This window comes from Myxine glutinosa, chromosome 11, assembly GCF_964187855.1.
Source record: "Myxine glutinosa chromosome 11, kmMyxGlut1.1, whole genome shotgun sequence".
NCBI lineage: Eukaryota > Metazoa > Chordata > Myxini > Myxiniformes > Myxinidae > Myxine > Myxine glutinosa.
Genome location: NC_136271.1, coordinates 98,517,728 through 98,589,816, shown reverse-complemented (window position 1 = coordinate 98,589,816; position 72,089 = coordinate 98,517,728). Strand labels below are relative to the sequence as shown.

The 72,089-nt window shown below is 43.8% G+C and overlaps 1 protein-coding gene across 1 annotated transcript; it reads right to left on the bottom strand.

Moving 5' to 3' along the window:
* Window positions 1–53,736: 53,736 nt before the first annotated feature.
* LOC144888320 (synaptotagmin-14-like) lies at window positions 53,737–61,992 on the bottom strand. Its single transcript, XM_078765974.1, has 4 exons — window positions 61,908–61,992; window positions 61,521–61,763; window positions 53,951–54,077; window positions 53,737–53,836 (listed from the first exon to the last, which is right to left on the bottom strand). The coding sequence occupies exons 1-4, from the start codon at window positions 61,950–61,952 to the stop codon at window positions 53,760–53,762; spliced, it is 492 nt and encodes a 163-aa protein (XP_078622100.1). The 5' UTR covers window positions 61,953–61,992; the 3' UTR covers window positions 53,737–53,759.
* Window positions 61,993–72,089: the final 10,097 nt, after the last annotated feature.

Genomic DNA, 72,089 nt, shown 5'->3' with positions numbered 1-72,089 from the left:
GGCTGCACAAATTTGATCTACATGGGAGGTGTGCCAGGAGGAATCCTTTGCTGTCCAGAAAGAACATCAGGGCAAGACTAAAGTTTGCCAATGAACACCTAGGCAAAGACCAGCACTTCTGGAACAATGTGCTCTGGACAGATGAGTCAAAGTTAGAGCTATTTGGCCACAGTACCAGAAGACATGTTTGGCAAAAACCAAAGACAGCATTTGACCACAAGAACCTGATACCAACTGTAAAGCATGGTGGTGGAAATATTATGGTTTGGGGCAGCTTTGCTGCATCAGGGCCTGGGCAGCTCACCATCATATAATCCACTATGAATTCTTCATTGTATCAGAGGGTGCTTGAGGATAATGTGAGGCCATCTGTCGAAAAGTTGAAGCTCAACCGAAGGTGGACCTTGCAACATGACAATGACCCTAAACATACCAGTAAATCCACCAAGGAATGGCTGAAAAGAAAGAAATGGAGGGTTCTGGAATAGCCAAGTCAAAGCCCAGATCTAAATCCCATCGAGATGTTGTGGGGGGATTTGAAACGAGCTGTGCATGGAAGAAACCCCTCAAACAGCGCACAGCTGAAATAATTCTGCATGGAGGAGTGGGCAAAAATTTCTCCCAGTCGATGTCAGAGACTGGTAGACAGTTATAAGACACGCCTACTTGAGGTTGTTTCTGCCAAAGGGGGCAATACCACCTATTAGAGCCAAGGGTGTTGTGGAAGTGTAACTCAGCGTAACTTATTAATTGGCACTGGTAACTTATTAATTAACCTGGTAACAAAGCAGATATATTTTACATGCAAACTCTGTGAAAGACGAGTTTGTAAATGAGTCAGGAATGCGCCCGAACATGATAATCTTTTGTCCACCTGGTCACAGCCCCTGGCTGAAGCACCCCCCTATCGTTTGGTAAACGGAACTCACAACAGGAGGGGAGCGAGCTGATACCAGGACTTGGTACATGCATGACCTCGGGGCACCAGCGGAGAGGGGATTAAAATCCAGTTTGTCCATATAACGGGAGCAAACGTGGAAGTCGGGAGTACTTGCTGCGAGGAGCTCTGACCAACGGGAGTGTCGGAAGAACATCAGCCGAACGAAAAGGACCATGGAAAAGAGTTAATCTCAGCCATTGAATAATGCGGTATTATTTGGTAAATGGAATGAAGTGAATAATAAACCAGACCTTTTGTAAACCTGTGTCCGGTCATTGGAGTCCTGTGAGTCTCTCAGCTACAAATTCCCCTACAATCTGGAGGCACCGCTGACATCAATTGTACAAACAAGTCTTCTTTAAAAGGTGAGTGTGTCTTGTTTTGTCCAATATGATTTACGAACTTGGAAGTTATGTGTACATACATGGGGGAGCAGGTGGTCTGGGGCTTCCTTGCGCACCGATGCCGCGATATAAGTGGCGTGACCCATCACGAATGGTACTTCGATAAACAACACGATGATAATTCGTTTTTTTTCTAAATGATTTCTGTAAATACGTATTTTTTGCGCTGGTCACTAAGGGTCTTACTGTGACCTGGAAGCAAACGGAGCAAGCGTGCACCTTGCGACCGTTTGCTTCCAGGACGTGTAAGGCCGGTACACTCGTTTACCCACCCGTACACATAAAGTACTTCTTTTTTTTGCTCTTGTTCAAAGCACTCGACTTGCTCGGCGCTCGGCGAGCGACAGGGAACCGGGAAAGGGAATTATATTTATATATATATATATTTCCAATATGGTATTGCGACAAAAAGGCTTATATCTTTGGAAACGACTGGTCGGATTTAGACAAATTAAAACTCGTTCGATCAACAAATAAATTCATGACAGACAATCCCACCTAATGCCGGTCCAGAATTACTATGAAAGATGGCGATTGGATCAAAATTGCATACCAACACTCCCTCACTGTCCCTCATTGTCCCTCATGTCCATTCCGGCACCCTGTCTCTTGCTCCCGTTTTTTTCCCTCCCTTTACTTCCCATTGGCGGACGTTTTGCGAGAAGCAAAGCGTTTTGCAGGAAGATAAATAGCATGGGTGAAACAAAAACCAGTGCTGTTGTGTTTGTTTGTTTTTGACGAAATTTGCCAGATAAATAGCATGGGTGACACGACGAAATGATTGGATTTTGGTTCAGGTCCGAATCCAGATCCGGCCTATCAGTGGGATACAAAACATAAACTGTTCACCAAGGCGGAGATATAATAATAATAATAATTCTGTATTATTTAGTTAACCAGTTTGTGTGAAACCTCAACCTAAATATAAAAATTGATCTGCTTGGTGTTAGTTTAAGGGCTGTTCCAAATTTATCCTGATTATGAGAGATAATTACAGGAAATGGTGTTTGTGAGTAACAACCACCCTCTGGTCGAGGCTCATAGAAGGGGTGATGCTTACTGATTCGGCACGCTTACAATAGGTGTTAATGGTGGGATGTCAGAGGTTTTGGTGTGGGTTAATGTTCACACTGTTTTGGAAAATAATGCTCGATGCAACATGATCCTAAAAAAAGAACCCAGCCCTACATCGAGAGATCAGGAAGGGAAGGAATGGGAAATTTGTCAAGGTTTGAAATTAATCGGACAAGGGGGTCCCAAGGTATGGTCACCGTACTCGCAAGCCGTTCGCTTAGGCTCGGCGAATGGACCAAACCATTTGATGTAAATAGGAGGGGGGTTCTGTGGTCGTTACTGCCACGTGGTTTCAAAGTTTTTGTTGTTGCTTGCACGTGTGTTTTTTTTGCAAGCACGTACGGGCAAGCGCGTACGTGCGGGCACGCCCTAGTATATATAAATAGAGGTAATATTGAGTTACGGAATTAATTACTTTCAACAATGCAAAGGGTGACAAGATATGAGATTTAATGGGATTTTAATAAGATTTTAATGGGATAAATTGGGAACAGACAGAGAGAGAAACATAGAGAGAGACATAGACACATAGAGAGAGACAGACAGAGAGAGATAGACAGAGTGAGACAAAGTGAGAAAGAGAGACAGACAGAGAGAGATAGACAGAGAGAGAAAGAGAGAGAGACATAGAGACAAACAGAGATAAAGATGAGAGTCAGACACATAGAGAGAGACAGACAGAGAGAGATAGACAGAGTGAGACAAAGTGAGAAAGAGAGACAGACAGAGAGAGATAGACAGAGAGAGAAAGAGAGAGAGACATAGAGACAAACAGAGATAAAGATGATAGTCAGACACATAGAGAGAGATAGACAGACAGACAGAGAGAGATAGACAGAGTGAGACAAAGTGAGAAAGAGAGACAGACAGAGAGAGATAGACAGAGAGAGAAAGAGAGAGAGACATAGAGACAAACAGAGATAAAGATGAGAGTCAGACACATAGAGAGAGACAGACAGAGAGAGATAGACAGAGTGAGACAAAGTGAGAAAGAGAGACAGACAGAGAGAGATAGACAGAGAGAGAAAGAGAGAGAGACATAGAGACAAACAGAGATAAAGATGATAGTCAGACACATAGAGAGAGACAGACAGACAGACAGAGAGAGAAACACAGAGAGAGACAGAAAGAGAGACAAACAGACAGACAGAGAGAGAGAGACAGAAAAGAAAGAGAGAGAGACATAGAGACAAACAGAGATAAAGATGATAGTCAGACACATAGAGAGAGACAGACAGAGAGAGATAGACAGAGTGAGACAAAGTGAGAAAGAGAGACAGACAGAGAGAGAGAGAGAGAAAAGAAAGAAAGAGAGACATAGAGACAAACAGAGATAAAGATGATAGTCAGACACATAGAGAGAGACAGACAGAGAGAGATAGACAGAGTGAGACAGAAAGTGAGAAAGAGAGACAGACAGAGAGAGATAGACAGAGAGAGAAAGAGAGAGAGACATAGAGACAAACAGAGATAAAGATGATAGTCAGACACATAGAGACAGACAGACAGACAGAGAGAGACAGAAAGTGAGAGAGAGACACAGACAGACAGAAAGAGAGACAGAAAAAGAGAGAACATTTTTGGGAACGTTTTTCACATTACTTTCCTGCAACATTGAAATAATGTTGTTGTAAAACGTTTCCACAACGTCGCCACAACGTTTCACTTTCGTTGTTGCAACGTTTTGCTCCAACGTTTTGGGAACATTCAAATGTTGTGTTTTGCTGACGTTTCCACAACGTCGCTACAACGTTTCACTTTCGTTGTTGCAACGTTTTGCTCCAACGTTTTGGGAACATTCAAATGTTGTGTTTTGCTGATGCTAATTACCTGAGGTAATTACAGTAATTACAGTTCCGGTAATTACAGTAATTACAGTAATCATTACAGTAATTGCAGTAATCTTATTACAGTAATTACATTACATTAACTCAGGCACCTTTTGAGTAAGGAAGCTGATATTTGGACATGACACTGACCAAGTGATGTGGCTGTCAAGGAAAATTTTGATTTATTGATTAATCATTTAATAAATTAACTCGTTGATTTATAAATGACTTATTTAATTTAAAGTCCTCAGAGATACATCTTCGGATGAAATACTTGCAGATTGGTTATGCTATGAGCCAATTGATTAAGGAAAATATTTTGTGATGGCCATATTGGCAATTTTGTGGCCATATTCGTGGCAACTCAGTTAGTGCCACTGCACCGTTAAAATGCATCCCTGCGTTCATTTTTCGATCGATTGAGTTGAAATTTTGAACAATCGGATCTGGACTGTCGTTGTTAACGACTCTAGCATGCACTCGTCCAATCAGGATGGAGCGGTATGGTCCCCGGATCATCACTGCCCGCAGTTTTTAATTAATTTTACTTTCCTCTTGGTCATATAATTTTGAAGACATGCATGTCATGATAGAGGAAATGTTTGTTCTGTTGAACGGAATAAATGTTGTTTATTTGAGTGGGTGTGTAGTTTTGTGTATTTTGGATATATTTTCACGACTAATTCCAGTTAACATCCTGCAAAATTTGCTCGTTTGCTGGCCGAGTCGAAATTGCGTTGAGTTTCTATGGCATGCGCCATTAAAAGCGCTGTGTAATGGTTGAGCTCCCTTTATTTCGTTTTGGTCATGCGGACGAGCAGACAAAGTGACGAATGCTGCGGCTGGAGCAGTAGAAGCGATGTTTTAATTGAAATGATGTAATTTAATTCAACGTGGTAGGTGGGCAACACCACAAAGCATACCTCTTTTTAAGGTGTGTATAAACCCATGAACATTTCAGCAATCAATACGATGCTGAAATGATGTAATTTAATTCAACGTGGTAGGTGGGCAACACCACAAAGCATACCTCTTTTTAAGGTGTGTATAAACCCATGAACATTTCAGCAATCAATACGATGCTGAAATGATGTAATTTAATTCAACGTGGTAGGTGGGCAACACCACAAAGCATACCTCTTTTTAAGGTGTGTATAAACCCATGAACATTTCAGCAATCAATACGATGCTGAAATGATGTAATTTAATTCAACGTGGTAGGTGGGCAACACCACAAAGCATACCTCTTTTTAAGGTGTGTATAAACCCATGAACATTTCAGCAATCAATACGATGCTGAAATGATGTAATTTAATTCAACGTGGTAGGTGGGCAACACCACAAAGCATACCTCTTTTAAGGTGTGTATAAACCCATGAACATTTCAGCAATCAATACGATGCTGAAATGATGTAATTTAATGAGTAATTTAATGAGTAATTTAATGAATAATTTAAGGTGTAATTTAATTGTGTAATATGGTCGACCTTGGGTTTGTTTGGGTTTTGTTGTTTATTTTTGTAGGTGGGTATTTTTGTGTATTTTGGATATATTTTCACGACTAATTCCAGTTAACATCCTGCAAAATTTGCTCGTTTTTCTGGCCGAGTCGAAATTGCGTTGAGGTCCTATGGCATGCGCCATTAAAAGCGCTGTGTAATGGTTGAGCTCCCTTTATTTCGTTTTGGTCATGCGGATGAGCAGACAAAATGACGAATGCTGCGGCTGGAGCAGTGGAAGCGATTTTTGAATTGTTCAATGATTATTCGATATTGTTATGACTTATTGTCAATAGGTATACTAAGTGGCCATGAGGTAGCCTGTTGCTATGTACAGTTTTATTCTAGTGTTGATTATACCACATAGCTGTGGTGATAAAGGAAATGTTCGTTTAAATAGATGACTATGATATGACCATGACTATAAAATCATGATGATTATTATGAATGATATCATAGGGTTCAAATGCAGAACGATTGCATGAACTTGGGAAAGAACTTTCAAGCCCTATGGGATAAATTGGGTGTTACAAGCGATGGAGTTTCAAAATTTAGCATGAGTGAAGGAATTTTACAGTCTTATTTCAGGAGTTTTACGAAATTTAAATTGCCAAGAGATTTTGGGTACTATTAAAAGGAAAAAATGATGAGATATTTTTTCCAATGAACTTTAATATCTGCCATCCATTTTGGCTGTCTCACGAATGAAGGATGAGTTGCCTTTAGTGGTTGCAAAGAAAATTTGTGGAGACCAGGCAAAATGGGGAAATATGTCAGATATGACCCTAGGACAGGACGGTGATTCATCAATTGACATGAGGTACGAACCAGAGGTGACGACCGATAAAATTCGATCTCAGTCAATGGATGGACCTGTCCTGATATCATAGGGGAAAGGGCTTATGCAAGGAGTAATCCAAAATGATTAATTTGATTTATTGATGAATATTGATGAATTAATTGAAATTGAATAATTGATTGAATTGTTGATTGATTGAATCTAATTGATTGAATTTAATTGAATAAAATTAACTGAATAAATTGAACTGAATAAATTGAATTGAATATATTGATTGTTTGATTGATGAAAATGCGGTCTCAAGAAAGAAGCTTTGATATCTTTGCAAGATATTAATTATCAATGTGGAGACAACCTGGGAAAATTGAGCAAGGTGGTGAGTTTATATACAGATATATATGTGCGGTTACCATTGTGTGATTTCCCCGTCAACAGAGCGGACACCTGAGGATTCACCCATTTCATACTGACCCTTTGGCTCATCTGCAAATACTGATCTGTGAGATTGGATTGTGCAAAAGCCACAGCTGAGGGAGATTCTCTGGAAATCACCGTGTGAACAGGTGGAGAGATCCTTCCTGGAGGTACGAGTGAAGCTTTAGAGGAACCGGGAACAAGCTACAACACATCCAACGCTACTTTGATAAAAGGCAGAATGGGAAATGGAGCCTGCAAGAATACACAAGGACAACCAGAAATTCCAAAAAAAAAGTACGTCTACACATCATATGTACGACCGTTATGGTGCCGAAGCTATAAGGCAGGTCGAGAATTGGTATTTGTGGACAAAGGGAATGATGAGGAGTTTCCAAGAGATGGTACATTTGAGCGAAGTCGATTGGAAAGATTAGAACAAAGATTGAAAGCCAGAAAGAGACAGAATCTAACGGTAGACTGGCTTGCATTCCATCTTTGGGATGGTGAATCCAGACAACGGGAACAGCAAGAACGGATAACGGATCTAGAATTTAAAATAAAAAGGATACAGGATACAGTGGAGGAGACAAATGCACAACTGCCCTCGAAATTAGGAATGAAAGTGACAGTTGTCCCATCTGATTTCCAGTTGTCTCCCCAAAAAGGACGGTACAGAGAATTTTTTCGTGTTTCAGGAGATAACGAGAGATTGCAGTGGCAACTCAGGGATGTAGAGATGCAGCCCAGCAATACAAGTGCACAGGTGCACAGATTAGACAACGACAGAAACCGGTGTTTCAAGTGTGGACGGATGGGACATTGGAAAAGAGGATGTCCGTATACCAAAAGGAAGACAAGTTCATAGGGTAAACCAAGATCAAGGGTACCAGTGCTGACCGATACCTCAGACAATGATTAGGCCTTCATTGCTGCAAATCCCAAATGATGATTGGCCTCAACAGATTCGATTACTGGACAAACATGAATAACTGTCGATGATTCTTGGGTCTGAAAAGTTTTCGGAGCAAGAATTATTCATTTTTTCTTTTGCTTGTAAGCAAATTAGTAATTAATTGATCACATGCCGAAATTGGATCTTTTATGTTGGGCACACAATTTTAAATTTACAAAGTTGGAACAATTGCTTTGCAAATTTTTGAAACCAAGGTACAAGGGTCACATGATGATCAGGTGGGAATGTCGGACTAGTGTTCCGCATGATTGATAGGTCAGTGGTCGACTGACATGCAAATGGGTGTGTAGTCAAATTTGGATAAATTATGGTGGGAACTGAAAGGGTAATTTCAATGTGACATCATAGGGGTTTTCTAAGAATAGACTTTTAGTTTATTTGTGTATAAGCATTTTAATTTGATTGACAAATTTTATGAAATTGAAATAAAATTGACACCCATCTGATCTGTAAATAATGGTTCCAACGCAAACAAATATGCATAATGCATGTGTGTGTGTGTTTTTGTGTATCAATCTTACAAGATTGTTGACACCGACAGTGTGCCTTGTCTGAAAATAGATAGTTCCAATGTGGGAGTAAAAAATGTGGGAGTACAAAATTAGCCAAATTTGGGAGAGGTCTTACACTGACTTCCCAGAGTACTCTGCTCACGGATTTTTATATATATAAACTTGAATTTTATCACCATATAAATTGTGCTGTATGTATGGATGTGTTTTAGAAAAGAAAACATCTGTCATTATTTACTTTTAACAATGCGTATAAAGCAAGTCGTATAAAGCATCGGGGCCTGGCGAAGCGTGCGGGTGGACGGAGGGCTTCCTCGCGCCGGAGCTTGGAGCCGCGTGTGGACGGTGGACAAGACGACGGACAGATACCACATTTCCCCACACGAGGTTTTGGACAACTGCTGGGCTCTTGGAAGCTGAAGGCCGCATTGGACTTGACGGTAGAGAATCGAAAGGAGGCCGTCTAATCTGCTCGCCTCACGCTTGTTGTGTTTTCGACGCGCGGCGTTCTACACCGCCATTTTGGACCATTTCCCGCATGAGTGGCTACCCCAGTTTCAACAGCCGCCAAGCTCCTGAAAGTACTCTTTGGGAAGCCAAGCTAAGTGCCGGCTGAAGGGGTTTATTTTCATTTTATCTTTCCCTTGACACCACCCCCCCACCCCCCAGAATTTCCATGTTTTAAACGTTTCCCGGTGTGTACCCTGGATAAGAATAGGTACACCGTATCCCTGCGTGTCGTAAGAGACGACTAAGAGGGTTGGCGTCAGGAAGGGCATCCGGCCATAAAAACATTGCCTCAAAAAAAAAGGGAACCATGACAATTACAACTACATATGGGCAGGGTACAGCCCGAAGTGGAGATCGGTTTCTGAGGTTTGGGACATGGAATGTAGGGACAATGACAGGGAGATCAGGAGAAGTGGTGGAAGTATTGGTCAGAAGAAGAGTGGACATATGTTGTGTGCAAGAGACGAGATGGAAGGGAAGTGGTGTGAGAATGGTGAAGGGTAGGCAGGGACAGAAATACAAGTTTGTGTGGCAAGGCTGCCCGGAGGGCGTGAATGGTGTTGGTGTCCTGTTTTCTGAGGAGTTTGTAGACAGTGTGGTGAGTGTGACTAGAGTGAGTGATAGGTTGATGATGGTGAAAATGATGATTGGAAAGCTCTTGGTGAACGTCATCTCGGGATATGCTCCGCAGGTTGGTCGAAGCGATGAAGAAAAGGACACGTTCTGGTGTGCGATAGAGAAGCTGATGGAAAACGTGAAAGATGAGGAAGTTGTTGTGGTAGGAGGAGACCTAAATGGACATGTGGGAAGGAGTATGGATGGTTTTGACGGAGTTCATGGGGGTTACGGATATGGTGTGAGAAATGGAGAAGGTGAAAGGATTTTGGAGTTTGCTGATGGAGCTGATTTGTTGATTTGTAATACTCAGTTCCAGAAAGAGGATAATAAGCTTGTTACATACACGTCAGGTGGGTCGACGACAACCGTTGACTACCTGATGGTGCGTAGGCGAGATAGGGGGCACCTCCGGGACACAAAGGTGATCCCGGGGGAGGAGGCTGTTTCACAGCACCACTTGGTTGTCTGCGACGTAAGGGTGAAAGGTGCGAGGAGAGCTCGGCGGGTGAAGTACCAACCGAGAATGAAGGTGTGGAGGTTGAAAGAGGTGACAGTAAGGGAGGCATTAAAAGAGAGGCTGAGTAGGGTCGAGGATGATGTGGTTGAGCTTGAGAGTGGTTGGATGTCAATGAAAGCTTGTCTGTTGGGAGCCGTTGGTGAGGTATGTGGATGGACAAAGGGACCACCGAGGCACTCGGAAACATGGTGGTGGGATGATGAAGTTGGAAAGAGGATTGACGGGAAGAGGAAGAAGTTCAAGGAGTGGCAGAAGGCGAAGGGTACGGGAGCAGAAACAGCAGAGCATGAAAGTTATAAGGCAGCCAGGAAGGCTGCAAAGAAAGAGGTAGCAAAGGCGCAGGAGGCATGTAGGAAAATGTTCGGAGAACGCTTGGATTCGGAAGAGGGTCAGAAAGCAGTATTCAGGATTGCAAAGCAGATAGCGAAAGATAGGTGTGATGTGATGGGGGTGAGTTGCTTGAAGGATGAAGTGGGACAAATCGTTGTCGACCCAGATGGAATTAAAGGAAGATGGAAAAGATACATGGAAATGCTGTTGAATACAGAGAATGAATGGGATGGCAACATAGAGAGTCACCCTGTTTTAGGACCGGCAGAGAAGATAACTGAGAAGGAAGTTGAGGAAGCGATAAAAGCAATGAAGGGTAGAAAAGCGGGAGGGCCGACGGGAGTTGTGGGAGATATGTTGAAGGCAGCAGGAAGTTGGGGTGTGAAGAGAATGACAGAGATCTGTAATCTGGTGGTGAAAGAAGGCCGCATTCCAGTGGATTGGGAACTGAGTACCCTCATCCCTCTATACAAGGGGAAAGGTGACCCTCTGGAGTGTGGCTCGTACCGAGCGATAAAGTTATTGGAGCATGGAATGAAGGTATTGGAAAGGGTGTTGGAGAGGAGGATAAGGAAGAAAGTGAAGATCGACGAAATGCAGTTTGGATTCATGCCAGGAAGAGGAACGACAGACGCGCTTTTCATTGTGAGGCAGTTGCAGGAGAAGTACATGGAGAAGAGGAAGAAGTTGTTTCTTGGGTTTGTTGATCTGGAGAAAGCATTCGATAGGGTACCACGCAAAGTATTGACATGGGCATTGAGGAAGTTAGGAGTGGAGGAATGGTTGATCAGAGTAGTGATGGCAATGTACAAAAGAGCGCGCACAGCTGTAAGGACGAAGGACGGGAACAGTGGTGAGTTTGAGGTGAAGGTGGGAGTGCATCAGGGGTCGGTACTAAGTCCATTACTATTTGTAGCTGTGATGGAGGTGCTGGCTCAGAACGTAAAGGAGGGTTTACCGTGGGAGTTGTTGTATGCAGATGATCTGGTGTTGATTGCGGAAAGTATGGATGGACTGAAGGAAAAGATGACCACGTGGAAGGAATGTATGGAGACAAAAGGTCTGAAGGTGAATATCGGAAAGACGAAGGTGATGGCAAGTGGTAAAGCATGTGGTGAGGTGGAAAGAACTGGGAAGTGGCCCTGTGCTGTGTGTAGGAAGGGTGTCGGAGTGAACTCCATTCAATGTACAATGTGCGCTGAGTGGGTTCATCAAAAATGTAGTGGTCTGAGAGGGTCATTAACCAGTGTGGCAGCTACATTCAAATGTAAGGTGTGCACAGAGGGAGCTGCAGATGGAGGAAATGTTGAGTTGGATCTTGGAGATGGCGTGAAGCTGGAAGGTGTGAAAACATTTTGCTACCTCGGAGACATGCTGAATGGAGAAGGTGGATCAGACTCGGCAACGGTTGCTCGAGTGAGATGTGCATGGAAGAAGTTTCGGGAACTGGGTGGCGTGCTGATGATGAGGGGAGTGTCGTTGAAGCTGAAGGGAAAGGTGTATGCTGCATGTGTGAGAAGTGTTATGATTTATGGGAGCGAGACATGGGTAATAAACGTAGAGCAGCAACGAAGGTTGGAAAGGGTGGAAATGCGAATGGTTCGGTGGATGTGTGGAGTATCGTTGAGAGAGAGGAAGACAAATGATGAATTGCGAAAGATGATGGGAATAGAGCCTGTGATTGATGCTGTGAAGAGGAACAGGTTGAGATGGTTTGGTCATGTGTTGAGGAAGGATGAAAGTGACTGGTTGAGAAGAGTAATGGAAATGAATGTAGAAGGAAGCAGAGGACGGGGAAGACCGAAAAAGACTTGGCTAAAGATGGTGGAAGAAGAAATGCGGGCAAGGGGGTTAACAAGGAGAGATGCAGAAAATAGGGCAAAATGGAGAAGATTGTCATGGGGACCGCAAGGCTAACCCCCGCTCTAGCAGGGAAAATGGCCTTTAAAATGCATGTTGTGTGTTGTTGTTGTATGGATGTGTTTTAGGCATAGATGATATGGGAAAATAGTAAAGAAAATTTTGCTGGTTGAACTATTGTGGGTTTTCAGTTCTGGAGTTTAAACAAAGTCACTGGTTAACAGATGAGAAAGGATAGTAAATAAATTATTCGCTGCTGGGCAAATTAAGTACGATATTACTAAGACTTATGAGAGCTATTGTTCTGCCTTACAGCAGTGGAAAATTATTGGAAAAAAATTAGATCCAACATAATGAATCTATAAAAGAATGTGATAGGGATAATATCCTCAATTTGTACTAATTATTTGATTGTGGGTAAAGGAATTAATTAATCGTAGTGGATTGTTAACAAGCAGCCTGAAATGTCCTGAGAGTGTGCATCCATGTAATCAGAAATCCCAGATTTGTTTTTACAAACAACATTTTGGTAGAGATCTTATGTGGACGAATACTTGCTTGGTAGATAAAAACGGTACTGCATGTTGGCAGCCACTTCAGTGGCCATTTAGACCGAACAAATAGGAAAAAACTGTAATTGAATATGTAATTTACAGATGAGTATTTGGGAAGTAAAAAGGGAATTTATTGATTTGGGAGACATTTTTCGAAGGTTTATTAAAGTGTTGCAATATGACATTTGGCAAGGTAAATATTGGATGGGAAAATTAGATCTGTTTATAAAATGAGTTTTGTTGACCCATTGAAGTTAATTCTTTGAATTGTTGTTTAATTAGCATGTTGAGTTCAAATTGGAAATAGTTTGGTCGAGCTTTGGTTAAAACCTTTGGTTGCAGTGTTTTGGAACAAATTGATAAACCGTAGGAGGTTGATAAGAATAGAAACAAATATGGACCTAAAATAGAAAGATTGTTATGATGATATGAATAAATACTGAGATTAAAAGATTAAATCAAGTGATGTTGCAAATGAAACAGTAGAATTAAGATAATGGCATAACGACAATGTTATGAGTTGTGTCAATTACAATATCAGTGAACTCATATCACCACGAGTGACACACTGTTAGGAAAAAGAGGGAAAAGAAAAAGTGGAGAGGAATTATGGTAATAATACATTATGTTTAATTTGTTGGTTTGAAAAAAATTGTTGTTGGGAATTAGGTATTCCCGTTTGTGATTGTAATCATATACAATGCTATTCTTAGTTTAGTAATAAAATACATACCTGATTGAATATTATTTGTGTGACGCATATAAATGAATATAACTTTTGTGTTAAGGAAAAACAACAAATTGTTGAATGTGAAACTGTCGGAAGATATACATGATTATGCTGATTTCATGGTAAGATGTACCCTATCTGATTCAGTGTGTGCAGAAAGCAGATTCAGATGTGACTGAGCATAAGGATAAGACGAGATCACATTTTGGAGGGATTGCTAACGGAATTGGGAAGAAGTTCGAGAAAGAAAATTTGTGGCTAAAAAATTAAGTTAATCGTGGCATACACCCTCTTTCTCAAAGAATGATGAAGACATTCTCCCGTGTAACTTGGAGATGAATGCTTACCTTCACCAAGGAAATTTATGTGACCATTTGCCTGGGTCACACTGCAACATATGAAAGAAAGGCGATCACTTACTCTTGTTCGAAGGCTTCGAACATTCACCACATCAGAAGTTGCAGGACAACGACATTTTACCGGCAACCTCTGTGAAATGCGGGGACATATGTTATTACTTCACCAACGTCCGGGGAACCAGCATGGAGCTGCAAAAAACGGCTGTGCCCTTGTCACAACAGCTGTGCACGATTCTGCTGGTTGCTCCTGGTAAGGACCATGAATGACCTGAACACCATGGTCCCAACATCATTGTGGATGCATCCGGCATCCCTGTTCCACATCTTGCTGGCCAATCAACGTCACACCAATACTTGCTGCCCACTCACAATGAGGGAGGAGGCAAGTCGACTACAACTGGGTGAAGGCCGTGTTCAGGAATTACTATGGTTTACAGCAAAAAGTGGCAAGAATGCTACAAGGAGAGCAGGGTCAGTCTATGACTCCGCAATGTTACCACAACAGCGAAATCCTACACGAAGTAGTGCAGGAGCTATGAAGACATTAGGAGAAAATGTTTCATACCAGGATTCAAACACAAGTGATCAGCCCTTCCTTTCAAACAAAGTCAACATTTGTGTGGAGGCAAACGTTTTTTACCAAATGGTGCAGATGCTTTACAAAACTTGAAAATGAAGTGAAATTGTTGTATCTTGGTGATGGTGAAGTGTTGTTTTGAAAATATATTTGTGATGCAAATGCAATAGATTGAACGATATGGAAGGAGTCAATGACCAACGAAATGTTTTGTGATTCTTGCAGGATGACGGTGTATGCCCAAGGGAATTTGATTACTTGTAGTGATTGATTATTTACTTATACTTGTAATGATGTTTACTTGTAGTGATTGATTGTTTACTTATATTGATGTTTAGATTAATGGTTAATATAAACAAAAAACAAAAAGATGAGGGAATTGTGGAAGTGTAACTCAGCGTAACTTATTAATTGGCACTGGTAACTTATTAATTAACCTGGTAACAAAGCAGATATATTTTACATGCAAACTCTGTGAAAGACGAGTTTGTAAATGAGTCAGGAATGCGCCCGAACATGATAATCTTTTGTCCACCTGGTCACAGCCCCTGGCTGAAGCACCCCCCTATCGTTTGGTAAACGGAACTCACAACAGGAGGGGAGCGAGCTGATACCAGGACTTGGTACATGCATGACCTCGGGGCACCAGCGGAGAGGGGATTAAAATCCAGTTTGTCCATATAACGGGAGCAAACGTGGAAGTCGGGAGTACTTGCTGCGAGGAGCTCTGACCAACGGGAGTGTCGGAAGAACATCAGCCGAACGAAAAGGACCATGGAAAAGAGTTAATCTCAGCCATTGAATAATGCGGTATTATTTGGTAAATGGAATGAAGTGAATAATAAACCAGACCTTTTGTAAACCTGTGTCCGGTCATTGGAGTCCTGTGAGTCTCTCAGCTACAAATTCCCCTACAGTGTACTTACTTTTTCCACATGTGAAATTTGCATTTATGTTTATTTAAATTATACAATGGACTACAAAATGTAAATGTTTCATGATATTTGTTATATTATATCACCTTCATCTATCAATATTGTTCAAATGAAGATCAAATCGCTGTATGTTGAAATATGTTGAAAAAGTCAAAACTTTACATGGGGTGTACTTACTTTTTCACGTGACTACCTCACCCCAAGAAACAAAATCAAAGCCATAAACCAACTAGCAGTAACTATTCCAGTACAGCTGTGGAATAGTCAACTAGCTACAAATGGATATCAAAAAACTAGATATCAAAACAAGGAAACTCCTCACTATCCATAAAGTGTTCTACAAAAAAAATCAGTGCATCCCAAGAATGTACCTGCCGAGGAAAGAAGGAGTTGGCGGCCTGATGGAACTCAATGAAGTGCACAGAGCGATGACTAGGATTAGAAGAGTATGTGAAAAGCTCAACAGACAACCGAATACAATTTGTGTACAAATATGAACACACCAAGCCAGAAAAGGAATCTCTCTCTCACTCACCTTGCAAAAAACTTCCAAAAACAGGTATGATTGGAACATGTCACACATCAAACGGAAACGGCAACAAATACAGCCCCAACGATTGCAAAAAAAGACAAAATAAAAATACAAGATGAAATACCAGCAGATATATAGTGACAACTGGGAGAAGGACAAAAGAGCAGGGAAATTTAAAAAAGAGTTGGACATATTGGGGATAGACAAAGAAGGATCACTGGAATGGCTAAGAAGAGGTCAGCTCAACTGGGACGGTGAACGAATCATTATTAATGCCCAAGATGAAGGACCTACACTAATGGCTTAAAGAAGATGGTGGGATTGAGCCAGACAGACAATTGTAGGTTCTGCAAGGTCGAAACAGAAAGCACGAGTCACCTCCTATCGGGATGTAAAAAAAACTCATATCAGAACAGCTGTACACCCAAAGGCACAACAAGGTACTTAGAGTAATCCACTGGCACATCTGCAGAAATTTCAATGTCCCAGTTCCACAAAACATGAAGCAAAAACAATCATTTAAAACGAGGACATAATTCTCACGTATGACCTGATGATTTTACTTGTGGAGGGCTAATTGAGGTTTCAGTACTCAGTGATTTTGGTCTAAATAATGCAGAAATCACGAAAATGAGCAAATATAAAGAGACCTCAAGAATGGAGTGATAAAGATCCTGGCAGCTGAAATGCCGATATTGTACCAGTGATAATTGGGGCAACGGAAATGATAAAGAAGAACCTTGGAGAGATCTTAAAAAACCATCCCTGGGAGTTCCACCTTCGAAAACCCAAAGTATGGAGATAACAGTCAATGGAACCGCACACACACTAGCGATTGCAAAACCCCGTCGCCCACTGCACAGGGAGACTGGCGAACTATAACGACACTCACTAAAGTACATACCTCCGCCAGGCTGAACACTGAACAGTTTACCTTTTGCTTTCCCATGATAGGCCGGATCAGGATCTGAACCAAAATCTAATCGGCTTGTTCTTTTCACCCACCCAACTCATCCACCTTTTTTTTTTTCTTCTGAATATGTCCATATTTGTTTGAGATATTGTGCTATATATCAGTTTTCGCCCTATCCCTCAACGGTGAAGAATGACTTTTAAAAAATTCTCCTATCCGGATTGAAATGTCACATTCACTCTTTCATTCCTCTTTTCTCCCGGCTCTGGAACAAACTCTCTCACTCTCTTCAATCCCACTCCTCCCTCCAGGTCTTCAAAACAGCTGTTCACCACCATCTCTTATCTTCCCCCATCCAAAACCTTGATCATTTCTACCCCCATTAATTCACCCTAGATCCACTTTTTTGAAATACCAACTTCTTTCCTGGAAGTCCTAGCAGTGTCTATGTGTTTTATACCTCTCCCACCCCTCCACCCCCTTCCCATGCCTCCTCCCCCCAAGCCCTCTCCCTCCCACTGATCTCCCGATGTCCCTGCTCTCCATCTTGTTCTCCCGCTCCCTTTATTGTATGTGTTATGTGTCAGTTTGTCTTTTTGTGATCAATGTTAGCTCTTGCACGAGCCTCGACCTTGTATACGAAAAAAATTAATATCTTGATCCTCACCAAAATCTAAAGAATTTGGCTTTGTCATACACCCAAACTGTCCACCGAGGTTCGTCCGAATCCATGCATAACGTTTTGAGATATCACGCTCACAGACAAACAAATGGGTGAAAATAACCTCCATCACCTTTAGTGGTGAAGGTAATACATGGTGTTTTTGCAAAGAGCAAATCACAATATCTGTTGCCATTTTAAATATTTCCAGTTGTTTGAACAGCATGAATTATTTTGTTACCATATTCCGTACAGAACTCCTCCATATCAAACGAGGCATCTAAGAGTTTGTTTTTTTTTGTTGTTTTTAGTTTTTTTGTATACTGAATCGAGGTTTTTCTGGCCATATTTCTTTTCTTTTTCTGGCCATATTTGAAATTGGAGGTTACCAGAACATGGTGCTCCTTGGCAAGCCTGTGTCTCTGTGGCAGTGCAAGATGGTCCACAGGGTCGTGAACGCCTCTCCTCTCCAAGTCCACACTCGGCTGTGCAGGCCGACCACGGTCCCCAGCTTTCCTCGACCGCTGGTTCTACCGGTTGTACTAGGAATGATGGGGAAAAGCAGGTCCTCATAAAAACATGGCCCACACAATGATGAGAACAAACAAACCATCCTAATTACATATCTTTTGAACAGCTGCCATTTTGCCCCCCCCCCCCCCCCCTGTTTTTTTTTCTTTCTTTAACCCGATCTCTTTCTTCCTTTAAGGAGTTTTCTGCAGTCTAGTTAGTCCCCTACCGGTGTACACCGGAGGGGACTATAGGTTTGCACTCCGTCTGTCAGTCTGTCAGTCTCTCAGTCCGTCACGCAAAGAACAGTTTTCCGGACTTTCTTTCTAAACTCTTAACGCTAATGATTTCAAACTTGGTACATGGTTTCCTCATGATAATTTACAGATCAAGTTCGAACTTCACGACGTTTCGATCATTTTTGACAAAGTTATGCCACTTTGAACTTTGGTAATTTCCCCAACAGTTTTCCGGACTATAATTTGGAGTGCGGTAAGTCAAACTGTTAATATTCCTTGTTTTAACTCCAATTTACATTCTGTTTCCACTTTTAGTGAGAAGTAGGGGTCTGTGCAACCATTCATAAACTTTATTTGGTGCAAATTGGATAATGTTTAGCCGAGTTACCTCAGACCTTGAGTTGGTAATTATATAATTCACACATAGTGCAATACGTGCAGGCTGCTCCACGGAGCGACCTTGCGGGCTTATTTTAACTCCAATTTACATTCTGTTTCCACTTATAGTGAGAAGTAGGGGTCTGTGCAACCATTCATAAACTTTATTTGGTGCAAATTGGATAATTTTTAGCCGAGTTACCTCAGACCTTGAGTTGGTAATTATATAATTCACACATAGTGCAATACGTGCAGGCTGCTCCACGGAGCGACCTTGCGGGCTTATTTTAACTCCGATTTACATTCTTTTTTTCCCCTTTTAGTGAGAAGTAGGGGTCCTTGCAACCATTTCTGAACTTTATTTGATGCAAATTGGATAATGTTTAGCCGAGTTACCTCAGACCGTGAGTTGGTAATTATACAATTCACACAGAGTGCAATACGTGCAGGCTGCTCCACGGAGCGACCTTGCGGGCTTATTAGTCCCCTACCGGTGTTTTCCGGACCACAGACTGCCGGTAGGGGACATGTATTGCGGCACAATACTCAGAATGCTTGTTTCCTCAAAACTTTCAATCCAAATTAATATAGAGTAGATACATTGAGTCTAATACAGATTAGTTGATCACACCTGCTTGTGACCACTAAATTGATCCAAGGTGTCCCAAAAGTCACTGCACTCAAACATACTTACCCAAACTCAGTGTGTCCTCACATCACCAAGGAAACTTTTCTGCAAACTCCTGTCTTACCTGTCAGTATATTCACCTGCACTACACAACACGTTCCACCAAAAAAAAAAAAACTTTTGCTTCAAGTGATAAAACTTCTCAAAAAACAACTGGCCCACAACAACACAAAGGGCTGAGGTGATACACACCTTCAAACTCCGCATCGGCCATTTGTACGTATTAACAATCTGATGGTTTCCAATGGAGTTTGTAGAAGTGCACATTGACCTTTGGGACACCCTGCACCAAACGATCCCATTTTATCTCTGTGAGAGTACTCACACAGTCTGGGGTTAAATGATATACAGGTGTAGCCGAAAGCCTTGCATCTTAAAGTTTACTGGTACAGGGTTTTGTTTGATTACAACATAAAGGTGAAAACCTGTGTCCAAGTCTGAAGTCCTAAAACGAACAAGAAAATTTCCCTCTTGGAGTTAATTCTTTAGAGGAGGTCTATCTCCAATTTGTCATATCTCACCTCTCACTCCTTCCTGATTGATTTGTCTCTCTCCAGTAAGTAGAAACATTCTGGTATTGCTTTTATCCTTCTTACAAAGTCTATAATTCGATTTGCTTCTCACCATAACGATGTTCTGCAATTTCTTCCCAGTTTGAATTGGACACTTGGCTACCACCTTTCCTGGACACTGCGATATTGTCATCATCTTGCCATTGACTCCACCACTCAAGGATCCGTGTCCCATCCTCCGCGCCCGGCCCTGACAGCGGCCAGCCTGAGCCGGTGAGGGGCCAATCGTGCCGACCTTCCCTCTGCAGGTCCATCTCCATATCCATGGTAGGGTTTTCCACTACCTCGATGGAAACCTGCCAAAGCAAGAGTGAAAAGAAGAGGTGACATTTTTGTTTCCCACAAACCTCAGAGCCTAACTAGTTGTAACTGACAATGGAGCAATTTGGTATTTGTCCATGTGCTTCTGATCCACTTCGAGAAAGAGGTATAACTGCTTTGTTCATTCTGTAACAAAAACTCTGAATAACAAAAATCAACACGGATTTACCATTCACAGTCGACCAGAAATACTGGTCACCCCTACCCCCACTGTTACGGAGTCCTCTACAATCTCCTGGTCTCGGTAACCTCCGAACCCCGAGAGCAACCCCGGCAGAAAGATATATATTATTCCGTGTCGAAATCAATCAGGAAACCACACCAATAGGTATAACAAACCAATAATATATTAAAAACCACACAAGAATAACATTATCAATACTGATATCAAATCCAGACACTCAATATATCTTAGGATGGTACCACCACTAAGTTACATTACTCACTGCGTTCCCGGTGACCAGAACAAAAACCCCTCAATGTCTCTATAACTCAACGGAGATGAGGCGACGGGGCGATGGTGAGTAAGGAGGTGTAGGCAAGGCATGGACTGTCACGTGATCCACACCAACAGGAAACGGGCAGTGGAAAGGGAACTCCCAAAGACGCGATCCAGACGTGCACCTGCACCGTTCAATCAGCGAACCGCAGGGCAATCTTCAGACGCCGCTTTATTGCACAGCCGTCCCCGGCAAACCACCGGAGGATAAGCCCAGCCGACGCGACAAAAACCTTTTCCGATGAAGGCGGCGCGCGGGGCGAAATGGCGGACGGCTCTCACTCGAGCCGCGGCCTCAAGGCGAACATTCTCCGGAACCTCACGCCTGTACCTGACTTCGCAGGCTTTTCCACAACTCCAGCGATAACACCGATCGCACGAGATTCCTTTCAAGGACTCAAAGTTCACTCGCCATGTACGCCCGACCCCGCTAGGTACCGAGCTTTTTCAGAACGCCTCTTTTTCACTGTCCTCCCGCCTTCTTCTTCTTCACCGCCTTTTTCTTCCGGGTCGGTTTCCTGTATCATTTTACGTTAACCTTTTTAACTTTAGATAGCTGTTCCTGAATACTAAACCTTTTGAGAATAATAATAATACATGATATCAGAAACATGTCAAGTGGGTGAAAACCACAACAGCGGAAGTGATGAATCCGTAACACCCACCCCCACCCCTCACCCCCACCCCTACCCCATCCCTCACCCCCCACCCCACACCCCCACCCCCCTCACCCCCATCCTCACCCCCCACCCACCACCATCCCACCCCACCCCACACCCCCCCCATCTTCACCCCCCACACCCCCCCACCCCCACCCCATCCCTCACCCCCCACCCCACACCCCCACCCCCCTCATACCCCCCACCCCATTCCTCACCCTCACCCCCCCCCCACCACCACCATCCCCCCCACCCCATTCCTCACCCATCTTCACCCCACCCCATCCCTCACCCCCCCCCCCACCCCCGACCCTCACCCCCCCTTCCCCCAACCCCTCACCCACCCCATCCCTCACCCCCACCTCCATCCCTCCCCCCCACCCCCACACCCATCCCTCACCCCAACCCCTCACCCCCACCCCCATCCTTCACCCTTACCCTCACCCCCATCCCTCACCCCCAAAGAAAGAAATCTGGAGGTGTAAGGTCTGGGTAGCGTGCCGGCCACTCGATCGGACCGCGGCGGCCAATCCACTTTCCGGGATCCACTTACACTTCCGTAATAATTTTCCCCCGAATAAATGGTTAGACAAGAACGGCACTCAGTAGAGAGCATACCTCCGCCAGGTGAACAGTTTACGTTTTGTATCCTAGAGTAGACCAGAAAATCACAACACAGAATCACATTTAATCAAAAGCATCCGTCCACAACTTTGATATATCCTGCTTTGTATCGTTTTTGGCCCCATCCCCCAATGGTGAAGATTCACTTTTTAAAAAATTATACAAGCCGGCTCTAGATCCGGATCTTCACCAAAATTGACTCGATTCTTCCTTGTCACACACACAACCTGTTCACAAAGTTTCGCCCAAATCCGTCCATACCCTTTTGAGATATCGTGGAACCTATCGTTTTTGGCCCAATCTCCCAATGGTGAAGAATCATTTTAAAATTCTAGTAGCCGTATCCGAATCCGGATCTTCACCAAAATCTAACATGTGAATCCTCTTGGATTGCGCTGAGGTTCGGGCATGGAATTTCTAGGAGGAAGTATAATTTGTATGCAATGAAAGTACATGTAATATGGGATCGAGTAAGATCGAGTAAGCTTCACCAGTGCGCGTGCGCGAATTTACGTCACGTCGGCAGCGAGAAGGCGTTCCCCAACACGAACCAATCAGGAACTGCCACGCCCACTTATATGATCTCAGAATTCCTGTGACAGGAATTAGCGTTACACTGGCTGGAAGTCATTCGCTAGAGGCGCTTCCTCAGCGCCAATCACCAGTGCGCGTGCGCGAATTTATGTCACGTCGGCAGCGAGAAGGCGTTCCCCAACACGAACCAATCAGGAACTGCCACGCCCACTTATATGATCTCAGAATTCCTGTGACAGGAATTAGCGTTACACTGGCTGGAAGTCAATCGCTAGAGGCGCTTCCTCAGCGCCAATAATTTCGTCCTTGTCAAATACTCCACCTCTCTGTCAAATTTCGTCCAAATCCATCCACAACTTTTTGAGATATCTTGTTCATAAACAAACGGACAGACAGACAGACAGACAGGGATGAAAACATAACCTCCATCCACCGTAATAAACATGTCATTCATTTATTTCTACCTTCTTGTACACTGTAATACAAATGGCAAACAAACAATCAACTGACAAATATATACAGTCACGTGAAAAAGTAAGTACACCCCATGTAAAGTTTTGACTTTTTCAACATATTTCAACATACAGCTATTTGATCTTCATTTCAACAATATTGATAGATAAAGGTGATATAATACAACAAATATCATGAAACATTTACATGTTGTAGTCCATTGTATAATTTAAATAAACATAAATGCAAATTTCGCATGTGGAAAAAGTAAGTACACCCTTGGCTCTAATAGGTGGTATTGCCCCCTTTGGCAGAAACAACCTCAAGTTGGCGTTTCTTATAACCGTCTACCAGTCTCTGACATCGACTGGGAGAAATTTTTGCCCACTCCTCCATGCAGAATTCTTTCAGCTGTGCGATGTTTGAGGGGTTTCTTGCATGCACAGCTCGTTTCAAATCCCCCCACAACATATCGATGGGATTTAGATCCGGGCTTTGACTTGGCCATTCCAGAATCCTCCATTTCTTTCTTTTCAGCCATTCCTTGGTGGATTTACTGGTATGTTTAGGGTCATTGTCATGTTGCAAGGTCCACCTTCGGTTGAGCTTCAACTTCTCCGACAGATGGCCTCACATTATCCTCAAGCACCCTCTGGTACAATGAAGAATTAATAGTGGATTCTATGATGGTGAGCTTCCCAGGCCCTGATGCAGCAAAGCTGCCCCAAACCATAATATTTCCAGCACCATGCTTTACAGTTGGTATCCGGTTCTTGTGGTCAAATGCTGTCTTTGGTTTTCACCAAACATGTCTTCTGGTACTGTGGCCAAATAGCTCTACCTTTGACTCATCTGTCCAGAGCACATTGTTCCAGAAGTGGCGGTCTTTGCCGAGGTGTTCATTGGCAAACTTTAGTCTTGCCCTGATGTTCTTTCTGGACAGCAAAGGTTACTCCTGGCACACCTCCCATGTAGATCAAATTTGTGCAGCCTCTTTCTAATGGTAGACTCGTGCACTTTGACATCAACAGTGGCAAGAGCTACCTGTAGGTCCCGTGATGACATTTTGGGGTTCTTAGAGACTTCTTTCAGCATCTTGCGGTCTGCTCTCGGGTTGAACTTGCTGGGGCGGCCTGGCCTGAACAAGTTGGCAGTTGTTTGGAATCTTCTCCACTTGTAGATGATCTTCCAGACAGTCGGATGATGGATTTCAAATTGTTTGGAGATCTTTTTAAATCCCTTCCGGGACTCGTAGGCATCTCTAACCTTCTTTCTGAAGGCCTCAGAGAGCTCCTTTGATCTAGGCATGGTGACGCCGCACACTTCAACAACAAAGAGCAAACCAAACTAAATGTCTGAGGTTTAAATAAGACAGGTTCCTCCAAGATCCTCTCTAACGATGTTCTAATCATTTGCACCTGAGCTGGTACACCTGATTCTAATTTTAGGTATTTGAATTAGTGATAAATGTAGGGGTGTACTTACTTTTTCCACATGCGAAATTTGCATTTATGTTTATTTAAATTATACAATGGACGACAAAATGTAAATGTTTCATGATATTTGTTATATTATATCACCTTTATCTATCAATATTGTTGAAATGAAGATCAAATAGCTGTATGTTGAAATATGTTGAAAAAGTCAAAACTTTAAATGGGGTGTACTTACTTTTTCACGTGACTGTGTCTGTGCAGTGTCTGTGTTGTCTTGTGTTGTCTTGTCTTGTGTTGTCACTGAACTACTCCCTCAAACTTTTGTGAAATCGTACCAAACTTCTGGTATGCACCTATCTCTCCCGTCAGTATGTCCTAAGGGTTTTTTTTGTTTGTTTTTTTTTGAACAATTTTCCAATTTTTTTTTTTCAACTTCAATTGTTTATAAAATGTGATATCACGTATATTACAAATACATTTGTGCAAAATAATTGTTTGAATTATGATTGGTTTAAACCATGACAAAACAGCAACTCAGGTACAGTCATTTATCTATATACGTATCAACATATCTGGGCAGTGTCTGTTGTCACTGAACTACTCCCTGAAACATTATTTTGTTTCCGTGATTGTGAAGTGTTTTTAATAACGTGGTGGTGGTTTTGAATCACAGGGGGGTGAATGAATATGAATGATCGTTTTAAGGCCATTCTCCCCGCTAGAGCGGGGGTTAGCCTTGCGGGCCCCTGACCTCATGGTTCCCTGTTTGAGGCAATGTTTTTATGGCCGGATGCCCTTCATGACGCCAACCCTTGGTCACGCTATTACGATGCGCAGGGATACTGTGTACCTATTCTAAATCGGGGTACACACTGGGATCATTCATCCCAGCAAGCTGGTACTCAATTTGCCGACCTCGGAAGGAGGACAGGCTGAGTCAACCTCAACCTGGGGTGAGGTATTTTGAATTATGTGGTGGTGAGGTGTTTTGAATTACGTGGTGGTGAGGTGTTTTGAATTACTTGGTGGTGAGGTGTTTTGAATTACTTGGTGGTGAGGTGTTTTGAATTACGTGGTGGTGAGGTGTTTTGAATTACGTGGTGGTGAGGTGTTTTGAATTACTTGGTGGTGAGGTGTTTTGAATTACTTGGTGGTGAGGTGTTTTGAATTACTTGGTGGTGAGGTGTTTTGAATTACGTGGTGGTGAGGTGTTTTGAATTACGTGGTGGTGAGGTGTTTTGAATTACTTGGTGGTGAGGTGTTTTGAATTACGTGGTGGTGAGGTGTTTTGAATTACTTGGTGGTGAGGTGTTTTGAATTACTTGGTGGTGAGGTGTTTTGAATTACTTGGTGGTGAGGTGTTTTGAATTACTTGGTGTTGAGGTGTTTTGAATTACGTGGTGGTGAGGTGTTTTGAATTACGTGGGGGTGAGGTGTTTTGAATTACTTGGTGGTGAGGTGTTTTGAATTACTTGGTGGTGAGGTGTTTTGAATTACGTGGTGGTGAGGTGTTTTGAATTACGTGGTGGTGAGGTGTTTTGAATTACTTGGTGGTGAGGTGTTTTGAATTACTTGGTGGTGAGGTGTTTTGAATTACTTGGTGGTGAGGTGTTTTGAATTACGTGGTGGTGAGGTGTTTTGAATTACTTGGTGGTGAGGTGTTTTGAATTACTTGGTGGTGAGGTGTTTTGAATTACTTGGTGGTGAGGTGTTTTGAATTACTTGGTGGTGAGGTGTTTTGAATTACTTGGTGTTGAGGTGTTTTGAATTACTTGGTGGTGAGGTGTTTTGAATTACGTGGGGGTGAGGTGTTTTGAATTACTTGGTGGTGAGGTGTTTTGAATTACGTGGTGGTGAGGTGTTTTGAATTACGTGGTGGTGAGGTGTTTTGAATTACGTGGTGGTGAGGTGTAATCGTCCAAAACTTCCATTCTGCACCTACCCCTCCCGTATGTTTGTGCTGAGTGGTTCTTTTTTGAATGTTATATAATTTTTCAACCTAAATTGCCAATAAAAATGTCATATCACAAACACTACAAATAAATTTGTGCAAAATAATTGTTTGTATTGTGATTGGTGTAAATCATGACAACACAAACTCAGGTACAGTCATTATCCTCAGCTAAAATAACCCCGTTCCTCAGTAATGACGCGTGGTGAGGCGAGCGCAGCGAGCCGAGCCAAGCTAGTATATATATTTGTACCAGGTTTGGTCAAAATCCCATCACTGGTTCACAAGTTAGCACAGTAACAGATTTGATCTTTTTTACTTAACAGGATATCTGACCTTTGACCTCTTGACCCCCTAATCGAATGTGTTTATCTTTACATCATTATACGTACTTGTACCAAGTTTGACTTTGTTCCCTTCAGCCGTCCTTAAGCTATCGCGGTAATGAAAACCTATTACAGACTCTGACCTTTGACCTCTTGACCCCAAAATCAAATCGGTTAATATTTTCATCGTAATACATACTTGTACGAAATTTGGTTAAAATCCCATGGCTAGTTCACAAGTTATCACGGTAACAGGATTTCTACGTAACATGACCGTAACTTAACTATAAGGATCATTTACTGACCTGTGACCCTTGACCTCTTGACCCCAAAATGTAACGATTCATCTTTACATCATAGCACATACTTGATCTAATTTTGATTTAAATTCCTTCAGCCGTTCTCAAGTTATCGCGGTAACGAAAACCTCTCACGGACACATAGACACATAGACACATAGACGCACAGACAAACAGACAGATAGCCAGATAGCCAGACGGACAACCCGAAAACATAATGACTCCGGCATCTTCGTCGGTTAAAAAAAAACCACATTTCCACCCAGGATGGACACACTTAGGACACTTTTGTTTTGATTAAACCCGTTAGTTAACAAAGTGACCGATAGACATTCCTCGTAAATCTGATTCTTGACGTTGTCCCATCCATACGGATTATTCGCACAACGTTCATGTAAAATGTCATTGCAGGACCTGGATGTTTGGGTTGTGGTCACGGAAATCAGCCCCGACCAGATCAGGGATGTTGTTGAGATCAATCAAGAATGGTAACTCTTCCTGCATTTCCATCTTCTCCATTTCACTTCCTCTCTCGTCCTTGCTTTCATTCTCGAGAAGGTGAGGATCCCACAAATCTTCCATGAGCGGCGTGGCGCCAATTGCGCCATTTATCTGAAACACAGAGCATAAAGAAGTCACCATTTGCTTTTTCACCAACAACACAAACACAAAAATAATTTTGAAAGGATAAAAAATATATACAGACTTGGCATTTAATATGGAATATTTTTTTTTCCTTGACTTGGGTTTACTTTCTGAACTCGGTATATCAATCTGGTGAGTTTATTTTACGCTTCGGTGATTTCTTTGTTAAAAGAACCATGTCACTGATTGTCTGTCGCAGCAAGAAGTCAACAACAGGATTATATCACAGGTGGCGTGACAAAATGTACGGACAGGTACATTTGACGATTGGCTTCACAATCGGGTGTATAAGGGTTGTTGCGTTCTGTATTAGTGGAAAACAACTGCTGCACGTCTACAAAAGTTATTGCCGCTTCCCCTGGAGATGGTTCATCAACTTGACAATGCTGTTTGTCATGGAGTGGTGGCTTTACGAAATTCCGGCATGAAACAGCGTGCTATTGCTCGGCAGTATGGCATCACTCAAGGTGAGGTGTCAAAGATCCTGAAACGAAATGCTCAGAGGGGTGTCCCTCCTCCAATACCAAGGTCAGGACGTCCCCGCAGAACCACAAGGAGGGATGATCGCCAGCTACACCGGTTAGTCCGCAATGGCCGTACCAAGTCAGCTAATCGGCTTAGGGCTGAGTGGCAGCAACTGACAAATGTGCCTGTATCCAGAAGGCTAGTCAACCAACGACTGGTTCAAGCAGGCTATCGTGCCAGGCGTCCCCTGAGAAAGCCACGTCTGACCAGACAACACCGCCAGCGCCGATTGCAGTGGGCCAGAGAGCACCGTCAATGGCAGCCAGGACACTGGAATCACGTGATCTTCAGTGACAAGTCTAGATTTCTGGTCTATCGTCAATATGGCCGCGTCCGAATGCACAGACAAGTGCATGAAGCCTACAACGAAGATTGTATAGTGCCAAGAGTCCAAGCTGGAGGTGGTGGGGTGACCGTTTGGGCTGCTTTTCATGCAGGGGGCAAAACTGACCTGGTTGTTCTGAATGGAAACCTGAACCAGTTCAAGCACAGGGCCATTCTGGAAGAAACATTGCTTCCATTTGTTCATGCAGCCTTTCGAGGAAACTTTGTCTTCCAAGATGACAATGCACGGCCTCATCATGCTCGCATGATCCAACACTTTCTTGCTGACCGTGGTGTAGAGCATATGCAGTGGCCTGCCATGTCCCCGGATATGAATCCGATAGAGAACTTGTGGGCAGAATTAACGCGTCAAATCGACAACTTGGACCAGCAGCTTGCCTCTGTGCGTGAATTGCAGCAGGCTATTGTCACTGCATGGCAAGCGATTCCTGTCCAAACCTTGGCAAATCTCGTGAACAGCATGCCTCAACGTGTACGTGCTCTCCTGAATGCTCGTGGGGGTTACACGAAGTACTGAACTGTAATTTTAATGTCCGTAATCCCAGTCGTAATTTAGCTTTTGTTTTTGTTAAAAAAAATTTTTGGCTAATGTGCAAAATAAAGAGATACTTCTGGAAAACGTACAGAAATTTAACACAGTACTGTCCGTGAATTGAGTTCGATATCAGTTTACATCACTTTCAAGGATCAATTTATTTGCTTCGAAATGTCAAATGTGGTTTTTGTTTCTTTTAAAGGTCACATTAACAAAATCTAGAATAATTTCAACATAATTCCAATGAACTTTTGGTTCTAAGTCATCTTGAAAAGTAAGTTCACCCCCACAAAAAAAAGATTCCATATCAAATGGCAAGTCTGTATTTTAAGGCAAAAATAATTTACAGGGTACTTTATGAGTTTGTCATGTTATTAACTTTATTATTATATTGACAATTATTATTACAATTATTTTTGATGTTATGCTATGATCACCATTATTGTTGTTGATACCTCCGAAGCTGGATGGCCGTTATGTTTTCACCTCTGTCTGTTTGTCCATCGCCTTCAGGTCACAATTTTAAACCGATCTTCACGAAACTTCACCAAATGGTAGAGTTGGTCATAAGGAAGAAGGAAATTGATTTTCAGGTCAAAGGTCATCTTGAGGTCAAATTTCTAAAATCGCCAATTTTTATCCGATTGATTTGAAAATTGAATAGCATTTGCATATTGTCACTGAATTGGGAAACCAACTATTTTTGAGGGCAAAAGGTCAAAGGTCAACTCAAGGTCAAACTTCTAAAATCATCTATTTTAATCCGATTGACCCAAGCTTTGATTAAGAGCATCAATTTTAATCTTAATGAAATGGAGAATTTGATGTATCCATGGAAACTTTTTGTTTTGGGGAGGGTGGAATTTTGCAAGTATCGTGCTCTGCATGAAGTCTTCTTGTTAATTGGCAAAAAAAACCTTTTTTTTTTTTGCAAGTATGTTGATCACTCCGGTTTGTGTGTGTGTTTGTTTGTGTGTGTTTGTCTGTGTGTGTTTGTTTGTGTGTGTGTGTGTTTGTGTGTGTGTGTGTGTTTGTGTGTGTTTGTTTGTGTGTTTGTTTGTGTGTGTGTGTGTGTTTGTGTGTTTGTGTGTGTTTGTTTGTTTGTGTGTTTGTTTGTCCGCTCACTTATACTTGCCTAAAGGTCACAGTTTTATACCGATCTTCACGAAACTTCACCAAATGGTAGAGTTCGTGGTCCGACAAAATCCTATATATTTTTGGGGTCAAAAGGTCAACATATACCAAAGGTCAACCACTTTTTTTTTTAATTTCTAAAATCCTCAATTTTCATCCGATTGACTTGAAATTTGAATAGGATATACATATCGGCTAACTGAATTCAATCACTAACTATTTTTGAGATCAGCCTCGGCTAAAAGGTCAACATAGGCCAAAGGTCAACAACCATTTCAAATTTCTAAAATCCTCAATTTCAATCCGATTCACTTGAAATTTGAATAAGATTTACATATCGGCTAACTGAATTCAACCACCAACTATTTTTGAGATCAGTGTAGGCCAAAAGGTCAACATCGGCCAAAGGTCAACCACTTTTTTCAAATTTCTAAAAGCCTCAATTTTCATCCGATTGACTTGAAATTTGAATTGGATTTTCATATCAGCTAACTGAATTCAACCACCAATTATTTTTGAGGTCAAAAGGATGCTTTACTGATTGCCATTCTGCTTTGTCCTCTTTTGCCAAGTGTCACTCCATGAGTGATTTTTAATTTGTTTGCCAGTTTGTTTGTGAACAGGATATCTCAAAAAGTTTACAAAAAGTAACTAATTATTCACCTTGGTGGCAAAAAAATCGTGGCAAATTTGATTGGTCGTAAAAGGACATGGGCGGGGTCTGCGAGCGACAACCGATTAAATAAACGACTTATTTAACCGTCCCGATTATTCCCACCTTTTAAGTGGGATGGCATTGGAACGATTTTGGCCCAAGTCATTCACCAACCAGCTGGCCAGGCTTGACGTTCGACTTAAGGTGATTTTGGTCGGAATTTGGGAATATGTTCAGGGTGCCGGCGATGACTCATCACCCTGAAAAAGGAACCAAGTAATGCTCTAGAAACGTTCACATGAAGGGGTGCCAATTTGATTCACACAGCTGCGTGAAGAAGTAAATGTATTTTATTTTTCAGATGTGGGACGCCCCTTTATATGAACTTTTCTAGTGCATTACTTGGTTCCTCCTAAGAACACAAGGGTAGTCCAGCATGCACAAGAGATTTATCGAATGTCCCTTCTTTTCTGTTGTTCGACATTTTCTACAAGTTATGGAATGTCCCTTCTTTTCTATACTTTGCCACATGGCACATATCCTTCTATAAAGGGGCCTTTTCTATGCCCCTGGCATTTTACCCAAGAATCTTAGTGAGAGGTCCCAAACACCCCAGTCTTCTTCATTCATGCGCAGCACAAGGCTGTGAGCAGCATCATTGGCAAACGGCGTGGCTGTGCCGCTGATGAAACGCCCTCTGCTGGTTAGTGCAGGAATTTATAATTTCTTCATGATGCTGATGATGACTCGCCTACTCTTCGGGAAGAACAAAATGGGATATTTAACGTCCACCAATGAATGATAGCACACAGGACTATGTTTCATGTCCATCCGAGGGACGCCACACACATTGACGAATCACCTGCCTGTGAAACACCGGGATGACAGTTTATAGCTGGGTCGGGATTCAAACCCAGGCTGGACACCTTAGAGGCGAGTGTGCATACCTGTAGGCCAAGTACCTAAGCATCTCGGTGACGTGACGTCATTTGAGTAGATATACTGCACCTAAAGTCTTTATTGAACAGAAGAGAATGGCCAAGTCCAAAGTTATTATTTAATTTGAGTTTATATTTTACTTATTACAACAACATGTGTTATACTGTATGTAAAATCCAAAACATATTGATGAGTTACTTGTAAAAAATAAAAATAAAAATTTATCAGGAGAAACTAGAATGACACTCGGTCGAGGTATCCTCGTATCCGGATATATACATAAATTCTCCTCGTATCCGGATCCGTATTCGGATCTTCCCCAAAATCGAATCAATTTGTCCTTGACACACACCCATCCTGTCCACCAAGTCACGTCCAAATCCATCGATAACGTTTTGAGATATCCTATTCACAAACAAACAAACAGGAGTGAAAACAAGCTCCGCCCACCTTGAGTGGTCCAGGTAATTATCATGATTATTCTACCTTGATTTTGCATAAAGTAATCTGTTAGAATATTTTAAAATATAGAAATTATAGAATTTCCCTCGCATGGGAGGAGGGACAGACACCTGTATGGTGTTTGTGTCCTTTATAACATCTTTAAAAACAGTCTTTCCTGTTTGGAATAGTTTTCAATTTTTGTTTCACTGCGAGACAGACAGACAGACAGACAGACAAAGTAAATGATCTCACCTGTTTGCGCACGTCCGATCAGGACACATTCAGAGACAAAGTACCATAAACTACAGGTACGTTTTCCGATTTGTATCCAAAATATAACATTCCATTTAATCAAGGTGTTCCTCGATCATAAACTGACGTTTGTGGACAAAAGACAGACAGACAGACAGACTCATACAATTTCTTAGCCCCACTTTTTGCTTCGCTCACGCAGAGTAATAAAATATGGTTCCGTTCGTGGCTCCAAGTCAACCATCAAAGTGTGTACCTGGCGATACTTGTCCACCTCAAGCATGACGTGTTAAAGGTGAGAGATGTTTTTTTTTAATGCTCATAACACTTTTAAAAATTGGGATAAGTTAGTAAAGTAGTGAACTCGGAAAAGGTAATAATTATTTAAAATTTGGTAGAAAAGGTAAAAGGTTAAAAAAAAAAAAAATGAAAAGGTTTAAAAAAGGGAAAGGTAAAAAAAGGTAAAAATAAAAATAAAAAGGTTGAAAAAGAAAAAAAAGAAGAAGCCAAAAGGTTTTTTAAAAAAGGTAATAATTATATTTGTTCACTGGTTTAGTCAAGGTTAACTATATCAAAAGGTGTAGGTTGACGAGATAGCCGGCTTAAGGTATGTGTTTGTGGCTCGATGAGCTCACAAATCCAGTTTAAACCAATTTGTGACACCTTTGGACGTCCACGAGCGACGTGTTTACAATATAGAGACACCGGTGTCGCTCGGACACAAATATCGGGAGGAATAGGACAAGCGGAGGCTGCGACGGACGCGAAGAAGAAGAGTCGGCAGAGGGTGTTGCGGACCAGGGATGCGATGCGAACCTGTGCGAGTCTGACACCGCTGGGTCGCGAGAGCGCACCTGGCACGCGGAGCGCGAGGAGGAGCGGCAGGAGCGCGAGCGCGCGGGGTTCCCCAGGTGGGGAACTCATGGCGAGGAAAGGAAGGTGAAAGGCAGAACTTTGATGGGAAGGAGCGAGGAAGTACAGGTAGAGGAAGGTGAGCGGACAGACGAAGAGAAAAATGGTGGAATGAGAGGCGGTCGCGGGTCTCCGGTCCTAGTTCAGCCGAAGGCGGCACATGAAAGGGTGGGAGAGGAGGAGGAGGTGGGGGAGGGAGAGGGGAGGAAGGGAGGGTGGGGGTGAGATTAAAGGCGAGATGGGGAGGGAAGCAGGAATGGGGCGCGTGTGGGATGTGCGGAGTCCTAAAGAAAAGGATTTCAAGGCAACTTTATCCGAGGACTTTCAGTTTAACAAACAACACTTGGAAATGTTTCAAATCTTCCTCTTCACCTCGACCGCTCCACAAGTGCTGTTTGCGCAGCTGGCACCACCCTGTGACCCGTCTCTCTCTGGTCGACATGACCTCTGGGCAAAACGAACCTTGTGGACCCGTGTTTTGAGAGTTTCTGGGCAAAAAGTGTTCAATCCGATGATGGACACAGCGCCCCAGGTGATGATTCGGATGTGGCCATTGAATCAGACATTGAGTAAGCTGAAGGAATTATTTAGATCTCTCTACTCTACCCTACTGTACTCTACTGTACTCTACTCTAGTGTAAGTGTCTCACAATCTCAGGCTTCGAGTTTTCCATTCTGAGTGCAATTCCCGACGGCGGAAGGGTCGGACTATATAGCTTTGTCACAGGGAAGACGTCGCATCACATTCTACACCTTTCAAAGGACGATGAGCCAGTTTCCCCTTCTGTTGGCACCATCTGGCGAAAGTGAAGGATCCCACAAGAAGTTTCCTGAAGTTTCGATCCTGGCCAATTCCAAACTCCTGCCAGTTCATGGTGCTTTTGCGCTTCTGGCGTATGGTCCCAGTGGAGGATGGAGTATCCCATGGCAGGGCCTTGGGCCTGGTCTTGGTCCACGTCTATACAAATGCAGGGCCTTGGGCCCGGTCTTGGTCCATGTCTATACAAATGCAGGGCCTTGGGCCCGGTCTTGGTCCATGTATATACAAATGCTGGGCCTTGGGCCCGGTCTTGGTCCACGTCTATACAAATGCAGGGCCTTGGGCCCGGTCTTGGTCCACGTCTATACAAATGCAGGCTCTTGGGCCCGGTATTGGTCCATGTCTATACAAATGCTGGGCCTTGGGCCCGGTCTTGGTCCACGTCTACACAGATGCAGGGCCTTGGGCCCGGTCTTGGTCCATGTCTATACAAATGCAGGGCCTTGGGCCCGGTCTTGGTCCACGTCTATACAAATGCAGGGCCTTGGGCCCGGTATTGGTCCATGTCTATACAAATGCTGGGCCTTGGGCCCGGTCTTGGTCCACGTCTACACAGATGCAGGGCCTTGGGCCCGGTCTTGGTCCACGTCTATACAAATGACCTCTCCTGCTCTTGGAAACCCTCTCTTCGTTTTAACTATCAGAAGACTCCATGTTGTGTCGTCCAGTACCCCTATCTCACTGATGGGCAGACTGCATCGCTCTCTGCTGGTCTGCAATTGATTAGACACTGGTCTGATAAATGGAACATGTCCTTCAATCCTGGAAAATCTCACAATCTCAACCTGTGCGTTTGGAAGGATCGCCAAACAAATCCACTGGTCTATGAAGATCGTTTTCTTGAACTTCCAAGGGTCACCATCAACCATGACTCGGTGTGCGTCTCTAAACCCAAACACAGACTGACATTCCTGAAATTGAGTTGACATTCAAACTTATCTTCCTTCGTTATATGACATTCCTTGAAAAAATCTGAACTTCTCACAGCTGACAAGGCCTTCATCCATAGTTGTTGTGTGTTGTATAGCCCTGGACAGTTCCCTTGAACTAGCTCCGGTCTAGCCGCCTTTGCTGTTCCGGTCGTCCGACCCTCTCCATTTCCCCCAGGAAGCACGTAAGTCTTCCAGTAACTCCATTCCTAGTTATACACCAAAATCCAGGTTTGCCGCCCACATCGACTCTTTTATTCCTCTTTTCACTTGTTTCTGCAGCTGCCACACTCTTCCCTCCAGGGCTTCAAGTAGGTGCTCCACCTTCTCACGTCATCCCCTAGTCTTACCCTTGATCTTTAATACTCCCATCAACCCAAGCTACCCCAATCCTCTTACCCACAGGTGACTCTATCTGTATCTCTCTCGCCTTTGTTCCTGTTCATCCAATTTGCTTGATGTATCCAACTGTGGTCCCATAATGTTCCCCTTTTTTACCCTCTGTCTACCTGCTCTTCCATGAGCCTAGACTTTGTGTATTTTTTCAACACTGCCCCTACCTTAGTCCTTTATCTCTATGGGTAGACTGCGTAAAGCTTTTTAATCTTCCCTTTGTATTTTATCCAATGTTTTATCATTCCAATTGTAATTTTTCCAAGCTACCTTTTTATATCCGTTTGTGTGGACCACATGCGGTTTGGTGTGTTTGAAGACGCATCACGTTGGTCAGGAGTTACATGGGAATAGACGGTGTCACCCAAGATGGTTTCCAGACTCCAGACCCAGAACAGTGAAGTGGTTTCTATTTGATCCATTCGCTCCATACCAGGTGATGTGGTTATAGCCAATGGTGTGAACTTTAGAGCATTGACCTCCAATGAGTGACTGATAATGGCGGTTTTCTGGATTAGGCCAATAGGCTTGATCAACCTACGAATCCACTTAGCAATTAGTGGCACATGTTGAAAAGTTGGAATGTAACTGATTAAAATACAACTATTGCATACACAAACAAGAAAGAACAATCAGAAATTGCAAACCCTCACCAGGATGTTTTCAGTGGTTTTTAGGCTTTTGTGTTAAAACAAATATGGAGGCCGAAGCACGTGACCGATGACGTCATCGACATTATTTTTTTCTCCACTAATTTATTCCTCGATTATGTTCAAGAAATTTCTTCTTGATCGGATGAAGTTTTGTACTTGTCAAATTATAACGTCATAATGGAGTCACCTATGACATCATCATTAATATATTTTATTCCCCATGGAGAGGTCTTCTCATTGAGCCATATCTCAATTTTTTCTATTCAGCGCTTTCGGAGATATGGATGTGTAAAGTTTTTCGGTTTTTCCAAGATGGCGGCTGAACCACGTGACCTATGACGTCATAATTATCATTAACATTTTTTGCAGGTGGAGTTGCACCTATGGTGAAAATTTCCTGTCAATCGGACCAACGGTTGCAGAGAAAATCATATTTATTTTGTGCGGACAAACAGTCAAACAAACAAACAAACAGACAGACAGACAGACAACAAACAAACGGACTCAAATGCAATACCCTCTCCTCTGGCAAGGGTAACAAGAAGGACACTCAGTGGAGCGCGTACCTCCGCCAGGCTAAACAGTTTATGTTTTGTATTCCACTGATAGACCGGATCTGGATTCGGAATTGAACCAACATCTAATCGGCTTGTTCTCGTCACCGAACCAACTCATCCACCAAGTTTATCCATAACTCGTCCATAACTTTTGAGATATCCTGCTATGTATTGCTTTTCACCCGATCTCTCAATGGTGAAGAATCACTTAAAATTAAATAATTCTCGTATTCTCGTATCAGAAAGTTTCTGTCAACCCTCGACTCTGATTCTGCAACTGGACCTGACGGCATCAGCCCACGGGTCCTAAAATCCTGTTCTTCCGCTCTTTCACTCCCTCTCTCTGTTCTCTTCACCCTCTCTTTTGCTCAAGGTCATCTGCCATCTGCTTGGAAATCAGCCAACATCACCGCTTTGCACAAAAAAGGTGCAAAAACAGATCCGAGCAACTACAGACCAATCAGCCTTCTCCCAATTATCAGCAAAGTCATGGAATCCATCATTGCTTCGGATATGAAATCTTTCCTCTTCTCCAATGGCTTGATTTCTGATCATCAATTTGGTTTCAGACCAGGTCACTCTACTCTGGACATGCTGCTTCTGCTGTCTCAACAATGGATGGAGGTCCTCAATGCCAAACAGGAAATTAGAGCTGTCTCCCTTGACATATCACGTGCCTTCGATACGGTCTGGCACCCCGCTCTGCTCACCAAACCCTCCTCCTTTGGTATCCATGGAAATCTCCACGCATGGCTGGTGGACTTCCTCTCGAGTCGTAGTCAAGGTGTGGCCCTGAATGGGTTTCTCTCATCTCCTCTTCCTATTCAGGCTGGAGTTCCCCAACGCAGTGTGCTGGGCCCTGTGCTTTTTCTGGTCTTCATCAATGATCTCTCTGACTCTCTTGAAAATCCTCTCTATCTCTTTGCTGATGACTCTACTCTCTGCCGCTCCATTCCTCATCCCTCAGATCGGCAGTCTGCAGCCTCCTCACTCTCTGCAGACCTGGACAAAATCACAGACTGGTCAAACAAGTGGAACATGTCTTTCAATCCAGACAAATCTCACACTCTTACGATGTCTCTCCGAAAAGACCGACTGGACAACCCTCCCATCCACTTTCTGAATAATCCTCTCCAAGAAGTTCTGTCACTCAAGCTTTTGGGTCTCACTATCTGCCATGATCTTTCCTGGGAAAACCACATTTCCAAGCTGGCCTCCAAAGCCAGTCACCGACTGGGCATCCTCCATCGTGCGAAGTCCTTCCTTGGCACTCCTGAGCTCCTCACCACATACAAGGCTTTCATCCACAGCTCAATGGAATACTGCTCTCCCCTCTGGGCTGGTGCTCCTGCCTCACACCTAGCTCGTCTTCATGCTGTTGAAACCAAAGCGTTCAGAATCATTGGAATCTCTCGCGATGAAGCTATCTCCGAGGGCCTTTCACTCACTCACCGCAGGCAGGTTGGTGGTATTTCCGTCTTCTACCGACTGCTCTCCGGCCTTGCTCCCCCAGCTCTCTCTGGGCTCTGTCCCCAAAATATTCCTACAGGTCACACAAGATCTGCCTGCAACCTTCTTATGGTTAAACTGCCAAAATCAAGATTCTCTGCTCACCTTCACTCCTTCATTCCTCTTTTCTCCCGCCTCTGGAACAAACTCCCTCACTCTCTTCAATCCCACTCCTCCCTCCAGGTCTTTACAACAGCTGTTCACCACCATCTCTTATCTTCCGCCATCCAAAACCTTGATCTTTTCTACCCCTGCTAATTTCACCCCAAATCCACTTTTTTGAAATACCAACTTCTTTCCTGGAAGTCCTTGGTGTCCTTGTGTTTTATTACTTCTCCCACCCCCCTCCCACCCCCCCTTCCCATGCCTCCTCCCCCCAAGCCCTCTCCCTCCCACACATCTCCCGATGTCCCTGCGCTCAAATGTTGTGTTTGTGTGCTTCCCCTTCTCTCCCCATCTTGTCTACCGCTCCCCTTTTTATATATTTTGTTTGCTGTTTGATTTATTTGTGTGATAAATGTTAGCTCTTTCACGAGCCTCGATTCTGTATACCGAAAAAATAAAAAAAATCCGGATTCTGATTCGGATCTTCACCAAAATCGAATTGATTCGTCCTCGTCACATACCCGACCTGACCGAATCCGTCCATAACTTTTGAGATATCCTGCTATGTATTACTTTTGACCTGATCACTCAATCGTGAAGAATCACTTTGGGAATTCTGAGAACCAATCTTCACCAAATCCTCTTGACGTGGATACACAGAATCCGGGAAAGACGGATATGCTGGGAGACCAGTCGATACTACTTACAGCTTCATAGAGGGTGTTGTTCGTCGACTTTCCTTCAAAATACAGTATCCTTTTCCACATTTTGGGGTCACCACCTTTTCCACTTCCAATCCCTGCTTTTCCTCCCTCAACCTCCATACCCACATTGATCCTCTCCTTGACTGCGGTGCAATTAATTTAACATTGCATCAGAACACACGTCGGTCCTTTTTATTTCCCAACACAATAAGATCTTCAACTAGGAAAATTGCAAACAGAAACATGAATAAAACAACAACTGGAGCGAGAAACATCATTGCATGCACAGTGTTTACCGGTGCACAGGTATGTTGCGCTCAGACTCTCTCGGCGAATCAGGAAATCCTCAAAAGTGTTCTCCATTTTCTTTCTTTATCAACACAAACACATTCTTCTCATAAGACTTTCAAACTCGAACACAGTATAGCACATCGGCCACATTCTCAACCCACGAACCGAGGCACAAATGGCACGTACACAAACGCAAGGTGTTCACTTTATGATTACCCATTTAACAGCCAAGAAGCCTTGATCACTGCTCAGTAATGTTTGCTGAGAAAATAAGAAACCACCAACTTAGGTTTCAAGCCAAAAAAGGCCAAAAGGTTTCAAGCCTATAACTCCCAATTTCTAAACTTGGAAGGAATGCTTTCTCATGTTCTCAGTTGCCATTTGTAATTTGCAATCAAATGTTCATTGTACAGTCTCAAGTCAGGACGACTCTTAACTATCCAACGATGCAATATAATAAAACCAGATTTAAAAGCGAGATGGAAAGCACAACAGTATATATCTTAAAACTGCATACCGTATAAGACGTTTTCCATTCCACATGACAGGAGAATGTGAAAGGGCATTGAGTGCACTCAGTGAGCAGGAATGACCAATCACTACAACCGATGCCATGCATAATTAAACACAGAAGAAAGGATGTGCAGAAGATGAGGTTCATATCTTTTGGAAGGCACTACAGTACAATGTCAGCATGCAGACTATAAGTGTCAAGGTTTGCAAAAAGTCTGGAAGATGCTAATCTAGTGCCAATGTCAGGACATCAGAGCACCGCACGTGAGGGTCAGGACGCTCGGGAGGGTATCGGTCGAACGGGGATGCCAGAAGAGGCGAGGCTTGAAATAAGAACCAAGAAGGAACAAGAGCAGAAGTGAGCAAAGCATTTTGGGGGAAAGAGAACCAAGAACTATTTTACATTCTGAACTAGAGAATGCATGGTACCACCTTAGTCTCCGCGGTTATGAGAAAAACAATGACATGAGCAGGGTCTGCGAGCGGCAAATTTGATTGGTCGAGATGTTGTAAAATGCCGTAATGTTTTGGCCAGGTTTTAGCCGAGTGCCAACAAGTCGATTTCTGTTTAACAGTGTTCAAGTATACAATTATATTGAAATAAAATTAATATTTGAAAGGTCGTAGACCAAAAACATTTGGAAGTTTACCGCTGTTGATGCAGCATCTTTTACACCACCTTATTTAGCACGTGAGCACCTCTGCCATTACACCGCAGAGGTTTCGCAGATTAATGATTCGTGCCTGTTGTTTGTGTCATTTATAACGTCCTTAAAAACTATGTTTCCCATCTGGAATCATTTTCAATTTTGTTTCACTGCCAGATGGAGACAGAGTAAAAAAAATATCCCACTCCTCTCTGCGCATGTGCGATCGGGACAAATTCAGAAAGAAAGTACAGTCGGACCCCGCTATTCGCAGTTCCGCTATTCACGGGTTCTGCATATTCGCGGGTGATAAAATGTGACCTGTTTCTCTATTTGCGGAAAAGTGGCCCACAAATTCGCCGGGTTTTTTTCTATTTGCGGCCGTGTTCCGCGAATTTGAGGGTTTTTTCTATTCGTGACGGTGTTCCGTGAATTTGCGTGTTTTTTTCTATTCACGGCCGTGTACCGTGAATTTGCGGGGTTTTCTTTCTATTCGTGATGGTGTTCCGCGAATCTGCGTGTTTTTTTCTATTCGCGGCCGTGTTCCGCGAATTTGCGTGTTTTTTTCTATTCACGGCCGTGTACCGTGAATTTGCGGGGGGTTTTTCTATTCGTGATGGTGTTCCGCGAATTTGCGTGTTTTTTTTTCTATTCGCGGCCGTGTTCTGTGAATTTGCGGGGTTTTTTCTATACGCAGCCGTGTTCCACGAATTTGCGGGTTTTTTCCTATTCGCGGCCGTGTTCTGTGAATTTGCAGGGTTTTTTCTATTCGCGGCCGTATTCTGCGAATTTGCCGGGTATTTTCTATTCGCGGCCGTGTTCCGCAAATTTGTGGGGTTTCTTCTATTCGCGGCCATGTTCCGTGAATTTGCGTGGTTTTTTCTATTCACGGCCGTGTACCGTGAATTTGCGGGGTTTTCTTTTCTATTCGTGATAGTGTTCCACGAATTTGCGTGTTATTTTTTCTATTCGCGGCCGTGTTCCGCGAATTTGCGGGTTTTTTTCTATTCGCAGCCATGTTCCACGAAATTGCGGGTTTTTTCCTATTCGTGGCCGTGTTCTGTGGATTTGCAGGGTTTTTTCTATTCGCGGCCGTATTCTGCGAATTTGCTGGGTATTTTCTATTCGCGGCCGTGTTCCGCGAATTTGTGGGGTTTCTTCTATTTGCGGGTTTTTTTTTCTAATTGCGGGGTTTTTTTCTATTCACAGCCGAGTTCCGCCAATTTGCAGGGGTTTTTCTATTTGCGGCCGTGTTCCGCGAATTTGCGGGGTTTTTTTCTATTTGCGGGTTTTTTACTATTTGCGGGTTTTTTTCTATTTGCGGCCATGTTCCATGAATTCACCATTTTTCAGGGGCACAAAAAAAACATTTTTCATGAGCCGCCAGCTTGACATATTTATAAAACCAATCTTTCACCAGCAATGCATAAAGCAGCTGGACAAACGCACAAAAACATCTTCTACGAGCCGCGAGCATGGCATGACCTGCTCCTGCATTCGCTGCCATGTGTTTGCGTTTTCATGGCTTTCGCGGGATATTCCACTGTTCACAGGTAAACAATGTTTCGCGGGATATCCCGCCATCCCGCCGTTCACACTGTGAACAGCTTCACGTAATATTCTACTGTTCACGAGTGAACATTGCTTCGCAGGATATTCCACCATTCACACTGTGAACAGCTTCACGTAATATTCTACTGTTCACGAGTGAACATTGCTTCGCAGGATATTCCACCATTCACACTGTGAATAGCTTCACGTGATATCCCGCCACCTTCACGGGTAAGCAATGTTTTGCCGGATATCCCACCAGATGGTAAACATTGCTTCACGGGATATCCCACCAGCTGCACAACACGTCATCCCTGCGAATTACTGTACAGAATGAAAACACTCCACAGTATCTATTAGTGCAATTAGCTGTCTCCCTTTTCCCCCATTGAAACAATAATAGCACGGCATGCATTCGCAGATTTTCATCGACATTCGCAGGATTTGCCTCATCATCTGTGGATTTTGCCTCGCCATTTGCGGTTTGTTCGTCGCTATTCGTAGATTTTCACGATTCGGGAAACAATCTTCCCTTTTTGCATTGAACCAATGCCCCTCCCACCCTCCCCCCCCCCCCCCCCCCCCCCATTCGCGATTTCGCAATTCGCGGCATTTCCCAGGGACGTATCCCATGCGAATAGCGGGATTCGACAGTACTCCTAACCTACAAGTTAGTTTTCAATCCACGTTCAAAATATAACATTCAATTGAAATTAACTTGTTCGTCAATTATAAACTGACGTCTGTAGACAGGACAGACAAAGTGAACCAATTCCTTAACCCTACATTTCGATTCGCACGAATGGGGCAAATACAGTAATTTAGAATGTTAAATGATAAAGCAAATGAGACAAGGCTGAAAGGTCTAAAAGGACCTACTTTGTGATCAGGCCTCTTTTCATTTGTACAATTTGAGTCCTATTATAATCTCTCGAACATCATTTTTGACATGGACCTATAAGCTGCTATTTGCCATTGAAGGAAAGGAAAAGAAGACGAATCACACAATAAATGGTCAGTCAGCTATCTGGAGATGTTCGTATTTGAAACATATCACATGATATGCATAAGTTTCTAAATCCTCATTTTTATAAAGTCCAGGTGAAGACTTCCCTCTGTTTATCAATTTAGCACTGGTCAGTCTAGGCATCGCTGCTGATTGAGGACCAGAACATCCCAAACTGAACAAGATGGTACCAGCTCTTTAGAAAAGAGGTCCAGCTCGGTAGTCTGAATGTGGGATCAATAGAGGGGCAGGTAAGGAGTATACAAGCTGTTGGAGGATACAAGCTGTTGTATGTGGGAGGGGATGGAAGGAGTAACGGTGTGGGAATCATAGTATTGGAAGAGATCAGCAAGGATATGTCAGAGTGGAAAGATGGGAGGGATTGATAGTTATGGCATGGTTGGTGAAACAGAAACAAATGGTATGTCTTGTGTCGATATATGGGCCACAAACATGAAGGACTGAGGCGGAGAAGCAGGAGTTCAGGGACGCACTGGAGAGGATGATGGGGAAGGTTGAGATGGAGGTGATGCTGTGCCTTGCGGGGAACCTTAAGGAGCAAGTTGGAGTAGAGGAGCCGGGTGAAGAGGAATGTGTTGGTAAATTTGGATGCGGAATTGAGGAATATAGAGGGTCGAGAGCTGGTGGAGTTGGCGACGAGAAGTGATTTAGCCATAGCTGGTTCATTCTTCCAGAAATAGGACAGCCACAAGATTACTTACAGGACAGCACAAAACGGAACTGGTTTTGTTGGTAGTTGGGAAGCAACGGCTGTGGGGGATCAGTGACTGTAAAGTGATGGCGGGAGAGCATGTCATCAGCCAGCACAAGTCTGTGGTGTTTGGTGTACACATGCAGAAAAGGAAGAAAGTTAAGAGCAGAGTCGGAAGATGATGAAGTGGAGGAAGTGCAGGGACAACGTCGCGGTAGATTATCAGGAGAGGATGAAGACCAGGTATGAGGAAGTTAGCAAAGAAGCCAAATGATTGGAAGAGGGGTGGAAGAAATACAGAGATGTGTTTAGGGGAATTGCATAAGTTTTGTATGGAAGAACATCAGGAAAAGGTACATCATCAAGTAAGCTCTGATTCTCTTGCACGTCCTCTCTCTGCCCTTTTCACCCTGTCATTTTCCCTCGGCGATCTTCCATCTGCTTGGAAATCTGCCAACATCACAGCATTACAGAAAGAGGTACAAAAACTGATCCCCTCAACGACAGACCTATCAGCTTACCTCCAATCATCAGCGAGGTCATGGAATCCATCATCACAGTTCATCTTAAATCCTTCCTTTTATCCAACAACCTCATGTCCTCCTTTTCTGCATCTCCCCTCATCCCACACACTCAATCCTTCCCCTACACTCTCAAACCTTCCCCCGCATGCTACACTCTTCAACCTTCCACCGCTATCCACATTCTGAAATCTTCCTCTGCACACAAACCTTCATCCACATCCCACACATTCAAACCTTCCCCTCACCCCACCTCCCCCAAAGCCACACCTTGCCCACGCAAAGCCTCCCTCCCCCTCCCATACTGAACCCTTCCAACATCTCCCACATCTCCAATTGTGTGGACCGAAATCATCCAGTGGCTCCGCTCTAACCTGACAGATCTCTCAATCCAGGCCATTGCCGATAAACCAGACATCATCTGCTTAACAGAATCCTAAATCCTTCCTCCGACAGGACATCCCTGACTCCTTAGTGTCTCACTCCGGTTATTGTCTCCTCCAATTTGATATGCCTGAACCATGCTCCAGCAGTGGAGTTGCAATTTACATCAATAACTCAATTTCTCACTATCTTTGTACTGAACTTACACCTCCCATTCACCATGAGTACCTCTGGCTGCAACTTCCCCCCCCGCTCCCATCTCTTGTTCATCTGTGTATTGTACTGTCCAAACAGTGATGACTTCATTTACATCTCTCTCTCTCTCTCTCTGAGACAACATGGACAAACCTTTCACCACTCATCCCAACCCTCTCCTCCTCATATGTTGTTATTTCATTTGTCCCCATGCAACTTGGTTGGTACCTCTCTCACCAACCATAGCACTTCAGCAAAGGACTTCAGTGACTCCATGGGACAGACTCAATCTGTGAACTTTCCCATCAGGATCTCTCCCAATGACAAGTCCTCCCTTAGGAACTTGGTGATGACTAACCTTCCCCCAAATGTCTCCCACTCTTCCTCTGCTCCAATTGGTTCATCTGATCATGTGCTAGTGAAAGTCAACATCTCTCTGGCTATTGTTAGAGAGTTGTCTCCAACGCCGGTGAGTCTGGCATTCCACTCGAGCAGATTGGCAGGGACTGCAAGCAGCCATCACACTTCAGGACTGGTCTCCCATATCTACTGCCTCTGATGTTAACTCAGCCTGGGAATTCTTCCACAGAAACCTTCTCTCTCATGTACAGATTCATCCCATCTCGTCTTCAATTATCCTACCCTTCTTCCCGCCCATGGTACAATGATGTTCTTCCCGCCCCGCCCTGTGGTGAGGCAGTTGTTCGGAAACAACTTCCCTTCTCTTCCTGGAAGGCTAATCCGACCAAAGGCAATCTCAGTGCATTCCAAAAAGTCCGCAACAAGTGTGTGTCCACACCGAGGACCAACCTCAAGAATGAACTTTCAACCTTTCTCCCTCCTCTTAAACCCGGCGGGGCCTTGTTAAGTCTCTCTCTGGAGTATGCTCGCCGTCCATCCGTTTGCTCTCTTTAAATGGCACCAAAGCCGACTCCGCTCATGAAAAGCCTGAATGCATTCTGTTTGCTTCCAAATATTGTGTCCCGAATCCCTTAATCTCAGCACCCATCTTTCCCTGTTGCAACCAACTGTTCCTGGATTCTGTCTTTTGCACCTGAGAATGTGAAGAAGGTTCTTTCAACCCTCGTCTCTGACTATACAACTGGACCGGACGGCATCAGCTCACGTGTCCTAATAACCTGCTCTGCTGCTCTTGCACATCATCTCTCTGCCCTTTTCATCATCATTTGCGTTGGGTCATCCTCTATCTGCTTGGAAATCCGCCAACATCACTGCATTACATAAAAGGTGCAAAAACTGATCCCCTCAACCTTAGACCTATTAGCTTACTTCCAATCATCAGCAAGGTCATGGAATCATCGATCACCCTCTTTTGTGTCTGCGATCCTTTTCCCCCTATTGTATTTAGCCTGATGGACAAGCAGAACATGTACAAAAAATATATTAGGGATTTTAAAAGAGTGGTTCAAAAGGCTTTGCAATTCGCTTACTTATACACCACCTTGCATTGAATGCAGGTTCGCGGGCCTATTGTGGAATTTATATGAATTCGTAAAGCCAAATATATTCTTGTAATTCTTCCGTAATTTCAAGTCTGTATTCTCATCATTGGCATTGAATGGTGGACCTTTACAGTTGAGCAACCTGTCGTCGTCACATTTTGTACAAGGAAAGATGTTTGTGCTGCAAAGCAAATCCACAGACGCATAGTTGCTGTGTCAGGGGAGGATGTCCATCACTACAACGCAGTGGCAGAGAATCGATCAAAGATGCTCCAGGCCTGGATGATCCTCAGACATTATCAGTTCAGAAACAGTATTCGCTGTGGAAAGCGTCATAATGTCTGATCGCCGAATCCAGGTTGCTGAACTTGACAAAAAGGTTTGGCATTTCTGTTGAAACCATCAAAACCATTATCCACGAACATTTTGGCAGGTCAAGGTTTCTGCCAGATTGCCCTTTGAAACCTCAGTGCGCAAGATCACCACCAGAGAGTGGAAGTCCAGTAAAGAGTGCCTACAGGCTCTTCAACGCCACTCCAGAAGAGTTTTTTCAAGTCCGTTTACCGGTGATCAGACACGGGTTCACCACTGGGACTCTGAGACCAAGACTGGACCAATGCAGTGGAATCACCGGGCATCTCCAAGCCCGAAGAAGTTCTGCACCCTGTCCTCAGCTGGAAAGATTATGGTCATCATCTTCAGGGATTCAAAAGGACGTGCTGTTGATTGATTACATGCTGTGCAAACCTATCATCACTTTTCAATATTGTGCTGAATTGCTAAACCATCAGCGGAAAACGCCACGGAGTATTGACGCGCTGCACGACAATGCACCAATTCACAAGGCCAGAGTTGTACAAGCCATCATTCACCAGTGTAGCTCGGAGCAGTTGAATCATCCACTCGACAGCCCAGATTTAGCCCTGAGTGGCTATTATTTGTCGTCTAAAGGTTTCAAGAAAATATTCTTGAACGAGAGCATTGGTCGTTTGATAAACAAAACGTGTTGAGATGAAGGTTGATACATTGAAAAATAAAGTTCTTCTTCTTTCATATGATATTGTAGACAATGAGAATTTGAGATATAGTAATTGAGATCCATCCAGTTGCAGCATCAGTGGTCCTGTGTAATTCGGCCAAGCGCCTGCTGAATTTCCTCTGCACACAGTCCTGTACTACATGTAGGACTGTCTGATGTCGATGGCGACAGGTACGCACAGGCCTCTGAGTTTGCTTCCTCTTATACATATGAAGATTGCATGTAGAGTTCGCAGTCAATTAAGACCACTCCACTGGCATCTCTGTAGGTCAAATCCTGAGGACTCCTTCATGGGATCTTGGATTACCTGGCCATTTTCGAAGTGATGCCTTTTCTCATTGCTGCCGCCACAACTCCTTGTCGTCAGCCACTACAGATCCCCTAATCCACAAAGGCTTCCATGACTTCAGTCGAAGTCTTGGAGGACTCTGTAGCTCTTCGTGGATTTGCAGGTCAGCATTGGATTGTATCTATCAGTGTCTCAAGCCTGGTGTTGGCTTAGCGGTTAGGGTGCCGGCTTGGGATCCTGGGTTCGAATCCTGGTCAATTGCTGAATTAACTCCAGGGGGGTTGACTCGCCTGTCATCCTTCCGAGGTCGACAAATTGAGTACCAGTTCACTGGTAATTCCCTGTGTGTCGCAAGAGGCGACCAACAGGGTTGGTGGCAGGAAGGGCATCCGGCCATAAAACATTGCTTCAAAAAGGGGACCACGGTGCCTGAAAAAGGCCAACCCCTGCTCTGCAGGGGAAAATGGCCTCTAAAGATTCTTCTTCTTCTTCTTCAATAAAATTGAAAGCTTGTTATCTTGTTTCGTTATACCTGAGTAGAAAAACATTTTGAATGATTGAGCGAGAAATTAATAAAGCTTAAAGTACTGGTTACGAAAATGCAATGAATGCCTTGACATATTTATGTTTGGAGATCTTGTAAATATTGTTCTTAACACAGAGTTTTAGTTCAGTTTGGCCATTATTTCTCAAATTTAAGTATGATCTTAATCAATCAACAGAAATCACCGAGTCCGTTTTACTCACAAAATCGTTTTGTTGTTCATGCATAAGATAAAGAAATTCGGAAGTTGGTGCAATCAAACGTGAAACATCGCAAGGATTTTAGAAATAATTTATCTATCGATTAAAAAGACGATCCTTAATTCAGCAACTATTGTTTTTTGTTACAGAAAAGAGAAAAATATTTTGGAAATAGATTTTAAAAGTTGATCATAAATCCATCATGTTACTTTTTCTCTTCTTTATAAACACTGATCGAAGGCTCAGGAGGAACATGTACATATTAACACATTCAGGACATAGACAAGGAGTACTACACATTGGTGGACTTGAACATGAATTGCAAAGAGCTTAGTAGACAATGGACAAACAAAGATGATATTTGAGCATGGGCTCCCTATAGCCTGAGCCAGAGGTTCAGATTGTAACTTTCTACCAGGCCGACCGGATATTGAAGTTATCACAAATATTTGCAATCCTCGAAGGTTCCTTCTTAAAGTGATTAACATCCAACGTAAGTGCTGACGTTGCTCCAACGTTGGCCCAACGGTGTTGTGTTAGCTAGGCAGGTATTATTAATAGGGGAAGGAACTGAATAGAGTTTCCTTCGTAAATTAATTTGCACTTAATTTGGTAAAAAGCAAAAATACAGAACGACAGGAGCAACATATATTGCAATGAATACGATGAAACAGATGATGAATGTCCAGCACGATGAATATGCTGAAACAGATATTTCGGTTGACAAAATAACTTTCAGTGGTAGTGGAAGTAACATTTCTGCAACGTGTTTGGCAGTACCGGAAGTGGAACGAACTACTCGCAGGTCTCCTGCATGCTGCTCACCATGCATAATATATGGGCCCGACCAAATTTCCTTTTTATGGTTCTAAGAGGGCGTGCCAGAGGCACACGGGTCGCCCCTCGCTGGCACGCATTTGAGCCCAGTGTGCCGCCTGTGCCGGTCCGCTACCCGTGGCTCCCAATAGGAGCCATCCCAGGAGTCGGCGTCGACGGAGGCTGCGTCGCACAAATACCGACACCAGAAGCGTCACATCAGAGAGCTGGAAGAGGGCTAACTGGAAAGGGAATGTTTCGTGGAAAGCTGGATCTGTGTTACCACGGCACACTGAAGTCTTGTGCATGACCATCTGCTGCCCCATGCTGTTCAGTAGCGTCAGCTTCACGTACATGTCTGCGCGAGGGTAAAAAACAGAGATGTTTATGTTTGTTTTGATCTGATATTCCACAAATTTTGCTGCCGAACAAAGATAAAAAGTAGAAACACAAATGGGAGGAATGCTGAGAGCTGCCTTTAATATTTGTGAATGTTACAAAATTGAGGATAACCTTTTATCGATAATTTTATCTTCAGCTTGGTTTCTTCCCCATGGCTATTCAATGATCGATAGGCTAGCCCAGCAATGGATGGATTGGTCACCTTTCATGCTTCAGTCATGTAACTCACCCCGGTACAAGATTTCTGCTCATGGCATCAATATCCCCCTTCACTCACGGCAAGCTCACTTCCTTCTCGATTATGCCTTAACCACAAATATGGATGTGCAATTGTGCAAGTGAGGATTCCCTAGGCCAAAATTCAAAATGTAAGTCAAATGACCAGGATGTTAGTGGGAGGTGGTTAAATAAATAAATAAAACTATATCGGCACTCGGTAGAGCGCATATCGGTCTCTCCTTGCACGCTCATTCTGAACTCTCCTTGCACGGCCCACTACTATTACAGCCCATATACCCATATCATCAATGCACCCTATTATGCCGCATACATCGCCATTATCCATAGCTTTATTGATTAATTATTAGGATATCTAATGACCACATTTGTGCACATTAAAGCTAAATTGTATCAATGTACATACAGTGCTTTCAGAAAGTATTCACACCCCTTGACTCTTTTACATTTTGTTGAGTTACAGCCTGAATTAAAAATGGATTAAATTGAGATTTTTTTTTTGGCACTGATTTGCACATAACACTCCATAATGTCAAAGTGGAATTTTCATTTTAGAAATTTTTACAAAACAATTAATAATGAAATACTGAAATATCTAATTTCCATAACTATTTAACCCCCTGAGTCAATACTTCGGTAGAAGCACAATTACAGCTTCGAGTCTTCTGGTGTATGTCTGCATTAGCTTTGCACATCTGGATTTGGGGAGTTTCTCCCATTCTTCCTTGCAGATTTGCTCAAGCTATGCCAAGTTGGATCGGGAGCATTGTTGAACAGCAATTTTCAAGTCGTTCCACAGATTCTCAATGGGATTCAAGTCTGGGTTTTGGCTGGGCTACTCAAGGACTTTCAAGTTCTTGTTCTGAAGCCATTCCAATGTTGCTTTGGGTTTTTGCTTGGGGTCACTGTCTTGTTTAAATGTAAATATTTGCCACCGTTTAAGGTCTTTTTCACTCTAAATCAGGTTCTTCTCAAGGATTTGCCAGTATTTCACTCCATTTATTTCTCCCGCTATCTTTACAAGTCTCCCAGTCCCTGCTGCTGAAACGCATCGCCATAGCATGATGCTGCCACAACCATGCTTTACAGTAGGGATGGTGGTACTGTCGTGGCCAAAAATATTGGCACCCTTGCACTTTTTTCAAATAATGCACCATTTCTTCCAGAAAATTGTTAAAATAAAAAAATATTTTGGTATCCACATTTGTATTTCTTTAGTTTGCAGTGGAACGAAACAAAAAAAGCTGAACAATTACTAAATCTTAGCTTATTCCACATAGAAATCCTAAAATGGCCTGGACAATATTATTGGCACCTCTTAGAAGTTGTTAGAAATAATTAGATTTCAAGCAGGTGATTCTCCTTTACTTTGGAATTGAACTCACCTTTGGCGAGATGCAGGTGCCTGCATTATAAAAATCACTCATTCAACCAGTTTGAATAGAGAAAAGGAGTCATTCTGCTGTTTTGTGTCACTGTGTGTTCTGCAATGAACATGGAGAAAAGAAAGAAAACCAGAGAATTGTCTGAGGAGGTCAGACACAAGATTGAAGCCAAGCATGGACAATCTCAAGGCTACAAGTCCATCTCCAGAGACGTTGATGTTCCTGTGTCCACCATACGCAATGTTATCAGGAAGTTTAAGGCCCAAGGCACTGTAGCTAATCTCCCTGGACGTGGCCGCAAGAGAAAACATGATCGGAGATTGCAGCGAAGGATTGTTCGAATGGTGGAGAAAGCACCTCGATCAACTGCCAAACAGATTCAATCTGACCTTCAGACACAAGTTATGACAGTTTCAACTCGCACCATCCGTCACCAACTCAATGAAAGGGGGTTCTATGGTAGGAGACCCAAGAAGACACCACTGCTGAGAAAGAGACATAAGAAAGCCCGACTGGAGTTTGTCAAAACACACCTGAACAAGCCAAAACACACCTGAACAAGCCAAAATCCTTCTGGGAGAATGTCCTGTGCAAAGATGAGACCAAATTAGAGATTTTCCGTAAAGCACATTATCTCTATGTTTACAGAAAACAAAATGAAGCATTCAAAGAAAAGAACACTTTCCCTACAATCAAACATGGACGAGGTTCAGTGATGTTTTGGGGTTTCTGTGCTGCCTCTGGCACTGGGTACCTTGAATGTGTGCATGGCATCATGAAATCAGGAGATTACCAAGGCATTTTAGAGCACAATGTTCAACCCAGTGTCAGAAAGCTGGTTCTCCATCCAAGGTCATGGATCTTGCAGCAGGACAATGACCCCAAACACACTTCAAAAAGCACCCAGGAATGGTTCAAGACAAAACACTGGACTGTTCTGAAGTGACCAGCAATGGGTCCAGATCTAAATCCCATTGAACACCTGTGGGGAGATCTGAAAACAGCAGTTGGGAGAAGGCACCTTAAAATCTGGGAGAACTGGAGCAGTTTGCACAAGAAGAGTGGGACAAACTACCAGTAGAGAGGTGGAGGAAGCTCATTCATGGCTATATGAAGCGCTTCACTGATGTTATTGTCCAAAGAATGTGCTACAAAATATTAAATCTGGGTGTCAATAATTTTGTCAATGCCATTTATTTTTATTTTCTGATTTAAAAGGATATATTAAGTTCTGAATCAAAAACAAAGGTTCTGTAATATTAACGGTGAAATAAAGAATTGTGGAGACCAAATACTTTTGTCAATTTCAACTTATTTTTAGAGAAAATGGTGAGTTATTTGAAAAAGGTTTTGATTAGAGATGTTAGAGATTGGCAAGGGTGCCAATATTTTTGGCCACGACTGTAGATGGGTGATGAGCTGTGCTCGTTTCCTGCCAGATGTAGCACTTTGCATCCAGGCCGAAGAGTTCAATTTTCGCCTCATCAGACCTTAGAATAATTTGCCTCATCCTCTCAGAGTCTTTCAGCAAACTCCAGGTGTGCTGTTAGGTGCCTTTTTCTCAGGAGTGGCTTCCGTCTGGTCATTCTCCCGTAAAGCCTAGACTTGTGAAGTGCTGCATTGTTGTCCTTCTGGCAGGTTCTCCCATCTCAGACCCGGAACTCTGTAGTTCTGTCAGAGTGGTCATTGGGGTTCTTGGTCACCTCCCTGACCGAGGCCCTTTTTGCCCGGTTGCTCAGTTTGGTTGGGCGGCCAGGTCTAGGAAGAGTCTGAGTAGTTCCATATTATTTCCATCTCCTAATGATTTAGCTCACTGTGTTCTTGGGAACTTTAAACATTCCAGGAATTGTTTTATATACTTCCCCAGATCTTTGCCTCCTCACGTTTCTATCTCGGAGTTTTCTCGGATTCTTAGACTTCATGGTAGAGCTTCTGCTCTGACATTCACTGTCAACTGTGGGACCTTGTATAGAAAGGTGTGTTTCTTTCTAAATCATGTCAATCAATTGAATTGACCACCGGTGGACTCCAATGAAGTCGTCGAGACATCTCAAGGATGATCAAAGGAAATTGGATGCACCTGAGCTCAGTATGGAATGTCCTAGCAAAGGGGTTGAATACTTATTGGCTCAAGACATTTCAGCTTTTAATTTTTAATTATTTTGTAAAAATTTCTCATAAAAATATTCCACTTTGACAATATGGTGCTCCAATGACAAAGAGATCAGTGACAAAAAATCTCAATTTAATTCATTTTAAATTCAGGCTGTAATACAACAAAAGGTGAAAAAGCCAAGGGGTGTGAATACTTCATGAAGGCACTGTAAATGTAAAAAAAAAACCTATATTCCCCATGGCAAGTTGATCATTTGTATAAAGTTTTGCATCAACCGCATTAACCAGACTGTTGATTTTGTCTAATATGATAACAAAATTTAACTGTACATGATACACCTGAGTATAACGTCATGCGCCGTTATGGCTGCATTTCTGGTTCACCTTGCAAAACGTACACTTGACCACCGACGAGATGTTTTAGGCAGCAGAGATTATCTGTAAGAGGTAAATAATAATATATGAAAACACATGTAATAATCCTATAATTTGCACAACATAAATATAACATCGACATTCATTCTCTACATCATTCCGAACCCTCTGGTATACCTCTCGGCCGCCTGGCACTGATTGGGCGCAGTTGTCTGCCCTGGAGGACATCAACAGACAGCCGCCCAGTTGTAGGATTGTATGACAGGCCAAGCTGAAGCTGTGGACAACCAGATCCACTGAGAACCTGTGGAACAGTAACATAAATAAATGAGAAGAGGGATAACCTTCAGATTGATACATTCAGTGGCCGGCAAAAGTATTCACCCCTACCCCTAATGCCACATTTAGATGAATTATCAATTATATAGAAATAATTTTCCCAAATGATCTTTTTTATTCATAACTGAACAGATGAAAATAAACACTTTTATTGTTGAAGGAGGTTACGTCAGGAATACCTGCAAAAACATGTGCAAATCAAAATTCACTGGTTGCAAAAGTATTCAGCCCCTTAGGTCAGTACTTGGTGGGAGCACCTTTTGCAATGCCTGCAATGTGTCAAAGAGGGGGATCGTATTGAAGGTGTGGGAAGGGCATTAAAAGGAGCTGTTGAACCAGAAAGGAAGCAACAGCGAGCTGGAGCTACCGTGTTATGTAGAGGGGAAAGTGGAGTTGGTGAAGATCACAGAGGAGGAGTTGCGGACAGCATTGAAGAAGATGAATAAGGGAAGAGCGCCAGGCATTGACGAGGTGTGTACAGAGATGATCATTGCAGTGGGAGAAGTTGGAGCCAGTTGGCCGAAGAGGCAGTTGAATGTATTTTTGACAGAGGCTTAAATTCCGCAGAATTGGAGGACAAGGTTAATTGTGCCGATATGGAAGGGGAAAGGCGATGTTCAAGATCCAGGGAAGTACAGGGGCATTACACTCCTTAGTAATGTCATGAAGGTTATGTGGAGGATTCTGGATGGGAGGATAAGGAAGAGTGTGGAGATGGAGATCGGAGAAGAGCAGCGGGGGTTTATAAAGCGTTGGGTGATGACGGATAGAAGGTCCATGCGGAGACAGTTGATGGAGAAGAGGTGTAGGTGAAAGTTGAAATGGCATTGGGATTTGTGGACCCGGAGAAGGCCGACGACACTTTCCTGGGAGACATAGTGACGGCGACACTGAGATAGATGGGAGTGCCAGAAGCAGAAGTTAGGTTGGTGGAAGGGATGTATAAGAGAACGAAGGGAAGAGTTTTGGTTGGTCCTGGGATGTCAGAGGAGTTGAATGTGAACATCGATTTGAGGCAGGGAAGTTCTCTCAGCCCACTCGTGTTTATCATGGTGATGGAGTTTAACATGGTGATCCCTCCTCCATCCATGCAGGAAGTTAAACATGAGGGGTAGTATCAGGAGGATATTGTATGTGGACAATCTGGCTGTTGTGGTGGAGAGTAGACAGGAGATGCAGGAAGTACTGGAGGAGTGGAGGGAAGCATGGGCTGAAGATGAGTATGGACAAGATAGAGGTGATGTGGGTCGGGCAGCAAAGAAAATAAATTAATATCAGGTTAAAGGGGAAGGAGATCAGACAAGGAAATAGGTTTAAGCATCTGGGGAACAGTGATCGGGGATGGCAAGTCTGAAGCAGAGGTGCGGAGGAGGATTCAGGTGGGCACAAATGTGTGGAGGAGGGTGGAGGGAGTAATGGCAAATGGAAAGATATTAAGGAGATTGAAGGGAAAGGTTCTGATGTCGTGTGTAATGCCGGCCTACCTTTACAGTCTGGAGATGGTGGAACTGACAGAGAAACACCAACAGAGGCTGCAGGTTTGCGAGAACAACTAGGTCAGGAGGATTGCGGGACTGAAGAGGGGGGGATAGAAGGAGGATCAGTGAACTGAGAGAGGAGATTGGTGTGCAATGTGCATAGGAGCTTGATGGGGAGATTGATGAAATTTCGGCTGAGATGGGCTGGACACTTGTTGTGGATGGGGGAAAGAGAATGGCAAAGATAGCGGATAGGTTGAGGAAGCAAGGTAGGAGGAAAAGAGGTAGACCACGATTGCGATGGGAGGATTGTGTGAGGTGGAATATCAGTAAGACAGGGGCGGTTGGAGAGTGGAGAGAGTTGGCTGAGGACAGAGGGAAGTGGAGGAGTATCGTGGTCAAGGCAGGGCAGAACCTTGGTGCCATTGGACCTCACCCCTTATAAAAAGGGAAGAGGATTAGAAGAAGAAGACTGCTACGAGTCTTTTTCGGTCGGTCATTACCAGCTTTGCACAGTGAGATGGTGAAATATTTGCCCTTCTTCATGTGAAAATTGCTCTTGTTCTGCCAAGTTTGATGGGGATCGTCGATGGACTGCATCATCAAGTCTTGCCATAAATGTTCAATTGGTTCAGGACAGGGTATTAAAACCCTCTCCTGAACGGTGCTTCTTCACCACTTTATGTCTGATTTATTTGGAAAGCTCCTTGGTCTTCATGTTTGCTTTGTTGGTTGAGCAAGTGAGTTTCACCTTAAAACTCCTTCGATAAGTGGGGGAGTTTAATTTTTATGTTAAACCACTGATTACATACAGGTGAAACCTATTACACTTATTTTGTAACCTTTTAAACAAATAATTTGTTCCTGGAGTGAGTTAGGGTTAATTAGGCAAAGGGTATGAATACCTGTGTAACTGAGAATCATCTAATTTTCTCTGTTAATCTGTCTTATTCACATTTTATCGGCATTTTTTAGCTTTATCACTTTGGAGTAGTTTGTGAAGACTCCATATATTAAGTTTGATTTGAAAGCATCATGAAATAAGCTCAGGTGGCATCAAAATGTGAAAACTTCCGAGGGGAGGGGGTGAATACTTTTCCAGGCCACTGTAGGTGAACAAAATAAAAGACACAAGAGAACAGTAATTATATCGAATACGGAACAAATCTGTAGAGCATGTTTCTCTGTATTCGTTTATATTGCTAAATCTGTTTGCGTCAAAAAATATGTGACGTCAATTATAATAAGGAATATTCTGTGCGACAGGATTGCGTGCATCGTAAGTATTGTTGTCACTGTGTTTTTGTCGATTTAGAACCTCAACCACCACCTTCCACTGCCCGTCCTTCAGCCTATCATATCATTGAAGGTTGTGGTGACATGTTAAACATGCAAAATGGCTGAAACTCCTCTGGCTCTGCATGGATCACTTATTTTGCTCATTCTACTATATGAAGCCCTTGGCTGGTGCAGGGGTATGCCACATCAGCGATTATACCAGAAGTATGTATAAATTACAAAGTTGGATGACACAGATACTACTGATGAAGCAGTCCGTCCGGGTCAAGGCCATCGTGGTGCTGTAATGCCATAGACGACTGCGCACAGAGGATCTAATCCGGGAAAATTGGCGGATCGCCATCAACCAAATTGCCACCGGGATGGACATCAGTCATGTTGCACACACTACGCAGTGCATGCTGTTATAGGTTAAAACAGTTGACCAATGAAATGAAGAGTCCATGAATGACCGACAACTGCACAGTAATAAATTCCCTCCTTAACGAAAAGGTTGGAGATGAACCATGGTTCCACGATCATGTACTGGAGAGCAATGGCAGCACCACACCTCACTTTCTTCAAAAAGAGAAAGTATTTGCATTAGCAGGAAAGGACATGCTCATGGTTTGCGATACGAATGATGCCATTTCAACTCACTTCTGCCGACACCATCCAATCTGAGACCATTTAGACTCGTCTACGTTCTCTCCTCATCTAACCCTCAATACGCTTTATTGGTTTGATAGATGCTGCTCCCTCGGTGGTGCGGAATCTGAGGTTTCTGGGTTGTAACCATGGACTACTGAAAGTTTTCTTTTTAGCAAATTATGTTCAAACTATGCAAATAAAGCAGCTCTGTCTGTGATACAAGTTGAGCAAACTTGAGTGTTCTACGGCAATGTTTATGTTGTTTGACGAAGAAGGTGCGGAAAGCGTGAATTCAAAAAGAAAACTAGAGCGAAGTCGATGGCGCTCCATCGTAAATCCCCACGCTTCCCAACTAAAGCAAAGCTGAAAGATTGCAAAAAGTTCCACCAGGAATGATACAATATCAAATTTTGAGTTAAGAAAAGTTTTTCCCCCATTTTTACCCCTGTGACCTTAAGTGCTTACCCCCTGTGGCATGAACTAGAGGTCAAATCCAAAAATCGTCACATATTTCAATGAACCACCTTTAGAGGCCATTTTTCCCCGCAGAGGAAACCCTAACCCGAGTGATGACTCCATCTACATCTCGCTGTCTGATGATATGGACCAACTTCTATCTACTCATCCCAACTCTCTCTTCCTCATATGTGGTGATTTCAATTGTCACCATGCCAGTTGGCTGGGTGTGGGTACCTCTCTCACCAGCCATGGCTCTTCAGCAAAGGACTTCTGCGACTCACTGGGACTGACACAATCTGTCAATTTCCCGACCCGGATCTCAGTCAACGGAACATCTTCTCTTCTGGACTTGGTTATGACTAACTTCCCTGAAAATGTCTGCTGCTCTTCTTCTGCTCCGATTGGATCATCTGATCATGTCCTTGTTAAAGTGGACATCTCTCTGACCATCCTCAGGGAGCCTGCTCAGCGTCGACGAGTCTGGCATTTCACTCAGGCCAACTGGCACGGTCTTCAAGCAGCCATCAATCATCTGGACTGGTCTCCCATCTCTACCGCCTCTGACATCAACTCATCCTGGGAATTCTTCCAAAGTAAATTGCTCTCTCTCATGCACAGATTTATCCCATCTCGTCTTCAGTTGTCATACCCTTCCTCCCGTCCATGGTACACGGAATCTTGTGGTGAGGCTGTTGCCCAGAAACAACTTGCCTTCGTCTCCTGGAAAGCAAATCCAACGGAAGGAAATCTCATTTCCTTTCACAAAGCCCGAAACAAGTGTGTGTCCACCCTCAGGAGAGCCAGGAAACAATATCTCTCCGTTCTCAAGACCGAACTCTCTTATCTGTCTCCCTCTTCCAAATCCTGGTGGTGTCTGGTCAAATCCGTTTCTGGTGTTTGTTCCCCCTCCATCCCCTCCCTTACCTCAAACGGCTACACAGCTGACTCCGCACGTGAAAAAGCTGAATGCCTCAACTCTGTGTTTGCCTCTAAATCTTGTGTCCCAAACCCATCCCTCTCTGTACCCACCATACCCAGTCGTACCCTGCTGCTCCTGGACTCCGTGTCCTTTCCTCCTGACAAGGTGGAAAAGTTTCTGTCAACCCTCGACTCTGATTCTGCAACTGGACCCGACGGCATCAGCCCACGGGTCCTAAAATCCTGCTCTGCCGCTCTATCTCACCCTCTCTCTGTTCTCTTCACCCTCTCTTTTGCTCAAGGTCAACTGCCATCTGCTTGGAAATCAGCCAACATCACCGCTTTGCACAAAAAAGGTGCAAAAACAGATCCTAGCAACTACAGACCAATCAGCCTTCTCCCAATTATCAGCAAAGTCATGGAATCCATCATTGCTTCGGATATGAAATCTTTCCTCTTCTCCAATGGCTTGATCTCTGATCATCAATTTGGTTTCAGACCAGGTCACTCTACTCTGGACATGCTGCTTCTGCTGTCTCAACAATGGATGGAGGTCCTCAATGCCAAACAGGAAATTAGAGCTGTCTCCCTCGACATATCACGTGCCTTCGACACGGTCTGGCACCCCGCTCTGCTCACCAAACTCTCCTCCTTTGGTATCCATGGAAATCTCCACGCATGGCTGGCGGACTTCCTCTCTAGTCATCGTCAACGTGTGGCCCTGAATGGGTTTCTCTCATCTCCTCTTCCTGTTCAGGCTGGAGTTCCCCAAGGCAGTGTTCTGGGCCCCATGCTTTTTCTGGTCTTCATCAATGATCTCTCTGACTCTCTCGAAAATCCTCTCTATCTCTTTGCTGATGACTCCACTCTCTGCCGCTCCATTCCTCTTCCCTCAGATCGGCAGTCTGCTGCCTCCTCACTCTCTGAAGACCTGGACAAAATCACAGACTGGTCAAACAAGTGGAACATGTCTTTCAATCCTGACAAATCTCACACTCTTACTATGTCTCTCCGAAAAGATCGACTGCACAACCCTCCCATCTACTTTCTCAACAATCCTCTCCAAGAAGTTCTGTCGCTCAAGATTTTGGGTCTCACTATCTGCCATGATCTTTCTTGGGAAAACCACATTTCCAAGCTGGCCTCCAAAGCCAGTCGCCGACTGGGCATCCTCCGTCGTGCGAAGTCCTTCCTCGGCACACCTGAGCTCCTCACCACATACAAGGCTTTCATCCGCAGCTCAATGGAATACTGTTCTCCCCTATGGGCCGGTGCTCCTGCCTCACACCTAGCTCGGCTTCACGCTGTTGAAACCAAAGCTTTCAGAATTATTGGAATCTCCCGCGATGAAGCTATCTCTGAGGGCCTTTCACTCACTCACCGCAGGCAGGTAGGTGGTCTTTCTGTCTTCTACCGACTCCTCTCCGGCCTTGCACCCCCAGCTCTCTCTGTGCTCTGTCCCCCAAATATTCCTACAGGTCGCACAAGATCTGCCAGCAACCCTCTGATGGTTAAACTGCCGAAATCTCGGCTCTCTGCTCACCTTCACTCTTTCATTCCTCTTTTCGCCCGCCTCTGGAACAAACTCCCTCACTCCCTTCAATCCCACTCCTCCCTCCAGGTCTTTAAAACAGCTGTTCACCACCATCTCTTATCTTCCCCCATCCAAAACCTTGATCTTTTCTACCCCCGCTAATTCACCCCAGATCCACCTTGTTTGAAATTCCAACTTCTTTCCTGGAAGTCCTGGCAGTGTCCATATGTTTTATACCTCTCCCACTGCCCCCTTCCCATGCCCCCCCCCCCCCCCCAAAGCCCTCGCCCTCTCTCAGATCTCTCGATGTCTCCATGTCTCTCGGTCCCTGCTCTCAAATGTTGTGTTTGTGTCCTTCCCCCTCTCTCCCCATCTTGTCTACCGCTCCCGATGTTATATGTTTTATGTGTCGGTTTGTCTTTCTGTGTGATTAATGTTCGCTCTTTCACGAGCCTCGATCTTGTATACAAAAAAAAAAAAAAAAAAAAAAAAGAGCAGGGGTTGCCCTTTTTCGGGCACCATTGTCCCCTTTTTGAAGCAATGTTTTATGACCGGATGCCCTTCCTGTCGCCAACCCTGTTAGTCGCCTCTTGCGACACACAGGGAATTACCAGTGAACTGGTACTCAATTTGCGGGCCTCGGAAGGATGACAGACTGAGTCAACCCCCCTGGTGTTAATTCAGCGATCGACCGGGATTGAAACTCAGGATCCTAGGATCCCAAGCCGGCACCCTAACCGCTAAGCCAACACCTATTATCGACCGCTAAGCCAACCACACAACACCAGGCTATTTCGATGTTGATTGCATAATCAAAGTATTCTTTTAAAATGTACCTGTAACTGCATTTTTTGGAATTTGACCTTTTGACCCTGCCCAATGGGGTGGGGTCAAAAATGACACAGGTCTTGCCCTTCTTGCCATATAATGATCACAACTACCAAGTTTGGTGAATTTCTGCCCAACCGTTTAGGAGGAGATAATGTGACGGACAGACAGACAGACAGATAGACAGACAGACATAACCGATTACGATAAAACCCCCTTTTGTTTTTCAAAAACCGTTTCATAATGAAACGTGAAGACTTACGGTAGCCACCTGTCGTGGAGAGGTGAGGATAAGAGAAAGAGCGGTCGCACTCCCTTCAAGAACCAGGTCTTTAAGAAGTAATATGTGCTGGCCGAGGACCTTCGGTCTGCGTAGACGTGGTGCGGTGTATAGACGCAGGCGCAGAGTGCTCGTTTTCAAGCGTTCCACATCCAGGCTGTTGAAGCGCAGGGCTTCATTGAACATTGGACGTTCTCCTTTTTGCACCGCTGTGCGGCAGCGTCGCTGTGATGGGAGGATACAAGGAAGTTCAAGGCAAGAGGAGGAGGCCATTAGGCCCATTATGCCTGCGTGTTTCTGCCACTATCTATGTACCCCTCTCTCCGCAGTGCTTTTAGTTACCGATATCTAATTCCAGTTTAAACCTACCTTACAGTTCCTGGTGCCACTACCCTTCCAGGTAGGCCATTCCATACATTAACTACTGTCTGAGTGAAAGACTACTGCCTTAATTACGTCACAACTCGATCCTCTTCTTCACTCTCAAGCTATATGACCCCTGCTGAAAAACTTTTCCACACTTATTCTGTCAATGTCCTTCATTATCGAAAGCATCTCTCTAAAATTCCCTTGTAATCACTTCCTTTCTAATGGATAAAGTTTTGTCTCATTCAGCCGCTCCTCAAAGTATAATATACAGTCGTGGCCAAAAATATTGGCGCCCTTGCACTTTTTTCAAATAATGCACCATTTCTTCCAGAAAATTGTTGAAATTAAAAAATATTTTAGTGTCCACATTTGTATTTCTTTGGTTTGCAGTGGAACAAAACAAGAAAAGCTCAAAAAAATACTAAATCTTAGCTTTTTCCACACAGAAATTCTAAAAAATGGCCCGGATCATATTATAGGCACCTTTTATAAGTTGTTAGAAATAATTAGATTTCAAGCAGGGGATTTCCCTTTACTTTGGGATTATTGAACTCACCCGTGGTGAGTTTCAGGTGCCTGCAATATAGAATAACTCATTCAACCAGTTTGAATAGAGAAAAGGAGTCAATCTGCTGCTTTGTGTCACTGTGTGTACCGCAATGAGCATTGAGAAAAGAAAGAAAACCAGAGAATTGTCTGAGGAGGTCAGACACAAAATTGAAGCTAAGATTAGACAATCTCAAGGCTACAAGTCCATCTCCAGTGACCTTGATGTTCCTGTGTCCACCGTACGCAATGTTATCAGGAAGTTTAAGGCCCATGGCACTGTAGCCAACCTACCTGGATGTGGCCACAAGAGAAAAAGTTGATCACATATTGCAGCGAAGGATTGTTCGAATGGTAAAGAAAGCACCTCAATCAACTACCAAACAGATTCAAGCTGACCTTCAGACACAAGGTACGACAGTTTCAACTTGCACCACTCAATGAAAGGGGGTCCCAGGAGGACCCCACTGTTGAGAGAGAGACATAAGAAAGCCCGACTGGAGTTTTCCAAAACACATCTGAACAAGCCAAGATCCTTCTGGGAGAATGTCCTGTGGACAGTTGAGACCAAATTAGTGCTTTTTGGTAAAGCACATCATCTCTATGTTTACAGAAAACAAAATGAAGCCTTCAAAGAAACGAACACCTTCCCTACAGTGAAACATTGAGGAGGTTCAGTGATGTTTTGAGGTTGCTGTGCTGCCTCTGGCACTGGGTACCTTGAATGTGTGCATGGCATCATGAAATCAGGAGATTACCGAGGCATTTTGGAGCGCAATGTTCAACCCAGTGTCAGAAAGCTGGGTCTCCGTCGAAGGTCAAGGGTCTTGCAGCAGGACAATGACACCAAACACACTTCAAAAAGCACCCAGGAATGGTTCAAGAGAAAACGCTGGACTGTTTTGAAGTGGCCAGCAATGAGTCCAGATCTAAATCCCATTGAACACCTGTGGGGAGATCTGAAAACAGCAGTTGGGAGAAGGCACCCTTCAAATCTGGGAGAACTGGAGCAGTTTGTGCAAGAAGAGTGGGACAAACTGCCAGTAGAGAGGTGTAGGAAGCTCATTCATGGCTATAGGAAGCGCTTGACTGCAGTTATTTTGTGCAAAGGCCGTGTGTGCTACCAAATATTAATTCTAGGGTGTCAATAATTTTGTCGATGCAATTTATTTTTATTTTCTGATTTAAAAGGATATATTAAGTTCTGAATCAAAAACAAAGGTTCTGTAATATTAACAGTGAAATAAAGAATTGTGGAGACCAAATAATTTTGTCAAGTTAAACTTATTTTTGGAGAAAATTGTGAGTTACATGAAAAAAGTGCAATGGTGCCAATATTTTTGGCCACGACTGTAGCTAGTCCCGGAATCAATCTATTCATTCTATGTTATACCTTCTCTCTGGCAGCTTTGTCCTTCCTTAGATGTGGCAACCAAAAGTGTACACAATATTCGAGATGAGGATAGAGAAATAAAATAATTACATACTTCAACTAGAACGGTACTCGGTAGAGAGCGCATACCTCCGCTAGGATGAACAGTTTACGGTTTGTATCGTCACTGATAAGTCAGATCTGGATTGGGACCTGAACCAAAATCAAATCGCTTGTTCTCATCACTTACTCAACTCGTCCACCAAATGTTGTCGTAATTTGTCCACAACTTTTTGAAATATTATCATGCTACGTATCATTTTTGGCCCTATCTCTCAATGATGAAGAATCACTTTAAATTTTTTCAAATTTCTCGTATCCGGATCGGGATCTTCACCAAAATCTAATCATTTTGTCCTCGTCACACACCCAACCTCTCCACCAAATTTCGTCTGGATGAAAACATAACTTCCATTAACCTTTGGTGGCAGAGGGAAATTAGAAAGCAAAACAAGAGTGTACATTAGATACGTATGGCAATTAGACCTTCTGGCCTGTCGATGGGCCCAAACCTACCGCCTTCAGCTTCTTGCCAGGTATGAGGGCGAGATGCACTCGCCAGCGCTCTTGGAATGCTGGCCTTGGAGGAACGTTTTTCAGTCCCAGAACCAGAATGGAGAGGCGGCGCATCTTGGCGCTGTAAGCGAACTGCGCCTCCACCGAGGCACAAGGAGCAGGGCGCACCACAACCTCAGGTTCACCACCCCGACCATCACCGTTATCACCACAGCCACCAACTCCAGGGTCCACCTTGGCCGATGCTTTTGCCTCTTCTTGTGCCCCGAGCTGTAAAAAATGATTCTGGTGAGCGCAAGTTTAGGATACGTGAAATAGCAGAACCTGATTATCAGAATAGAATAAAATATGTCATAAAACGGTTTTTGAAAAAACGTGGAAACATTTACTGTATTCCTCTAACCCTCATGATTAGCCTGTTGTTCGCTCAGCAGTTAGGGTGCCGGCTTGGGATCCTGGGTTTGAATCCTGGTCGATCGCTGAATTAACACCAGGGGGGTTGACTCAGTCTGTCATCCTTCCGAGGTCCGCAAATTGAGTACCAGTTCACTGGTAATTCCCTGTGTGTCACAAGAGGTGACTAACAGGGTTGGGGGCAGGAAGGGCATCCGGCCATAAAACATTACTTCAAAAGGGGACCACAATGCCCCAAAAAAGGCCAATCCCTGCTCTGTGGGGCTAAATGGCTTCTAAACGTGATTCTTCTTCTTCTTCTAACCGTCATGATCTTTTCTACCAAATTAAACTTTCCTAACTGTCCGCAAACCTCTTACTTGCAGGTTAGTCTCCTCTAATTCTCTCTCTCTCTCTTTGTTCCTTCATTTCCTCGTTTGTTGTGTCCAACTGTTGATCCATTGTCCCATCAGAACATTGCCTGGGCTGGCAGGATAGTCTCGAGGTATGCGTATTCGCCTTTTAACTGTTTGGCCTGGGTTTGAATCTCTGCCCAGCTATAAACTGCCACCCTGGTGTTTTGCAGGTGTGTGTGTGCCATCCCACGGACGGACATTAAACTTGGTGTCTGGACTGCTGGAAATGAGGTGGTGGACGTTAAAGATCCCATGGTGACCTTCGTGAGCTATCGCCGCCACCCTGGCCAAATCCCAAATTCCTGCTCTCACGCACAGGTGTGCGTCCCAGCAATTGCATCAGGCCGCCCCAGCAATTGCCGCCAGGGCCGCCCCAGCATCAGGCCGCCTCAGCAAAATTCCAGGCCGCCCCAGCAATTGCATCAGCGTCACCTGTAAGAACTGATGTTAACCCAGAGCCACCTTCTGCATGTGTACGATGATGATAGGTATAAAGAAAGTCCACTGAATGCATCACGTAAACAAAATGGCAATTAAGAACCAGCAAACTGAGGGTGTTAGAAATTAAATGAAGGTGGGGAAAATGCAATGAATATAAGAAAGTTATTTGCACAAAAAAAAGACTCACGAGAGATGGGAAGTGTAATTTCGAACCTGTCGATTTACAAAAGAAGTGTATAATGACGTCATATTATGAAATCCATGCTTGTCGGTCCACATATTCACATGATGACGACACTATGCCTCACCTGCCTCACTACTTCAAAAAGTAAGCACACCCCTACATTTATCACTACTTCAAAGACCTAAAATTAGAATCAGGTGCACCAGCTCAGGTGCAAATGGTTAGAACATCGTTGGAGAGGATCTTGGAGGAACCTGTCTTATTTAAACCTCAGACATTTAATTTGGCTTGCTTTTTGTTGTTGAAGTGTGCGGCGTCACCATGCCTCGATCAAAGGAGCTCTCTGAGGTCTTCAGAAAGAAGGTTATAGATGCCTACGAGTCTGGGAAGGGATTTAAAAAGATCTCCAAACAATTTGAAATCAATCATTCGACTGTCCGGAAGATCATCTACAAGTGGAGAAGATTCCAAACAACTGCCAACTTGTTCAGGCCAGGCCGCCCCAGCAAGTTCAGCCCGAGAGCAGACCGCAAGATGCTGAAAGAAGTCTCTAAGAACCCCCAGAATGTCATCACGGGACCTACAGGTAGCTCTTGCCACTGTTGATGTCAAAGTGCACGAGTCTACCATTGGAAAGAGGCTGCACAAATTTGATCTACATGGGAGGTGTGCCAGGAGGAAACCTTTGCTGTCCAGAAAGAACATCAGGGCAAGACTAAAGTTTGCAATGAACACCTAGGCAAAGACCAGCACTTCTGGAACAATGTGCTCTCGACAGCTGAGTCAAAGGTAGAGCTATTTGGCCACAGTATCAGAAGACATGTTTGGCGAAAACCAAAGACAGCATTTGACCACAAGAACCTGATACCAACTGTAAAGCATGGTGGTGGAAATATTATGGTTTGGGGCAGCTTTGCTGCATCAGGGCCTGGGCAGCTCACCATCATAGAATCCACTATTAATTCTTCATTGTACCAGAGGGTGGGTGCTTGAGGATAATGTGAGGCCATCTGTCAGAAAGTTGAAGCTCAACCGAAAGTGGACCTTGCACCATGACAATGACCCTAAACATACCAGTAAATCCACCGAGGAATGGCTGAAGAGAAAGAAATGGAGGGTTCTGGAATGGCCAAGTCAAAGCCCGGATCTAAATCCCATCGAGATGTTGTGGGGGGGATTTGAAATGAGCTGTGCATGCAAGAAACCCCTCAAACATCGCACAGCTGAAAGAATTCTGCAAGGAGGGGTGGGCAAAAATGTCTCCCAGTCGATGTGAGAGACTGGTAGACAGTTATAAGAAACGCCTACTTGAGGTTGTTTCTGCCAAAGGGGGCAATACCACCTATTAGAGCCAAGGGTGTACTTACTTTTTCCACATGCGCAATTTGCATTTATGTTTATTTAAATTATACAATGGACTACAAAATGTAAATGTTTCATGATATTTGTTATATTATGTCACCTTTATCTGTCAATATTGTTGAAATGAAGATCAAATAGCTGTATGTTGAAATATGTTGAAAAAGCCAAAACTTTACATGGGGTGTACTTACTTTTTCACGTGACTGTATGTTGAAATTGAAACTGTATGTTGAAAAAACACTTTACACCTTATGTCAAGTCACACAATGTTATCGTCTTTGGGAAGTTACCTGAATCAAACATTGAACACACAGTGGCGTCCAATAAATGTTTTAAAAAGGATTGATCTCGTGGTGTGTGGGAAAAATTTAATACATGAGAGTCATGATTGCACGTAAACTCGACCGAGTACTTCATTCCGCTCTTGATCAGTCACAGAGTCTGAGTCCTGGACACCAGTCACACGTCATTGGGTTATGCAATTGGAAGGTACTTTTTCTTTAAAAAGGGGAGGGGAAGTGATCAGAGTGCTCAAATTGCAAAAAATGCAAATGCGGGCACATTTTAAACATGAAAAATGAAACTTTGTACATGAAATCAGCATTGAGGGAATTGAGGGAAAAAAGAAAACACTTCTTTTTTTTGTATACAAGATCCAGGCTCGTGTAAGAGCTAACATTAATCACAAAAAGACAAACTGACACATAAAACATAAGATAAAGAGAGTGGGAGACAAGATGGGGAGAGAGATGGGGAACACACAAGTGCAACATTTGAGAGCAGGGACATCGGGAGATCTTTGGTAGGGAGAGGGCTTTGGGGGGGGGAGGAGGCACAGGAAGGAGGGGGGGGGTGGGTGGGAGGGTTAAAAAAAAACACATGGATACTGCTAGGACTAGATTTTTTTTTTTAAAGAACTTCCAGGAAAGAAGTTGGAATTTCAAAAAAGTGGATCTGGGGTGAATTAATGGGGGTAGAAAAGATCAAGGTTTTGGATGGGGGAAGATAAGAGATGGTGGTGAACAGCTGTTTTAAAGACGTGGAGGGAGGAGTGGGATTGAAGGGAGTGGGATTGAAGAGAGTGGGGGAGTTTGTTCCAGAGGCGGGAGAAAAGAGGAATGAAGGAGTGAAGTTGAGCAGAGAGCCAAGATTTCGGCAGTTTAACCATAAGAGGGTTGCAGGCAGATCTTGTGCGACCTGTAGGAATATTTGGGGACAGAACACAGACAGAGCTGGGGGAGCAAGGCCGGAGAGGAGTCGGTAGAAGACAGAAAGACCACCAACCTGCCTGCGGTGAGAGAGTGAAAGGCCCTCGGAGAAAGGCCTTCATTGCGGGAGATTCCAATGATTCTGAAATATGTAATGAAAAAATAACATGAAATATGTAATTACTTTTGCATTTGACCCCCGGTTCATGCCTCAGAGGGTGGGGCTCGGGGTCACAGGGGTCAAAATGGAAAAAAAAAATATTTGATATTGGGTCATTCCTGGTGGAAGTTTTTGCCATCTTTCAACTTTGCTTTAGGTTGGAAGCGCGAGGATTTGCGATGGCGCGTTATCGGCTTCGCTCTAGTTTGTATTTCTCCCCCTTCTGTCTCCATATGTGAACATCATGATACTTATAAAGTTTCTTCTGTTCCTTATTCACAGAGCAGGAATAGAATAGAGAAGAAGAAAAAAGTTACATATTGTCTCACCTCTGCAGCCGATGTCTCCACTTGCTGCGTGGCCATGGTGTCCTCCTGAGGTCCTGGTTCATTGCATGATGTTTGTTCTGGTACAAACTCATCAGGAACTTCATGAATCGAAGCCGAGAGGGTCCCGGGGCCACCTGAGATGTAGGAATTGGATGAAGGGCTCAAGCCTTTGACTCCAGAAGTTTGCGTCAATATAGAGCAATGTTTTGTGGTCCCATGGAGTGCAGAAACACCTGGAGGAGATCAACATGTAAAATAAAAACAGGTTTTCATTAAGAAGAACTTGTGTTAATGAAATTCCGAAGGATTAGGATTTTAGAGGTCATCAGTGCAAAGGGAAGTTTTAATTCTAACCCGTGAACTGGGAGATGAACGGAGTGCACAGGTTAACACCATCTTTCCCAGTGGACGGGCCAGGAATGGATGGTGCTGAGGCAGAGCGACCAAAATACAAGACCCGATCACCGAAGCAGAAGGTTCCGGGCAAGCTGGCACGGCGGCGAGGCCTACAAAGGTGCTCGCCCTCCTGGTCATCACTCTCAGCCTCCGTTTCCTCCTCTTCCTCTTCATCTTCTTCGCTTTCCCAGCTCATTTCACTATCCTCATCAAAATCATCTGCAGCAACATAAATATACGTCATTAATGGAATCTTCTTCTTACCACCACCATTACTGGATCAAATGTTTTGCCTACAATCTGCCGTTCCCTCATCCCGCCCTCTTTCTTCGTCTCGTGCTGCTTTCACCTTTTACTTCCTCGATTGGTCCACATCATCTCACCTGCTCAGGTCTTATGCATTCAAAACGGGGCTTTCATTAACCATGTGAACATTCCATGATACTCCCGGCTTGTATTTATGTTGTGGACGTTAAAGATCCTCCAGTATCGTTCGAAAAGAGAAGGATATTGTGTGCCAGTACATCTCAGGCTGCCACGGGACAACCCGGGGTTAGAGGAGTCCAAGGATGAGGGACAAAGACGGTGATGTAATCAGTGAATCATCGCATGATGTATCAAAAAGGAAAGTCCTTTATACCATCGCTGCTACATTGTTGTTGTCCTGCACATCTCCCCTTTTAATTAATATTCCTTTAACCCTGTCCCCTCTTCTTATATCCCAACCCTCTCATCAACACTCTTCAGATGCTGGAACAGGATCAAGGCGAAGATTTTAAATTTAATCTTCACTTATTACCTGTGATGTAGATTCGAGACCGATGTTGATAACTCCTGGGAGGTATGGTGACTTGTCTGTTGCGTGCGATAAAAACCAGGACGAGCACGACCAGGACGACCAGCACCGCAGCACAAACCCCCACCAAAAGCACCTTGTCTTCAGAAATCACTGCACGTGCAATGGACACACAACAGGTAAATGGCGAACACACCGCCACATCATCCACCAGGCGTGAGATTCAAAGCGCACACACCAAACCGCTCCATTAACCACACAACCGCACGTTTATCTGCTGCTGGAGGCCAAGGATTGTCTTATTTTTCTTGTTTTTGTATACAAGATCGAAGCTCGTGTAAGAGCGAACATTGATCACAAAAAATATATAAACGGACACAAAAAACATAAAATAAAGGCAGCAGGAGACAAGATGGGGAGAGAGAGGGAAGCAAACAAGTACAGCAGTAGAGAACAGGGACATCGGGAGATCCGTGGGAGGGAGAGGGCTTGGGGGGAGGGGCAGGGGAAGGGGGGGGGGGTAAAAAAAGGCTTTGGATGGGGCAAGATAAGAGATGGTGGTGAACAGCTGTTTTAAAGACCTGGAGGGAGGAGTGGGATTGAAGAGAGTGAGGGAGTTTGTTCCAGAGGCGGGAGAAAAGAGGAATGAAAGAGTGAAGGTGAGAAGAGAGTCTTGATTTTGGCAGTTTAACCATAAGAGGGTTGCAGGCAGATCTTGTGTGACCTGTAGGAATATTTGAAGGACAGAGCCCAGAGAGAGCTGGGGGAGCAAGGCCAGAGAGGAGTCGGTAGAAGACAGAAAGACCACCAACCTACCTGAAGTGAGTGAGTGAAAGGCCCTCAGAGTTAGCTTTATCACAGGAGTTTCCAATGATTCTGAAAGCTTTGGTTTCAACAGCGTGAAGCCGAGCTAGGTGTGAGGCAGGAGCACCGGCCCAGAGGGGGGAACAGCATTCCATTGAGTTGCGGATGAAAGCCTTGAATGTGGCGAGGAGCTCAGGTGTGCCAAGGAAGGACTTCGCAAGATGGAGGATGCCCAGTCGGCGACTTGCTTTGGAGGCCAGCTTGGAAATGTGGTTTTCCCAGGAAAGATCATGGCAGATAGTGAGACCCAAAAGCTTGAGTGACAGAACTTCTTGGAGAGGATTGTTCAGAAAGTGGATGGGAGGGTTGTCCAGTCGGTCCTTTCGGAGAGACATCGTAAGAGTGTGAGATTTGTCAGGATTGAAAGACATGTTCCACTTGTTTGACCAGTCTGTGATTTTGTCCAGGTCTGCAGAGAGTGAGGAGGCTGCAGACTGCCGATCTGAAGGATGAGGAATGGAGCGTCAGATAGTGGAGTCATCAGCAAAGAGATAGAGAGGATTTTACAGAGAGTCGGAAAGATCATTGATGAAGACCAGGAAAAGCACAGGGCCCAGAACACTGCCTTGGTGAACTCCAGCCTGAACAGGAAGGGGAGATGAGAGAAATCCATTCAGGGCCAAACGTTGACTACAACCAGAGAAGAAGTCCACAAGCCATGCGTGGAGGTTTCCAAGGATACCATAGGAGGAGAGATTGATGAGCAGGGCTGGGTGCCAGACCGTATCGAAGGCACCTGATATGTCAAGGGAGACGGTTCTGATTTCCTGTTTGGCATTGAGGACCTCCTTCCATTGTTGAGACAGCAGAAGCAGCATGTCCAGAGTAGAATGACCTGGTCCGAATCCAAATTGATGATCCGAGATCAAGCCACTGGAGAAGAGGAAGGATTTTATATCTGAAACGATGATGGATTCTATGACCTTGCTGATAACTGGGAGAAGGCTGATTGGTCTGTAGTTGCTAGGATCTGTTTTTGCACCTTTTTTGTGCAAAGCAGTGATGTTGGCTGATTTCCAAACTGATGGCAGATGACCTTGAGCAAAAGAGAAGGTGAAGAGAACAGAGAGAGGGAGTGAAAGAGCGGAAGAACAGGATTTTAGGACCCTTGGGCTGATGCCGTCTGGTCCAGTTGCAGA

What these genes read in the sequence shown, in the direction of transcription:
- LOC144888320 (XM_078765974.1), bottom strand. Translation starts at nt 61,952, where the DNA reads ATGGAATGGCCTACCTGGAAGGGTAGTGGCACCAGGAACTGTAAG. An exon ending in GTGGCACCAGGAACTGTAAG is followed by an intron (nt 61,764 to 61,907) that starts GTAGGTTTAAAC and finishes CTCCCATCACAG; the next exon opens with CGACGCTGCCGCACAGCGGT. An exon ending in CAGTGCCAGGCGGCCGAGAG is followed by an intron (nt 53,837 to 53,950) that starts GTATACCAGAGG and finishes TACCTCTTACAG; the next exon opens with ATAATCTCTGCTGCCTAAAA.